This window comes from Macaca fascicularis, chromosome X (genome assembly GCF_037993035.2).
Source record: "Macaca fascicularis isolate 582-1 chromosome X, T2T-MFA8v1.1".
Lineage (NCBI taxonomy): Eukaryota > Metazoa > Chordata > Mammalia > Primates > Cercopithecidae > Macaca > Macaca fascicularis.
The window spans coordinates 151,575,280-151,647,368 of record NC_088395.1 but is presented as its reverse complement, the minus strand read 5'-3'; positions in this window follow the sequence as shown (position 1 = coordinate 151,647,368).

The window sequence follows — 72,089 nt, the reverse complement described above, 5'->3', positions numbered from 1 at the left end:
CCACCCTGAAACTTTTGTAATTCTACAGAACACAGCTTGGAAACTCAGTTCAGTAACTGCTATTCAAATAACACTGTAGTGACATAGCCCAGAGTTTAACCCCCACATAATGGCCAGACAGAAATTATAGCCAACTTTCTAATGAAAACTGAGTTGTTAGATATATAATTTCCAACTGAAGTTTAAGAAAAGAAAGTACATAAGGGACACCTTGCTTTAAAATTATGTCTTTCATTAATTACTATTGCCAAAGATTGAATTCTAAACTGCTTGGTAGTAATCCATGATTAGGCAATTTCAGTGTATTTTGTTAAATATTTTATTTTATATGAAAAATATTGTACCATTTGTTAAATTATTTTATTAAACAATGAATGGATTCTGAAATTGCCAAGTTGATATAAGTATTGAAAGCTTTATTACACTGAAAACTGTAAAGCTTTAATGGAAAATTAATGATGACACAGTTAAATGAAAAGACATTGATTGGAAAACTTAATATTGTTAAAAGTCCACACTTCCTCAAAGCAATCCCAAGATTCGTTGCAATCCCCATCAAAATCCCAAAGTAGCATTTACAAAAATAGCATAAATAATACTAAAATTTATGTGAAATGGTTATGGACACTGAATAGCCAAAACAGTCTTGAAAAGGCAAAACAAAGTTGGAAGCATCACACCTCCTGATCTCAAAACATGTTAAAAAAACCACAATAATTTAAAAGATAGTTAAAACAGTATGGTACTAGACCAAGGACAGATATACAAACCCATGGAGCAGACTAGAGAGCCCAGAAACATTGCCATGCATATATGATCAATGGACTTTGGCAAGGGGTGCCAAGAATACACAATGGCAAAAAGACAGTCCCTTCAACACATAGTGCTGGGAAAATCAGATGTTCACATGTGAAAGAATACAACGGGTCTCCCCTGTTCCTCTCCTACACCACATACAAAAGTCAACTCAAAATGGAGCAGGACTTAAACATAAAACATGAAACTAAAATTCCCAGAAAAAAACATAGGGAGAAAGTTTCATGTAAGTGGTGTAGAACCTGATACCAAAAGTACAAACAATAAAAGCAAAGATAGGCAAGTGAGACTATATCAATCCAAAATATTTCTGGCACCACAAAGGAAAGAATTAACAAGGCAAAGAAACAACTCACAAAGTGAGAGAAAATATGTATGTAATACATGTAATAAAAGATTAATATCCAAAATGTCCAAATATTCAAAATATATAACGTAATCTTACAACTCAATAGCAAATAAATAAAATAACCCAATTAAGAAATATGCAAATAATCTGAACAGACATCAAAAAAGAAACACAAATGGCCAACAGGTATATGTAGAGATGCTCAACTTCATTAATCATCAGTGAGATGCCAGTCCAAAGCACAATTAGATATCACTTCACGCCTGTTAGGATAGCTTTTACTTTTAAATAAAGATAATAAGCATTGTTGATATGGAGAAATTGGAGACCTAGTACACTTTTGTTAGGAATGTAAAATGGTGCAGCCTCCATGGGTAGCCGTATGGATGCTTCTCACAAAAATTAAAAGTAGAACTTTCATATGATTCAGCAACTGCACCTCTAGATAATCACCCAGAATAACTGAATGTGGGATCTTGAATAGTATCTGTGCACCCATGTTCACTACACTGCCATTTACAGTAGCTAAGGTGGAGAAACAAATGTCCATCAAAGGATAAATAGATTAAAAATGTGGCATATAGTACAATGGAACACCCCCCTTCCACCTTTCTCCTTCTAAGTCTGCAAAGTCTATTATACCACTCTGTTTGATATGCATCCTCATAGCTCAGATCTCACTTACAAGTGGGAACATATGGTATTAGGTTTTTCATTCCTGAGTTACTTCACTTAGAACAATGGCCCCCAGCTCCATCCGAGTTGCTGCAAAAGACATTATTTTGTTTCTTTTCATGGCTGAGTAGTTTTCTATGGTGCATATATACTACATTTTTCTTATTTACTCACTGGTTGATGGGCACTTAGATTGGTTCTATATCTTTGCAACTGTGAGCTGTGCCACTATAAATATATGTGTGTATGTATCTTTCTGATCTAAAAATTTATTTTCCTTTGGGTAGTTAACCAGCAGTGGGACTGCCAGATTGAATGGCGGATCTACTTTTAGTTGCCTAAGCTATCTCCATACTGTTTTCTCTAGAGGCTATACTAATCTACGTGCCAGCCAGCAGTACATAAGCCATAAGCATTCCCCTTTCACCACACCCATGCCAACATATATTGGTTTTTGACATTTTAATAATGGCCATTTCTGAAGGAGTAAGAGGGTATTTCATTGTGATACTAATTTGCATTTTCCTGATGCTTAGTGATGTGAAGCATCACTTCATGTTTGTTGGCTGTTTGTAGATCATCTTTTGAGAAATGTTTATTCATGTCCTCTGCCCACCTTTTGATGGGATTATTTGTTTTTTCTTGCTGGTTTGTTTCAGTTCCTTGTAGATTCTTGGTAGTAGTCTTTGGCGGATGCATAGTTCACAAATATTTCCTCTTACTCTGCAGGTCATCTGTTCACTTAGATGATTATCTCCTTTGCTGTGAAGTGACTTTTTAGTTTAATTAGATCCCATTTATTTATTTTTGTTTTTGTTTCATTTGCTCCCAGGATCTTAGTCATTAATTCTTTGCCTAGGATGATGTCCAGAAGAGTTTTTCCAATATTATCTTGTAGAATTTTTATGTTTTCAGGTTTTGGTTTCAAGTCTTTTATCTACCTTGATTTGACTCCTGTACAAGGTGAGATACAGGGACCCAGTTTCGTTCTTTCACATGTGGCCTGCCAGTTTTCCCAGCACCATTTATAAAACAGATGTCCCCTCCCCAATGTTTGTTTTTGTATATTTTTTTGAAGATCTGGCTGTAAGTATTTGGCTTTAATTTTAGGTTCTCTACTCTGTTCCATTGGTCCATGTGGTCCCCATTTTTACCAGTATCATACTGTTTTTGTAATTATAGGCTTGTAGTATAATTTGGACTCCAGTAATATAATTCCTCCAGATTTATTCAATTTGCTTAGGATTTCTTTGGCCATTTGAGATCTTTTTTGGTTCCATATGAATTTTACACTGTTTTTTCCTAATTCTGGGAAAAATGATGTTTGGTATTTTGATAGCAATTATACTGAACCTGAAGACTGCTTTGGGCAGTATAGTCACTTCCACAATATTGATTCTTCCAATCCGTGAGCGTGGGATGTGTTTTCATTTGCTTGTGTCCTCTATAATATCTTTCAGCAGTGTTTTGTAGTTCTTGTCAAGATCTTTCACCTCCTTTGTTAAGTGTGTTCCTAGGTATTTGTATTTTATTGATTTTGTAACCTGAGATTTTACTGAATTTGTTTATCAAATCTAGGAGTCTTTGGATGAGTCTTCAGGGCTTTCTAGGTGTACAGTCGTATCATCAGTGAACCATGATAGTTTGCACTGATGATATTATTGTACACCTAGAAAGCCCTTTCCAACTTGGATGCCCTTTATTTCTTTTTCTTTCCTGATTGCTCTGGCTAAGACTTCCACTACTTTGTTGAATATAAGTGGTGAAAGTGGGAATCCTTGTTCCAGTTGTCAGGGGAAATGCTTTCAACTTTCTCCCATTCAGTATGATGTTGGTTGTGGGTTTGCCATAAATGGCTTTTATTATTTCAAGGTAAGTTAGTTCTATGCCCTGTTTGTTGAGAGTTTTTTTTTTTTTTTTTTAATCATAAAAGAATGCTGGATTTTATCAAATGCTTTCTTCATCTATAGAGACAATCATATGGTTTTGTTTTTAATTCTTTTTATGTGATGTATCACATTTATTGACTTGTGTATGATAAACCATTCATACATCCTTGGGATGAAACCCACTTGATCATGATTTATTATTTTTTTGATTATGCTTTTGGATTTGGTTTACTAGTATTTTGTTGAGAATTTTTGCATTGATATTTATCAGGGATACTGGTCTGTAGTTTTCTTTTTTTTGTTATGTCCTTCCCTGGTTTTAGTATCAGGGTGATATCAACTTCATAGAATGACCTAGGGAGGATTCCCTCTTTCTCAATCTTTTGGAATAGTTTCAGTAGAACTGGTACCAATTCTCCTTTGAATGTCTGGTAAAATTCACTTGTGAATTCATCTGTCTGCCCCTGGGCTTTTTTGTTGTTGTCAATTTGTTTTTATTGCTGATTCAATTTCACTGCTCGTTATTGGTCTGTTCAGGGTTTCTATTTCTTCCTGATTTAATCTAGGATTTTATGTTTCCAGGAATGTATCCATTTCCTCTGGGTTTTCTACTTTGTGAGCATGAAAGTGTTCATCATAGTCTCAAGTGATCTTTTATATTTCTGTGATGTCACCTGTAAATGTCTTCAGTTTCATTTCTAATTGAGCTTATTTGGATCTCCTTTCTTTTTCTTGGTTAATCTAGCTAAATAGTCTATGAATTTTGTTTATCTTTTCAAAGAAGCAGCTTTTTGTTCTATTGATCTTTTGTATTTTTTGTTCCCATTTCATTTAGTGCTGTTCTGATTTTGTTATTTCTTTTCTTCTGCTAATTTGGGGTTTAGTTTGTTCTTGTTTCTCTAGTTCCTTGGCATGTAACATTAGGTTGTCAATTTGTGTTCTTTCAGACTTTTTGATGTAGTCATTTAGCACTATAAACTTTAATCTTAGCCCTGCTTTTCTTCTATCCCAGAGGTATTATTAACTTTTGTTACTATTATCATTCCTTTCAAATAATTTTTAAGTTTCCATCTTGATTCTATTGTTAACCCAAAACTCTTTCAGGAGCAGATTATTTAATTTCCATGCATTCGTATAGTTTTGAGGGTTCTTTTTGGAGTTGATTTCTAGTTTTTTTCCACCATGATCTGCAAGGATACTTGATAAAATTTCAATTTTTAAAAATTTAGTGAGACTTTTTTGTGGCCTATTATATGGTCTGTCTTGGAGAATGTTCCACTTGCTGATGAGATAAATGTACATTCTTCTGTTGTTGGGTAGAATGTTCTATAAATATCTGTTAAATACATTTGTTCTAAAGTATTTAAGTCCACTGTTTCTTTGTTGACTTTATGTCTTGATGGCCTGTCTAGTGCTATCAGTGGTGTATTGAAGTTTCCCACTCTTATTATGTTGCTATGTCAATATTTCTTAGGTCTAGTAGTGTATTAGTCAGTTCTCACACTGCTATAAAAAAATATCTGAGGCTGGGTAATTTGTAAAGAAAAGAGGTTTAATTGGCTCACTATTCCACAGTCGGTAAAGGAAGAATGGCAGCATCTGCTTCTAGGGAGGCCTCAGGGAACTTAGAATCATGGCAGAAGGCGAGGGGGAAGCAGACACATCTTGCATGGCTGGAGCAAAAGGAAGAGAGAGAGGAAGGGAAGTTTCACATACTTTTAAACAACCAGAACTCACTATAACTCAGTTACTCACTATGATGAGAATAGCACCGAGGGGATAGTGCTAAGCCATTCATGAAGGACCACCCTTATGATCCAATCACTTCCCCCAAGGCCCCACCTCCAAAACTGGGGATTATGATTTGACATGAGATTTGGTGGAAACAAAGAACCAAACCATATCAAGTAGTAATTGTTTTATGAATCTGGGAGCTCCAGTGTTAAGTGTGTTTAAATTTAGGATTGCAGTATCTTCTTGTTGGGTTCATCCTTTTATCCTTATTTAATGACCTTCGTCTTTATTACTGTTGTTGCTTTACAGTCTGTTTTGTCTGATATAAGAATGGCTACTCCTTCCTTTTGGTTTTCATCTGCATGAAATCTCTCTTTTCACCCCTTTCCCTTGAGCTTATATGAATCCTTATGTGTTAGCCCTCTTGAAGACAACAGATATTTGGTTTGCGATTGTTTACTAATTATGCCATTCTGTATCTTTTAAGTGGAGTATTTAGGCCATTAACATTCAGTGTTAATATTGAGATATGAGATACTGTTCCATTCATCATGTTTGTTGTTACCTAGAAATTTAGTTTTTTTCATTGTGTTGTTGTTTCATAGCCCCTGTGAGTTTTATGCTTTTGAGAGTTTCTATTTTGGTGTGTACTGAGCTTTTGTTTCAAGATCTGGAATTTCTTTCAGCATTATTTATAATATTGATTTGGGAGTGACAAATTCCCTCAGCATTTGTTTGTCTAAAATGGCTTTATTTCTCCTTCATTTATGAAACTTAGTTTTGCTAGATACAAAATTCTTTGCTGACAGTTATTCTGTTTAAGGAGGCTAAAGATAGGAATCACATCCCTTCTGGCTTGTAGGTTTTCTGCTGAAAAGTCTACTGTTAGTCTTATAGGTTATCCTTTATAGATTCCCTGATGCTTTTGTCTCACTGATCTTATAATTATTTCCTTAATGATGACTTTAGATAACCCGATGACTTTATGCCTTGGTGAAGATCTTTTTGAAATGAATTTCCCAAGAGTTCTTTGAGCTTCTAGTATTTGGATATCAGATTCCTAACAAGGCCAGGAAGGCTTTCTTCTATTATTCCCTCAAATAGGTTTTCTATATGTTTTGCTTTCTCCTCTCCCTCAGGAACATCAGTTATTCTTAGATTTCACTGCTCTATATAAAGTCAGATTTCTTGGAGACTGTTCATTTTTGATGTTTTCTTCTTTATTTTTATCTGATTGGGTTAATCCAAATCCTTGTCTTCTAGCTCTGAAATTCATTCTTCTACTTGTTGTAGTCTACTGTTCAAACTTTCCACTAAATTTTGTAATTCCCTAAGTGTGTCTTTTATTTCCAGAAGTTCTGATTGATTCGTCTTTCTTTATGACATCTATCTCACTAGAAAAATTTTTATTCATATCCTGATTTTTTTATTTCTTTAGGTTGGTTTTCACCTTTCTCTGGTGTCTCCTTGAGTAACTTAAGAGTTGACCTTCTGAATTTATCTGATATTCCAAATATTTCATCTTGTTTTGGATCCATTGCTGGAAAGCTAGTGTGATCTTTTGAGGGGGTGTTATTGAACTCCATTTTTTTACCTTACCAGAGTTTCTTTACTGATTCCTTTTCATTTGGATAGACTATTTCTGTCATGTGCATCCCTGTGAAGAGAACACCAAACAGACTTTGTGTGAGCAATAAAGCTTTTTAATCACCTGGGTGCAGGCGGGCTGAGTCCGAAAAGAGAATCAGCAAAGGGAGATAAAGGGGGGCCGTTTTATAGGATTTAGGTAGGTAAAGGAAAATTACAGTCAAAGAGGGGTTGTTCTCTGGCGGGCAGGAGTGGGGGTCACAAGGTGCTCAGTGGGGGAGCTTTTTGAGCCAGGATGAGCCAGGAAAAGGAATTTCACAAGATAATATCATCACTTAAGGCAAGGACCGGCCATTTTCACTTCTTTTGTGGTGGAATGTCATCAGTTAAGGTGAGGCAGGGCATTTGCACTTCTTTTGTGATTCTTCAGTTACTTCAGGCCATCTGGGCATACACATGCAAGTCACAGGGGACGCCATGGCTTGGCTTGGGCTCAGAGGCCTGACAATTTCTTCTCATTATTCTTGAATTTACTTTTAATTTGACCGAGTTTTTAAAAGTTTTTTCCATCTTAAGGATGTTACTTTAATATTTATAGTATATTTTAGCCTAATTTGTTTCTTGATGCTTTTAAGGGTGAAGCCTGTTGTATGAATTCCTTTGTTGTAGACAGTCTTTAATGATGGTTTTCGCAGATGCTGGTTGTAGTAGCAGTGCGCTTGGTGTATGAGCAAGTTCACTGTTTTCCTATGGGGTTAGAATGGCAGAGGTCTCTTGAAGCTTCTCGCATTCCCTCATGGTGTACACTTATTTATTTACTTTTCCCCAATATTTTATTTATTGGGATGATTGTTCAGGCTTCAGGGAAGTAGACAAGGTGTCCTCGGGTAAGAACTGGTTGTGGCTAAAGCAGGTGGGTCAATTTAATACCCAATGGTGGGCAGAGGTTCAGCATTCAACAGAGATTTCTGAGGGAGCTCTTGGTGAGATGCTCCAAAGTCTTCTCAGTGGGAAGAGTGGGAGCTACCTCAGCTGCTCTGCTAGGCCAGCAGGAAAGCTATCCACTTCTCAGACACACTCCTGTCTCAGTGTTCTGGCTATTCAGGTCAGACAGGCACCTCTTTTCATTTGTAGGGATGTTGATGTTCCAAGTAGAGAAGATTTGTGACTCTGCCTATTGTGCAAGCTGAGCCTGGAAGATGTTCTTCCTGTGAGGATGCAGTCACCCCGAAGTTTTCCAGAGAGGCTGGTTATAGGTGTACCCACACCACATTCCTGTGTGGGAAGCCCCAGCTATGCCTGCAGTGGTGAATGAGGCAGATAAGAAGTCCCCTTCTCCGTAACCCTTCGTGAGGACCAGGGCTGCCTGACTGTTGGGGTAGAGCTGCAGACCTTCCCTGCTGAGCCCAGCACTGCAACTGTGACTTTGTTAACAGGAACTTCTCAAGAGTGGAAAGACCTGGTATTCAAGACTTGCCATCCAGATTCCTTTGTCCCACAGCGGCTTCCCTTGAGGTGGTACACTCCGCCTTCTCCTAGGAGTAGAAGTTCCTGAGAGCCCTACTGTCAGTGTTGTTGCTCTTCTGGGTCTAGTCCCCCAGTGGGACTGCCACACTCCAGGCTGGTATTGGGGAGTGTCTGCAAGAGGTCCAGTGATGTGACCTGCCCTTAAGTCTCCCAGCAGTGGGTACCAGCACGAAGGGATCCAGTTATATGACCTGTCCTCAAGTCTTCCAACAGCAGCTACCAGCACCCGCTCTGATAGGGGTAGCTGGAGAGTGATGTAGACTCTGTGAGATTCCTTACTTATAGATAGCCTTAGTGTGATCTCTGTTATCACCCTTTCATGCACTACTCTGGCTAACTCAGAGATCTTGAGTCTGTCCTTGTGACTAGTTTATTACTACTATAACCGTCATTCAAGAAAGCCAACACACTAAGGCTATCAATAACCAAGGGATTTCACAGAGTCTACATCATTCCCCTGCCACCTCCATTAGAGCTGGTTATATTAGTGGACAGACTCAGGACCTCCTGGTTAGCCACTGTGGTTCAGGCAATGGTCATAACTGAGGTCGTGCACCGCTTTTCTCCCTCCTGGGTACAGTGTTATTCTACCAGGAGATGCTGTAATGGGCAGTGTCCGTTGGCCTCCAGTTGTGAGGTGGTACTTGCAAAAGAACACCAGCTGCTGTAGTAACAGTGGGGTTTGTGCTTGCCTTATGTTGCCCAGAGGAGGTACTCTGGTTTCTCAGGCAATGAGCAGAGCCATAAAGCTCCCAAAGGTTTCTGTCCCTTGTGTTATGCTACCAGGACAGGTGGAGGGGAAAAGCCAGGTAGGGGCTGTGTCACGTGGGTCTGTGCTGTCACTCTGCATGTGCAGCAAGCAGTGTTCCCTGCAAGGGCCTGAGGGAGGTTTTCTGGTCACTGGGCAATGTTCCAGAGAGAAGCATTGCTGCCTCTGCTGCACAGAATAATTCATGCAAAAAGTCGGGAGTAGCAGGCTGCAGTAAGCCCCACCCAGTTCCCACTCCCTTGGCTAGACAAACCTGACTCCTACAGTGCTCTACTAGCAGCAGCAACCTAAGTTCCAGGCGGCCTGCACTCAGAACTGAAAGCTGCCCCAGTAATTTTCAGGCCACACTCCTCCCAGTCCACCCAAAAAGCCAGGCACCTGTGTCCTGTGCTCCTGGCTGCAGCACACTTCCCACTCATACCCCTGATTTTGACCAAGAGAGTTTATCACCACTGGATGTTATGTTGCAAAATTCAACTGGGAACTTCTTTCAATGTGTGATCACTGCCTGAGCTAGTTGTCTGACTTCCTTGAGGTAGTCTGTGAGGTATAATAAGGAATGACTTCCCTTGGTCTGTGCTGGAAACTGGAAATGCATGGAAAAGCTCTAACCACAGTTGCTCCTACTTGTGTATTCCTCACCACTCCCTAAATCTGTTCTGGCACTGAGTAGGGTTAAGGCCATTCTCTGTGGCCTGGATTTTCAGGTTCCCCCATGGGGGTGTGTATCTTGGAGGCAGCCTCTCCCTCTCTCACTCTCTGGGGACTTTAAAGTTTTTCACCTGGCTCATTGCACAGACTGCAGCCTCTTGCTTCTTTGAAAGGGTCTGTGAAGTCTTTTGGTTTTCCAGTTACGTTTCTGCATTGCTTTTTGAAAAAAAGTTCACAGTGTGAACCTCTATACACTGTTTTGTCCTGCAAAGTGGGAGAGTTACGCTAACATTGCCTCCAATCTGCCATCTTGGGGAAAAAAAAATTAAACTGTTGCAACTTTTTAAGTAGAAAGGGATGGTATGTAAATCTAAATATTCCTTTTGAGACAGATGGTTTTATATTATGTTGCTAAGTAGCAAATTTAATTGTCAGCTGATATTGTTGAATGAAAGCCATAAAATATAATATTATCAACAAAGCCCATTCTTTTCAACTCCAAGTGGATAAATGTTATATTGATGCCAGGCTAAGTTGGAAATCTGAAGTAAATGTAAATGTAATGTGAATAAAGCTTATATAATTTTGGAAAATACTGCCCCCTATTGATTCCTTTTAGAGACATGACACACTGAAGACGGAGCAGACCTGCAATAAAAAGTAAACCAAAACCACGAGAGAGTTCACCTTACAATAGTCAGAATGGACATTGTTAAAAAGAGAAAAAATAAAAGATGCGGGTGAGGATGTGGAGAAAAGGGAACTTTCATACAGTGTTGATGGAAATGTAAAATGGTACAACCACTATGGAAAACAGTATAGAGATTCTTTTAAAAATTAAAAATAGAACTACCATATGATCCACCAATCCCACTACTGGGTATTTATCCAAAGGAAAATAAATTTATATATGAAAGGAATACCTGCACTCACATGTTTATTGCAGCACTATTCATAATAACAAAGATGCGGAATAAATCTGAGTGTCCAACCACAAATTAGTTGATAAAGAAAATGTAGTATATATGCATAAATCAATAACATTTGGCTATAAAAAAGAATGAAAGAATGAAATCATGTCATTGGCAGCAACATGAGTGGAACTGGAAGTTATTATGTTAAGTAAAATAAGCCAGGAACAGAAAGACAGATGCTGCATACTCTCACCCAGTTGTGAGAGCTGAATTAAAACTGATATCATGATGGTAGAGAATACAATGATAGATACCACAGGTTGAGAAGAGCTTGTTGATCAGAGAGGGGATAAAGACAGGCTGTTAGTGAGTACAAACTTACAGAGAGGTACAAGAAATAAGCCCAAATATTCAATAGCAGAGTATGATGACTATAGTTAGCACCAATGTATTGTACATTTTAAAGTAACTAGAAGGGGAGACTTGAAATGTTACCAACACATGAAAATGATAAATACTTAAGGTGATGGATAACCCAGATACTCTGACCTGATCTTTATACATTCTATGCATGTAACAAATACTCACATGTACTCCATAAATATGTAAAATCTTTTGGATCAATAAAAAGAAGCCAGTGTTACATTTTTTTCAAATATTTATCACGATGATTTGACCATGACATTTTTCTGCTTACATTTCTCAGTAGTTCCACTTGTGAAAAAGTAGTTATGGACATAGCTTGAGAAAAGAGTCCTCTAATTTTATTACAAAGATGCATTTTCATCAAAAGAACATTGTATTAGTTAGGGCTCTACCAAACAAACAGAAGCAGTAGGAAAATTAGGTATATTGGTTTCCTAGTGTTATTGTAACAAGTTACCGCAAATTGGGTGGCTTAAAACAATAGAAATTTATTCTCCCATATTTTTGGAGGCGCGAAATCCAAAAGCAAGGTGTCAGCAGGGCCATGGTTCCTCTGAGGGCTCTAGAATCTTTTCTTAGTTCTTCTAGCTTCCTGTTGTTGCTGACAATCATTGATTTTCCTTGACTTGTGGTAGCCAAACTCCAATCTCTTACTGTATCTCACATGACTTTCTTTCTTGGACTCTGCTGTGTCTTCACATTTTCTTTTCTTATAAGGACCCCAATCATTGGATTTAGGACCCACCCTAATACAGTATGACCTAATTTGTGTAAAGGTTCAGATCCTAATGTATCTAACATATCTTTTTGGGTCACAATTCAACCCACAATAGTAGTAGGATATGCATATATATGTATGTACATATACATATACTTACAATTATACACAATTATATATGTGTGTGTATAATATACGTATATGTGTGTGTACAATATATGTATATTATACATATGTGTGTATGTGTATATTTTACATACAGCTACACACATATGTATAATTAGTTTATGAAATTGTATGGTCTGGCTGGGCATATCAGAGATATGTGGGCCAAACAGGCTGGAAACTCTTGGGCAGGAGCTGAGGCTCTCATTCACAGGTAGAATTACTCCTTTGGGGAAACCTCATGTTTTATCCTAAAGCCTTTTGACTGATTGTATGAGACCCATCCATGTTATCAAGGGTAATCTCCTGTACTTAACATCAACTGATTGTGGCTGTTAACTACATCTGTTACATACCTCACAGCAATACCTAGATTAATGTTTGAATAACTGAGTAATATAGATTAGCCAAATTGACACATAAAGCTAATCATCACAAACGTAAAATAAAATTTTCAAGTCAAAACCATTCTGATTTTCTAGCATATTCTAAAGTTCTCAGAATACACATTTTTTTTTTTCTTTAATTACCAAATTGTTTTTGGGCTGCCTTTATCAGACACAGGTCTGATGGGGTAGATACTATAAGTCTTATTTGTGAATAAAAGGGAGAATTGGTGTGACAAAATTTAATTCTATTCAGATATTTAAAAAAATAAAATATGACATCTGTTTTGAAATTTTCACTTCAAAATGATCTTAGATACAACTTAAGCCAATATTCTTACTTTACACATGGGTGACCCAAGCCTGGAGTGCTTAAGTACTTTGCTCATATTGACCTAGCAGCTTCTGACCCAACCTGAGGTTAGGACCCAGTCTAGGTCTCTTTCCACACTGCCTCTCAGACAACTAACTGTTCAAGGAACATACCAGGCTGTATTGAGAAAAGAGATGAGCTATCTGGATTTGTTCTTCCAGCTATTTCTTATACTGTGGGAAAGCACAGGTACCGGGGAATCTTCCCATGCCCCTCTGCCAGGGCACAGAGCTCAGCAGTCAGAAGCTGACCAATTGTGTTGTTGGAGAGGGAGAGTCCCTGGGGGTGAGGGTAACTCTCCGAACAAAAGGCTTTTCCCACACTGGACCTCTCAGGACCCTCTTTACGGATGGGTTATGTCTTTCATTTGCATCACATTTGGAACTCAATTTTTAGCCACTCTTGAGTATAGATGGCTGGCCTGCCTCTGCATTTTCATGACACTGTATGTTTTGACATGCTAGGTGACATGTCCACGTAAATACATTAAGACAGGAACAGCAAAGGTCATAACTTTCCTTATTACTGAAGATAAAATTTAATGAGCTAGATCACAGGCTGCTTTAAGAACGGCTGTGACAGGTTAATGGGACTCTGCCACTGAAGCCAATTACACTTGGTACAATTACATCCTATTCTAATGCTCTAAGTCAGGGTTACACAAAGATTCTGTCTCTGGGTAATTACTAGCTAGGAAGCAGGTGAGGGGAAACTAAGCAAATTGTCACTGATCATACAAGAGACACACAGAGAGCATAGAGCTTGTAGCTATTCCGGGTGCGTGTGTGTCATCTGTTGCTAAGAAGGAGCTGGTTTCACAGTCAGAAAGCCCTCTTCTTCTAGCACTGACCAAAAGGATATGTGATTTCAATGACGCTTTTAGAAAAGTAGCTGAAAAGTGAATAGTAGAAGAGGGGGAGGAATAACTCAGAAAGCCCTTCTCTATTGAGGCTGTTTCCCTGATGATTTTGGAATATTTAGTGGGCTGACATTATTGAAATTTTTTCAAACTAAATACGGGGAAGTATTACCAAAAGCTAAAATGATATAGTAAAATCTGAGCAAAAAAACCCTCAAAGATTGGCTTAATATAAGACCTCCTTAAATTCTCTGTTATCCTCAAGCTCGTGACTATTTACGGGCCCTTTACTACACATGGCTACAAGGGGGCCATTGAAGAGCCTTTTGACAATTGAAGATCCATCAGAAACATGGATGAAAACACTTTGAAATTTCAAAGTAACAGAATTTCTCTATGACCTCATGGATCAGTTTGCACACTATTGATTTTTGAAAAGCCTTTGAGGAACCAACACATCTACTTTTCCAAGTGAAGCATATGTGTCATTATTATCAGCAAGGAAATATCTAAAAATCCAAGGGAGTGTGTGGGGGGGGTAATGTTTTCTGAATGAAAGCATCAATGACATTTATTGGAACTGTGGGAAAGTCACTGCAGACGAGGGCAGCTGTATTTCTGAGTGCTGCCTTTTGAGATGTTTACAAGGGAATGAGCACTAAATAAATGGTGCAAGCAGTGTCAGTTTATTGGAATTTCCTTTGTTTCCAAGAGGTTAAAGATTTTAAAAGGGATTTCTAATATCAGTTTTTCAGACCACAATTGAAAATACTTACATAATGACTTAAGATTTTTAAAAAATCCTTTCAAAGTAATGAAGTAATTCATGGTAAAGTAAAAACAAAGGAGCAAGAGATAGTAGTTGGTATAGTGAGATGATAAGTCATGTCCTCTTGTTACTGCTTTCCCTGAGATTAAATTTTGATGATATTGTTCTTTTTTATCATTAGAAAAGGAGAGAGAGGTGCTTTTTAGTAATTGCATATTTGCTCTCTCCCTCTTCTCTCTCTAAGCAAATCTCATTTCTCTAAATCCTTCAGTTTTTTTCCACAATTCTCCAAAATGTTTTTTTTTTTACTCCTAATTTAAAATTGCCGTCCTTTTTGGGGTCATCTTTATCAGAGATTGCCCTTAAGCAATTAAATTTTGTACGAATGTTGAATAATTTGAAAGATACTTCAGTTATTCCTTGCAAGACTGCCTCATGCAATTCAATTGCGCTTTGATAACAAGTGCCCCAGGAGCCCTAAATAAATCAAAAGACAGAATAATGTACAGTTTATTGTTCGAATCTTTTCTTTTTTTTTTTTCTTTGAGGTAGAGTTTCACTGTCTCACCCCCTCATCCCCTAAAGCTGGAGTGCAGTGATGCAATCTCGGTTCAATGCAGCCTCTGCCTCCCAGGTTCAAGCAATTCTCCTGCCTCAGCCTCCTGAATAGCTGGGATTACAGGTGCATGCCACCATGCCCGGCTAATTTTTGTATTATTAGTAGAGACAGGGTTTCACCATGTTGGCCAGGCTGGTCTCGAACCCCTGACCTCAAGCGATCCAACTGCCTTGGCCTCCCAAAGTGCTGAGATTACAGGTGTGAGCCACTGCGCCCAGCCCTAATTTTTTTCAATATTTAGTTTGTACTTAATGTCATCTCAACAAAAGATAAAGTCACACTGAAACTATTATATTTGAGAGTTATTCAATAAAGGATTCAGCCATTCTTTCCACTGACTAGATCCAATGCTGATTTATCTTGGATAAATCTACTGTTCCAATTATACATTTTCTGCAAAGGAAAACAGATAGATATTCTTCTTTAATATTTATGTTGACCATGGCTATTCAGAGAAGATAGTGGTTAGCCTTGTCATTCATGTAAGTGCTGATACTGGACAACATGAAAGAGAAAATAAGAGAACAGCATACACTTGATATAAGAACTAATAGAATAAAAATGAAAAGGTGCATCTGTTGAGCAGTAATATATCCAACACCATAGATTGCTTACTCTCTCACCTACAACTAATGCAATCCGAGAATAATAAATGCCCAACTTTCAGACACATGTTTTTTGAAAAATTAGATGCAATAGAGGGGTTCACATTAGAGACAAAACAGGGTTACAAGCGAGTTTTCCTGTCACTGACAGAATTAAACGTTTTTTTGAAATGGAACCCAAGAATGAACCAGATCAATTCATGTCATATAACTTGGTTACTCAAAGAGTGGGCTATAGACCTGCAGCATCAGCATCACTCAAAAACTTGTCAGAAATGTAGAATCTTAGGCCCATGTCAAACCTACTGAATTAAAATCTCTGTTTTACCAAGGTCCCCAAGTGATTTGTAAGCACATTAAAGTTTGCAAAGCACTACCACATTAAAGCTTGGGAAGCACTGCTTACATGTTATGGCAAGATGCATTATTGTGAGATTTGGAAGGCAGAGGAGAAGCAGAGTCCTTTTATCTTCTTCATCTATAAGTGGCAAGTAGACTCAAAGGATTCTCAAATGCATATATATATACACACACACACATGCTGCAGCCTCTTCATTGCCCAGTCATTTCATCTGCTTTGAGGCTGAGGAAGATCTAGAAAGTTGGCAGTAATTTTCTGCAGATCCTTGACCCTGGGCAGCAGAATCTCTGTAAGCATCTGCAAATGTGAAGATGAAAGATAGTAGTGGTCATCTGGACTTTCACCATCTTTATTCATTCCAGTGCTGTGTTGTTGTTGTACTTGTATTCGTTGTTGCTATTTTAACAACATCATTGAGCTATGAAAAACATAATTAACTCCATGTATTTAAAACGCCATTTGTAATCCCTTTTCCTCCTCTTGTCCCCACCTCTAACCCAGGCAGCTAATGATCTGCTTTCTGTCACTGTTGACAAGTTTGCATTTGTAAGTTTCATTTAATGGAAGCGTACAGTGTTCATTCTTTTTGTCTGGTTTCTTTCACTCACGGTTTTTTTTGTTTTTTTTTGTTTTTTTTTTTTTTTTTTTTTTTTTTTTTGAGAGTCATCATTGTTGCTGCTAGTACCAAGTATTAGTCAAGGTTCTCCAGAAAGACAGAACCAATAGGATATATAGAGAGAAGAAAAGATATATGGGATGTTATATGGTTTGGCTGTGTCCCTACCCAAATGTCATCTTGAATTCCCATGTGTTGTGGGAGGGACCCAGTGGCGGGTAATTGAATCATGGGGGTAGGTCTTTCCCACGATGTTCTCATGATACTGAATAAGTCTCACAAGATGTAATGGTTTTATAAAAGGGAATTTCCCTGCACAAGCTCTCTTTTTGCCTGCCACCATCCATGTAAGATGTCACTTGCTCCTCCTTGCCTTCTACCGTGGTTGTGAGGCCTCCCCAGCCATATGAAGCTCTAAGTCCATCAAACCTCTTTCTTTTGTAAATTGCACAATCTTGGGTATGTCTTTATCAGCAGCATGAAAACAAACTAATACAGTAAATTGGTACCAGTAGAGTGGGGCGCTGCTGAAAAGATACCCAAAAATGTGGAAGCAACTTTGAAACTGGGTAACAGGCAGAGGTTGGAAAGTTTGGAGGGCCCAGAACAAGACAGGAAAATGTGGGAAAGTTTGGAACTTCCTAAAGATTTGTTGAATGACTTTTACCAAAATGCTGATAATGAGATGGACAATGAAATCCAGGCTGAGGTGTTCTCAGATGGAGATGAGGAACTTAGTAAGAACTGGAACAAAGTTGACTCTTTTTATATTTTAGCAAAGAAACTGGTGGTGGTTTGCCCCTGCTCTAGGGATTTGTGGAACTTTGAAACTGAGAGAGATGATTTAGGGTATCTGGCAGAAGAAATTTCTAAGCAGCTAAGCATTCAAGAGGTGACTTGGGTGCTGTTAAAGGCATTCAGTTTTAAAAGGGAAGCAGAGCATAAAAGTTCACATAATTTGCAGCCTGACAATGCAACAGAAAAGACAATTCCATTTTCTGAGGAGAACTTCAAGCCAGCTGCAGAAATTTGCATAAGTAATGAGGACCTGAATGTTAATCTCCAAGACAATGGGGAAAATGTCTCCAGGGAATGTCAGAGACCTTTGTGGCAGCACCTTCCATCACAGGCCCAGAGGTTTAAGAGAAAAGATTTTCTGGGCCAGATCCAGGATCCCTTTGCTGTGTGCAGTCTAGGGACTTGGTGCCCTGTGTCCCAGCCACTCCAGCCGTGACTAAAAGGGGCCAAGATACAGCTCAGGCTGTTGCTTCAGAGGGTGGAAGTCCCAAGCCTTGGCAGCTTCCACATAGTGTTGAGCTTGCAGATGCACAGAAGTCAAGAATTGAAGTCTGGGAACCTCTGCCTAGATTTCAGAGGATGTATGGAAACACCTGGATGCCAAGGCAGAAGTTTGCTGCAGGGGCCAGGTCCTCATGAAGAACCTCTGCTAGGGCAGTGCAGAAGGGAAATGTGGGGTCAAAGCACCAACGCAGAGTCCCTATGGGGGCACTGCCTAGTGGAGCTATGAGAAGAAGGCCGCTATCCTCCAGACCCCAGAATAGTAGATCCCCGAACAGCTTGTACTGTGCACCTGGAAAAGCTGCAGATACTCAATGCCAGCCTGTGAAAGCAGTCAGGAAGGAGGCTGTACCATGCAAGGCCACAGGAGTGGAGCTGCCCAAGATCATGTGAACCCACCGCTTGCATCAGCATGACCTGCATGTGTGACATGGAGTCAAAGGAGATCATTTTGGTGCTTTAAGATTTGACTGCCCCACAGGATTTCGGACTTGCGTGGGGCCTGTGGCCCCTTTGTTTTGCCCAATTTCTCTCATTTGGAATGGCTTTATTTACCTGATGTAGTTACTCCCACTGTATCTAGGGAGTAACTAACTTGCTTTTGATTTTATAGGCTCATAGGTAGTAGGGACTTGCCTTGTCTCAGATAAGACTTTGGACTGTGGACTTTTGAGTTGATGCTGAAATGACTTAAGACTTTAGGGGACTGTTTGGAAGGCATGATTGGTTTTGAAATGTGAGGACCTGAGATTTAGCAGGAGCCAGGGGTGGAATGATACGGTTTGGCTGTGTTCTCACTCCAATCTCATCTTGAATTCCCATGTGTTGTGGGAGGGACCCAGTGGGAGGTAATTGAATCATGGGGGCAGGTCTTTCCCATGCTGTTCTCGTGATAGTGAATAAGTCTCATGAGATCCCCTGGTTTTATAAGGGAGAGTTTCCCTGCACAAGCTTTCTCTTTGCCTGTCGCCATCCACGTAAGATGTGACTTGCTCCTCTTTGCCTTCCACTGTGATTGTGAGGCCTCCCCAGCTATGTAGAACTTTAAGTCCATTAAACCTCTTTCTTTTGTAAGTTGCCCGGTCTTGGGTACATCTTTATCAGCAGTGTGAAAATGGACTAATACAGGATGTATGTAAAGGGAATAATTAGAGGAATGTGTTCACACGGTTGTAGAAGCTGGGAAGTCTCCATATACAAGTTGGAAAACTAGGGACACCATTCGCATGGCTCAGTCCAAGTCTGGAGGCCTCAGAACCAGCAAATTCTATGATGTAAGCCAGAAGTGCAGAAGGCACAAAACATTCCCTTACTGAAAGCTAGGGTGAAGGCACCTCCAACAACTGAAATAATGCTTGGAGAGTGCAAACCCAACACAGATTAGGCAATTTTCTTGCTAAGAAAGTTGGAGTGGATAGAAGCCTTGCATGGGTGAGGCAGTGGAAGAGGTTTATCCTCTGAGTAGGTGATAGAGGGAAACATCTGCAGATATTTTTTTTCTCTGCAGTTTTGTTTATAATAGTCCATATATATTCATATGTATCAAATACAAATCTCCATCAACAGGAGTCTGTGGTTTGTTTACATGAAGAAATACTACGTAGAAGCAAAACAGAACAAACTACTGACAAACAAAACTATATGCATGAACTTTAGAAACATACTGAATAAAAAGAAAAGGCCCAACGGGTACATATTGTGCAATTTATAGGCAAAAAAACAGACAACGCTAATCTTTATTGGTAGAAATCACAATATTGCTTGCCCTGGAAGGTGTTTTAAAACAAGAATAAAACCAAATAAAAGCTGATCTTATTATGATCACCACATTCTAGCATTTCTAAATAACGATAGTGGGAAAACAACCTTCCTCAGTAAACTCTTTTGTTGGTCTAAGTTTTAAACTTTATTTTGGTTAAAGTTTTCAGAGTATATAAGATTAATTCTACTTCATTAAAACTTCATTAAACACAATTTCATTAAAAAATGGACAATTACAGGCCTGGTGTCTCAGGCCTGCAATCCTAGCACTTTGGGAATCTGAGGTGGGTGGATTGCTTGAGCTCAGCAGTTTGAGACCAGCCTGGGCAACATAGTGAATCCCTATCTCTACCAAAAGTACAAAATTTGGCTGGGTGCTTACTTATTAAATCCCTTACTGGCCGGGCACAGTAACTCATGCCTGTAATCCCAGCACTTTGGGAGGCTGAGGCAGGCAGATCACGAGGTCAGGAGATCGAGACCATCCTGGCTAACAGGGTGAAACCCCATCTCTACTAAAAATACAAAAAAATTAACCGGACATGATGGCAGGCACCTGTGGTCCCAGCTTCTCGGGAGGCTGAGGTAGGAGAATGGCATGAACCCAGGAGGTGGAGCTTGCAGTGAGCCTAGATTACACCACTGCACTCCAGCCTGGGCGACAGAGAGAGGCTCCATCTCAAAAAAAAAAAGAAGAAAAAAAAGTACGAGATTTAGCTGGGCGTGATGGCATGCACCTGTAGACCCAGCTACTCGAGAGGATGAGGTGGGAGGATAGCTTGAGCCCAGGAGGAGGAGTTGCAGTTGCAGTGAGCCAAGATTGCTCCACTGCATTCTAGCCTGAGCGACAGAGCAAGACTGTGTCTCCAATAAATAAATAAAGGACAAATGACTTAAATAGACATTTCTTCAGGGAAGATATACAAATGGCCAATAGATACCTGAAAAGATGCCAAAATCAGTAATCATTAGGGAAATGCAAGTCCAAACCACAATCAGATAATCACTTCAAACCCCTTAGCATGGCTATTGTGAGGGAATTTATAAACAACGAGTGTTTGCGAGGATGTGGAGAAATTGGAGCCCCCATGAACTGCTGGTGTGAAGGAAAAATGATGCAGCTGCTGTGGAAAACAGTTTGGTGGTTCCCCAAAAAGTTAACCATAGAATACCATGTGTTCCAGAAATCCCACTCCCAGGTACACACTCAAAATAATTGAGAGCAGGGCTCAAACGGATATTTGTACACAAATGTTCATAGCAGCACTATTTACAATAGTCAAAGGTAGAAACAACCCAAGTATTCATCAACAGATGAATGGATACACAGAATGCGATATATACATACATTGGAATATTATTCAGCTATGAAATGAATGAAATTCTGATATAGACTATGACATGGATGATGAACCTTGAAAATATTATGCCATGTGAAGTAAACCAGACCCAGTAAAACAGATATTATATAATTCCACTTACTTGAAATACCTAGAATGAACAATTTCATAGAGATAGAAAATAGAATAGAGGTTACCAGAAGGCATATATAGTTGGCCCCTGACCCCGACTGACATAGCTACTACTGTTTTGTAGTTAAGCTCTTCAGGATGTGGAATTTTTCGAGTTCACTTCCAGTGCACATCTAATCTTGAAACTCTATAGTAATGTATGTAATATGCATATTTTATTTTTAAACAGTTAATTCAAAATAAACAATAATTCACAAAGATGGTAAAGACACAATTGGATGTATTTGTTTTTGTGTATAAAAAGTGAAAGTGTGAACTCCGAGGTACAGTTTTGTTTGAGAAGTCTGAAATTTTACTATGTTTATACATAAAATATTTTACTCATTTTGAACAATATCTTTAAAAGTGAAATAATTTTCATTTCTTTAGTTTTGAAACTACAGAACAAATGAAGAAATTAACATGTTAGGTTAGCTGTATAATTGAATGGTTGCTTACATTGTACCTATTGCACATGTTGGCTTTCTTAAAATTCTCTTATGTCTTGTAGTCATTGTAAATAAAAAAGATTAGTGAAGAAAACATTACACTTTTCTGAACATTATTGTTATTTTCTTTAATTTATGAATATTTTTAAAAAATTGTTCTATTAGAGAGTGCTTGTTATAAAAACACTCCTCCCTAGGTTTAGACCACATTTAGATCCACCATCCATCTAGTCAAACCATTAGCCACATTCTGTGAATTGGCATACGTTCACACATTTGCCCATTTCTTCTTCAAAGCAAAATGAAAAATCGTGTGCACTGCTCCAAGTTCTGCTCACTGCGTAGATTGTCCCTTCACAAATACCCTTCAGGGAAGTCCTAGAAAGGGGCAATAGCGCTGCAGCTGTGCACTTTCTGGCGGTGCATGCATATCACGCAAAACCATCTGTAAACCAGGCCTGACTTTTCTCTTTCTCAGTCATATGGAATCACCTATGAGGACATCGGTATGAGTGTGGCGTGAAAAGACAATGTAACAGGAAAAAAAAAAAAAAAAAGGAAGATAATGAAACAGGAATGGGGACTATAAACATTTGGGCCACTACTGCGTATAACTTACTTGTGCCTTCAGAGCTGGTTGAGCCTGATCTCATATATACCATTTCCATTTGATGATAGGGTGCTGGAGTCCAGCAATATAAATTCTGTGGCTACAGGAGGTAAAGGTTTCTTTCACAGCAGACTTAGAATCTTTCATGTAATTTATGTGACACTTGAGCTGACTGAAGCCCTTGGTTCATACTTTGCATTCTCCGCTTTGTCAAATGCAATTAGGAGCAACCAGCCAATCTCATTACACTTGTTAGTTTGACAAAAATGTTTTATAACATATCAAATACATAGTCACCTAGAACCTTACATCTTATAAATATTTTTTGGGAGTACCCAATGGTAATTTTGAGAAGTAATTACAGAAACCCCAGAACAAATTCCTAAAACTCATCCCTAAAATTCTGTTCCTCTTGAGCCATTCTCAGTGCCAAAATGTGTATCAGTCAGGGCTCTCCAGAGAAACAGAATCAGTAGGATGGATAAATAGATAGATAAATAGATGTGTGTGTATATATCACATTTTATATATATATATATATATATATATATATATATATCCTATTACATACATTCTATTTTATATGTAGATACAGATATGTTACTTATAGGGATTCTATATATATAGGTATATATAAAAAGAGAATACTTATCTCCCTAGATTTAGATACATCTTTATCTATAAACATATCTATCTATCATCTATTGAGAGTTTCTTAAAACTTTGGATTATATGACTCTGGAGGCTAGCAAATCTGAAACTTACAGGGAAGACTGTAAGAAGCTGGAAATTCAAATAAGAGTTGATGTTGCAGTCTTGAATCCATAGGGCAATCAATCAGGCTGGAAACTCGGGAATGATTTCTGTGTTGCCTTTAAGAGGCAGAATTCCTTCTTCCCCAGGAAACTTCACTTTTAGCTCCTAAGGCCTTCAACTAATTGGGTGAGGACCACCAATACAATTGAGCATAATCTGCTTTACTTAAAGCAACATCTAGACTAGTATTTGACCAAAATAGCTGGTCACCATAGCTTAGCCAAAAGTTAACCTATGAAAGTAATCACATAAGGCTATTCTAATTATCTGTTTCTTTTTTTTTTTTTATTTTATTATTATTATACTTTAAGTTGTAGGGTACATGTGCATAACGTGCAGGTTTGTTACATATGTATACTTGTGCCATGTTGGTGTGCTGCACCCATCAACTCGTCATTTACATCAGGTATAACTCCCAATGCAATCCCTCCCCCCTCCCCCCTCCCCATGATAGGCCCCGTTGTGTGATGTTCCCCTTCCTGAGTCCAAGTGATCTCATTGTTCAGTTCCCACCTATGAGTGAGAACATGCGGTGTTTGGTTTTCTGTTCTTGTGATAGTTTGCTAAGAATGATGGTTTCCAGCTGCATCCATGTCCCTACAAAGGACACAAACTCATCCTTTTTGATGGCTGCATAGTATTCCATGGTGTATATGTGCCACATTTTCTTAATCCAGTCTGTCACTGATGGACATTTGGGTTGATTCCAAGTCTTTGCTATTGTGAATAGTGCTGCAATAAACATACGTGTGCATGTGTCTTTATAGCAGCATAATTTATAATCCTTTGGGTATATACCCAGGAATGGGATGGCTGGGTCATATGGTACATCTAGTTCTAGATCCTTGAGGAATCGCCATACTGTTTTCCATAATGGTTGAACTAGTTTACAATCCCACCAACAGTGTAAAAGTGTTCCTATTTCTCCACATCCTCTCCAGCACCTGTTGTTTCCTGACTTTTTAATGATCGCCATTCTAACTGGTGTGAGATGGTATCTCATTGTGGTTTTGATTTGCATTTCTCTGATGGCCAGTGATGATGAGCATTTTTTCATGTGTCTGTTGGCTGTATGAATGGCTTCTTTTGAGAAATGTCTGTTCATATCCTTTGCCCACTTTTTGATGGGGTTGTTTGTTTTTTTCTTGTAAATTTGTTTGGGTTCTTTGTAGGTTCTGGATATTAGCCCTTTGTCAGATGAGTAGATTGCAAAAATGTTCTCCCATTCTGTAGGTTGCCTGTTCACTCTGATGGTAGTTTCTTTTGCTGTGCAGAAGCTCTTTAGTTTAATGAGATCCCATTTGTCAATTTTGGCTTTTGCTGCCGTTGCTTTTGGTGTTTTAGACATGAAGTCTTTGCCCATGCCTGTGTCCTGAATGGTACTACCTAGGTTTTCCTCTAGGATTTTTATGGTATTAGGTCTAACATTTAAGTCTCTAATCCATCTTGAATTAATTTTCGTATAAGGAGTAAGGAAAGGATCCAGTTTCAGCTTTCTACTTATGGCTAGCCAATTTTCCCAGCACCATTTATTAAATAGGGAATCCTTTCCCCATTTCTTGTTTTTCTCAGGTTTGTCAAAGATCAGATGGCTGTAGATGTGTGGTATTATTTCTGAGGACTCTGTTCTGTTCCATTGGTCTATATCTCTGTTTTGGTACCAGTACCATGCTGTTTTGGTTACTGTAGCCTTGTAGTATAGTTTGAAGTCAGGTAGCGTGATGCCTCCAGCTTTGTTCTTTTGACTTAGGATTGTCTTGGAGATGTGGGCTCTTTTTTGGTTCCATATGAACTTTAAAGCAGTTTTTTCCAATTCTGTGAAGAAACTCATTGGTAGCTTGATGGGGATGGCATTAAATCTATAAATTACCTTGGGCAGTATGGCCATTTTCATGATATTGATTCTTCCTATCCATGAGCATGGTATGTTCTTCCATTTGTTTGTGTTCTCTTTTATTTCACTGAGCAGTGGTTTGTAGTTCTCCTTGAAGAGGTCCTTTACATCCCTTGTAAGTTGGATTCCTAGGTATTTGATTCTCTTTGAAGCAATTGTGAATGGAAGTTCATTCCTGATTTGGCTCTCTGTTTGTCTGTTACTGGTGTATAAGAATGCTTGTGATTTTTGCACATTAATTTTGTATCCTGAGACTTTGCTGAAGTTGCTTATCAGCTTAAGGAGATTTTGGGCTGAGACAATGGGGTTTTCCTAATATACAATCATGTCATCTGCAAACAGGGACAATTTGACTTCTTCTTTTCCTAACTGAATACCCTTGATTTCTTTCTCTTGCCTAATTGCCCTAGCCAGAACTTCCAAGACTATGTTGAATAGGAGTGGTGAGAGAGGGCATCCCTGTCTTGTGCCAGTTTTCAAAGGGAATTTTTCCAGTTTTTGCCCATTCAGTATGATATTGGCTGTGGGTTTGTCATAAATAGCTCTTATTATTTTGAGGTACGTTCCATCAATACCGAATTTATTGAGCGTTTTTAGCATGAAGGGCTGTTGAATTTTGTCAAAAGCCTTTTCTGCATCTATTGAGATAATCATGTGGTTCTTGTCTTTGGTTCTGTTTATATGCTGGATTATGTTTATTGATTTGCAAATGTTGAACCAGCCTTGCATCCCAGGGATGAAGCCCACTTGATCATGGTGGATAAGCTTTTTGATGTGTTGCTGAATCCGGTTTGCCAGTATTTTATTGAGGATTTTTGCATCGATGTTCATCAGGGATATTGGTCTAAAATTCTCTTTTTTTGTTGTGTCTCTGCCAGGCTTTGGTATCAGGATGATGTTGGCCTCATAAAATGAGTTAGGGAGGATTCCCTCTTTTTCTATTGATTGGAATAGTTTCAGAAGGAATGGTACTAACTCCTCCTTGTACCTCTGGTAGAATTCAGCTGTGAATCCATCTGGTCCTGGACTTTTTTTGGTTGGTAGGCTATTAATTATTGCCTCAATTTCAGAGCTTGCTATTGGTCTATTCAGGGATTCAACTTCTTCCTGGTTTAGTCTTGGAAGAGTGTAAGTGTCCAGGAAATTATCCATTTCTTCTAGATTTTCCAGTTTATTTGCGTAGAGGTGTTTATAGTATTCTCTGATGGTAGTTTGTATTTCTGTGGGGTCGGTGGTGATATCCCCTTTATCATTTTTAATTGCGTCGATTTGATTCTTCTCTCTTTTCTTCTTTATTAGTCTTGCTAGTGGTCTGTCAATTTTGTTGATCTTTTCAAAAAACCAACTCCTGGATTCATTGATTTTTTGGAGGGTTTTTTGTGTCTCTATCTCCTTCAGTTCTGCTCTGATCTTAGTTATTTCTTGCCTTCTGCTAGCTTTCGAATGTGTTTGCTCTTGCTTCTCTATGTCTTTTAATTGTGACTGTGATGTTAGGGTGTCAATTTTAGATCTTTCCTGCTTTCTCTTGTGGGCATTTAGTGCTATAAATTTCCCTCTACACACTGCTTTAAATGTGTCCCAGAGATTCTGTTATGTTGTATCTTTGTTCTCATTGGTTTCAAAGAACATCTTTATTTCTGCCTTCATTTCGTTATGTACCCAGTAGTCATTCAGGAGCAGGTTGTTCAGTTTCCATGTAGTTGAGTGGTTTTGATTGAGTTTCTTAGTCCTGAGTTCTGGTTTGATTGCACTGTGGTCTGAGAGACAGTTTGTTATAATTTCTGTTCTTGTACATTTGCTGAGGAGTGCTTTACTTCCAATTACGTGGTCAGTTTTGGAGTAAGTACGATGTGGTGCTGAGAAGAATGTATATTCTGTTGATTTGGGGTGGAGAGTTCTATAGATGTCTATTAGGTCTCCTTGCTGCAGAGATGAGTTCAATTCCTGGATATCCTTGTTAACTTTCTGTCTTGTTGATCTGTCTAATGTTGACAGTGGAGTGTTGAAGTCTCCCATTATTACTGTATGGGAGTCTAAGTCTCTTTGTAAGTCTCTAAGGACTTGCTTTATGAATCTGGGTGCTCCTGTATTGGGTGCATATATATTTAGGATAGTTAGCTCTTCCTGTTGAATTGATCCCTTTACCATTATGTAATGGCCTTCTTTGTCTCTTTTGATCTTTGATGGTTTAAAGTCTGTTTTATCAGAGACTAGTATTGCAACCCCCGCTTTTTTTTTGTTCTCCATTTGCTTGGTAAATCTTCCTCCATCCCTTTATTTTGAGCCTATGTATGTCTCTGCGTGTGAGATGGGTCTCCTGAATACAGCAGACTGATGGGTCTTGACTCTTTATCCAGTTTGCCAGTCTGTGTCTTTTAATTGGAGCATTTAGTCCATTTACATTTAAGGTTAAGATTGTTATGTGTGAACTTGATCCTGCCATTATGATATAAACTGGTTATTTTGCTCGTTAGTTGATGCAGTTTCTTCCTAGCCTAAATGGTCTTTACATTTTGGCATGTTTTTGCAATGGCTGGTACCGGTTGTTCCTTTCCATGTTTAGTGCTTCCTTCAGGGTCTCTTGTAAGGCAGGCCTAGTGGTGACAAAATCTCTAAGCATTTGCTTATCTGTAAAGAATTTTATTTCTCCTTCACTTATGAAACTTAGTTTGGCTGGATATGAAATTCTGGGTTTAAAATTCTTTTCTTTAAGAATGTTGAATATTGGCCCCCACTCTCTTCTGGCTTGGAGAGTTTCTGCCGAGAGATCTGCTGTTAGTCTGATGGGCTTCCCTTTGTGGGTAACCCGACCTTTCTCTCTGGCTGCCCTAAGATTTTTTCCTTCATTTCAACTTTGGTGAATCTGGCAATTATGTGTCTTGGAGTTGCTCTTCTCGAGGAGTATCTTTGTGGCGTTCTCTGTATTTCCTGGATTTGAATGTTGGCCTGCCCTACTAGGTTGGGGAAGTTCTCCTGGATGATATCCTGAAGAGTGTTTTCCAACTTGGTTCCATTTTCCCCCTCACTTTCAGGCACCCCAATCAGACGTAGATTTGGTCTTTTTACATAATCCCATACTTCTTGCAGGCTTTGTTCATTTCTTTTTCTTCTTTTTTCTTTTGGTTTCTCTTCTCGCTTCATTTCATTCATTTGATCCTCAATCATTGATACTCTTTCTTCCAGTTGATCGAGTCGGTTACTGAAGCTTGTGCATTTGTCATGTATTTCTCGTGTCATGGTTTTCATCTCTTTCATTTCGTTTATGACCTTCTCTGCATTAATTACTCTCGCCATCAATTCTTCCACTTTTTTTTCAAGATTTTTAGTTTCTTTGCGCTGGGTACGTAATTCCTCCTTCAGCTCTGAGAAATTTGATGGACTGAAGCCTTCTTCTCTCATCTCGTCAAAGTCATTCTCCGTCCAGCTTTGATCCGTTGCTGGCGATGAGCTGCGCTCCTTTGCCGGGGGAGATGCGCTCTTATTTTTTGAATTTCCAGCTTTTCTGCCCTGCTTTTTCCCCATCTTTGTGGTTTTATCTGCCTCTGGTCTTTGATGATGGTGATGTACTGATGGGGTTTTGGTGTAGGTGTCCTTCCTGTTTGATAGTTTTCCTTCTAACAGTCAGGACCCTCAGCTGTAGGTCTGCTGGAGATTGCTTGAGGTCCACTCCAGACCCTGTTTGCCTGGGTATCAGCAGCAGAGGCTGCAGAAGATAGAATATTGCTGAACAGCGAGTGTACCTGTCTGATTCTTGCTTTGGAAGCTTCCTCTCAGGGGTGTACTCCACCCTGTGAGGTGTGGGGTGTCAGACTGCCCCTAGTGGGGGATGTCTCCCAGTTAGGCTACTCAGGGGTCAGGGACCCACTTGAGCAGGGAGTCTGTCCCTTCTCAGATCTCAACCTCCGTGTTGGGAGATCCACTGCTCTCTTCAAAGCTGTCAGACAGAGTCGTTTGCGTCTGCTGAGGTTTCGGCTGTGTTTGTTATTGTTTACTGTGCCCTGTCCCCAGAGGTGGAGTCTACAGAGACAGGCAGGTTTCCTTGAGCTGCTGTGAGCTCCACCCAGTTCGAGCTTCCCAGCAGCTTTGTTTACCTACTTAAGCCTCAGCAATGGCGGGCGCCCCTCCCCCAGCCTCGCTGCTGCCTTGCCGGTAGATCACAGACTGCTGTGCTAGCAATGAGGGAGGCTCCGTGGGTGTGGGACCCTCCCGGCCAGGTGTGGGATATGATCTCCTGGTGTGCCTGTTTGCTTAAAGCACAGTATTGGGGTGGGAGTTACCCGATTTTCCAGGTGTTGTGTGTCTCAGTTCCCCTGGCTAGGAAAAGGGATTCCCTTCCCCCTTGCGCTTCCCAGGTGAGGTAATGCCTCGCCCTGCTGCAGCTCTCGCTGGTCGGGCTGCAGCAGCTGACCAGCACCGATCGTCCGGCACTCCCCAGTGAGATGAACCCAGTACCTCAGTTGAAAATGCGGAAATCACCGGTCTTCTGTGTCACTCGCGCTGGGAGTTGGAGACTGGAGCTGTTCCTATTCGGCCATCTTGCTCCGCCCCTCTATTATCTGTTTCTCAAGTGAGGCTTTTTAAGGTTGTATTTTTCAAGAAATTTATTTCTTTTAAGTAGTTGAATTTGTTTGTATAACATTATATATAATATTCCCTTATTATTCTCTTTATGTAGTGATATACCCTCTCTCATTTCTGGTGTTTGTAATTTGTGTCTTCTGTCTATTTTTCCTTATCAGTCTGATTAGAAGTTTATCAATTTTGCTAATCTTTTCAAAGAACCAGCTTTTGGCTTTATTGATTTTGTTTTCTATTCACTGACATTGATTTGAGACCTTTGTTCTTTTCTAATGTAGCTGTTTAGAATAATAAGTTTGCCTCTAAATATTGTTTTATATGCATTCCACAAATTTTGACATGTTTCCAACTTCCCTTTTGACTTTTCTTTTACCCATGAGTTATTCGGGAATGTGCTTTTAAATTCCAGATATTTTAAATTTCCCAAACATATTATTCTACTGCTTTCTATTTTAATTCCCTTGTGGTCAGAGAAAATACTTTTCATGATTTTATCCTTTTACATTTATAGCAACTTATTTTATAGGTGAGAATATAATCAATCTTGGTAAATATTGTGTGTGAAATTGAATATAATGTTTATCCTTACATTGTTTTATTGAGTGTTCTGTAAATGTCAATAAGGTTACGTTGATTGACAGTGTTATCTTCTACACCCTTACTTAAGATTTTATCCATAGTTTTTCTACCTATTATTGAGAAAGAGGTACTGAAATCTCTGACTATAATTTTGATTTTTTCTATATATCTTTGCAGTTACTTCGATTTTTGATTCATGTATTTAGAAACTCTGCTAATTTGATATTATTATATGTTCTTAATGAATTGAGGCTTTATCATTATAAAATAATTATTTTCTCTGTTGCTATAATTTGCTCTTAAATCTATTCTGTCCTATGTTAGTGTAACCGTTTTATTTATTTTTATTTTTTGCTTAGTTTTAGCATCCTTTTACTTTTTGCTATATACATCTATATTTCACGTGGATTTCTTGTGGGCAACATATAGTTGGGTCTTGCTTTTTAATCCATCTGAAAGTGTCTGCCTTGTAATTGGTGTGTTCAGATGACTTACATTTAATGTGATTGCTGATACAGTTGAGTTTAAATCTGTTTGCTCTGTTTGTTAACTGTCTCTTGTGTTCTTTATTCTCTTTTCCTCTTTTTATGCCTTCTTTTGGATTAAAAATAGACTTTTTTTTATAAGCTTCATGGCCTAAATATCAACTACAACTGTGAGATTTGTGGAAACTACAGCGACCGAGGGCCCAAAGCCTTCCAGCGACACTTTGCTAAATGGCGTCATGCTCATGGTATGAGGTGTTTGGGCAACCCAAACACTGCTCACTTTGCTAATGTGACACAGATTGAAGATGCTGTCTCCTTGTGGGCCAAACTGAAATTGCAGAAGGCTTCAGAACGATGGCAGCCTGACACTGAGGAAGAATATGAAGACTCAAGTGGGAATGTTGTGAATAAGAAGACGTATGAGGATCTGAAAAGACAAGGACTGCTCTAATGTTCAGGGATGTAGCTCAGCTTTTGGGCTAGCCCAGGCTTCCCTGAGATCTGCTTTTTCTATTTCTCCCAACCAAATCCTCTTAAAGACCCTTTGCTACATAGTCTCATGGTCTAGCATGCATCTTGTAGAAACAAAGCATGCTGGCAGATTGCAAGGTTGAGATGTGTTTTATCGGTCTTATATTTTAAAAGATTCTGCCAGAAAATAAAACCAGACCTTGTTCTAAAGCCCAGGGTTATGGACCAACTCAGTGCTTCAGGTCTTAATGCCTCCATACCTCTTTCTCACCAACTTTAGTAGTAGCTGAGATTTAATGGGCACTTGTCATGCTACATATCATGTTAGGTAAATCTGACCTGACCTCTTTCCCCACCCTCCTTTGTTGCTGCTTCCCTGAATGAGTCTTACCCCAGGATGAGGTCTGCCATCAGCTTAGCCATTGATGCAAATACTAGGGAAGGACTAGGAGGATGAGCCAGGGCTGGTACTAAGGACTAAGTGTGGCACCACGGTTTGCCTTTTGTATTTGCATAAAGAAAGGAGTTGGAGCTGGGTGCAGTGGCTTGTGCCTGTAGTCCCAGCTACTTGGGAGGCTGAGGCAGGAGGGTTGCTTAAGACCAGCCTAGGTAATGTAGTGAGACCCTGTCTCATTAAAAAAAAAAAAAAAAATAGGCATGGTGGCACGCACTGTAGTCCCAGCTACTCAGGAGGCTGAGGCTAGAAGATCCTTTGAACCTAGGAGTTTGAGACCAGCCTGGGTAATATAGTGAGGCCCCATCTCAAAAAAAAAAAAAAAAACGAAAAAAAAAAGGAGTTGGGCTGTACTGGAATGGGCCTGTAGCCCAACATACAAGCGAACTAGGACCGACAGTGACTTCACCAGCTTGCTAGGTCAGAGTGAGAGACTTTGGTGGGTCTGTCTATCTGTTTCTTCTACAAGATTCCTATTTGACTGTAAAAGTAGCTAATACTCACATGTTCTCCAAGCCCAGGTAGCCATGGTGGAGTTGGGTAGAGTTGAGCAGCTGCCCCCGGATCCAAATGTGGTGTCTGAAATGGAAAGAACTAAGGCAACCAGGAAGGCGCTCATTTGCCTTATAAGCACAGTCATCTGAAAGTCAGTCCTGCTGCAGGACAGGATCCCCCAGAGACCCCATTTGCCTCTCAACACTCAGATCTTCACCTCTTTTTTAATAAATCTACTTTTTAAAAAAAGACCATTTGTCGTATTGCATTTTATCTCTTCTTTTGGTTTATTAGCTTTATCAAGTACTTTATTGTTTTATAATAATAGTTGCTTAACAATTTATAGTTGCATCTTGAACTGATCACTGTCTACCATCAAAAGATATTATACCACTTTATGTTTGTTATAAAAATATTACAACAAATATAAAAATACACATGCTATTTATATATTTTATATATATATGTAACCTTTAATTAAAAAGAGAAGCTTACAAAAAACATATAGGCAACACATTTTTAAAAAATTAACCTAAGAAATAGAAATAAAGGATAACATCAAAGCATTGATCTCTGGACTTCTATATATTTATTAATTTGAACCCTATGAAATTGCCATTTCAATAGATCAAAAAATGTTCAAATATCCAGTATATTTTTTGTTTCAGAGAAAGTTTTCACCTCTATAAGTTCATTTTGGCTTTTAAAAATATCTTCCATGTCTTTTACTTTTTTCTTGTAGCTTCTGGAACATACACCATCAATTTACAATAACTGTTTAAATGTTTTGTTCATTAATTATGTCAAATGTTCTCTCTGGGCTAGTTACAATCAGTTTATTTTTTCTTCATTATGGGTCATATTTTTCCCCTTCTTTACATTTTCAGGAACATTTTATTGGACTCTAAACATTGTGAATTTTAACTTGATGGGTGCTGGATATAAATGCATAAATTTCTGTAAATATTATTTTGATTTGTTTTGGGACACAATTGATTTGCCAAGAAGCAGCTTGATACTTTAGAGTATTACATATAATTTTTGTTAGGTGAGACCAGAGTGGTATTTAGTTTAGGGCTAATTTCCCCCTGCTCCTGATACAAAACCCTCTACCTTGTGTGCTATAGAATACTTTGTCCACTACTCCTAGCCCTATTTGAAACTTGGGATTGTTCTTAATCTTCTTGAGTTGTCCTTTCCTTTACCTAGGTGAGTTTCCTCACATGCATTCAAAATAGTCTGCTGAATATTTAAGAGGGACACTGCAGGTCTCTGAAGCTCTTTCTGTGTATCTTCTTCTTCTCTGGTGCTCTTCCATGTGAACTCTAGCCACCTTGGCCTCCCTGGACTCCAAGTTTCGTCTCTTCAACTCAGAGTGAGCCTCAAGGACCCTCTTGAGTTTCTTTTTCCTAACCCACAACCAAAAAACTCTCACCGTCCAGTAAGCTGGGGTCCTCTTAAGTCTCATCTTGTTTGTGCTTTCTCACAGGGATAACTGTTCTTCATTATCTGATATCTAATGCCTGAAAACCAATGGTTTTTTTGTCTATCGTTTTAGTTGTTATGGGCAAGAGGGTAAAAGCAGCTTTTTTTTACTACATCGTTGTCAGTGAAAGCTTTTCCCTTGCAGTGATTTTATAGACAACTAACATATTTATTAAATCCCTTACCGGCTGGGCACAGTGACTCATGCCTGTAATCCCAGCACTTTGGGAGGCCGAGGTGGGCAGATCACGGGGTCAAGAGATCGGGACCATCCTGGCTAATACGGTGAAATCCGGTGTCTACTAAAAATATTAAAAAATTAGCCAGGCGTGGTGGCGGACACCTGTAGTCCCAGCTACTCGGGAGGCTGAAGCAGGAGAATGACGTGAACCTGGGAGGCGGAGTTTGCAGTGAGCTGAGATGGCACCACTGCACTCCAGCCTGGGTGACAGAGCGAGACTCCGTCTCAATAAATAAATAAATAAATAAATCCCTTCCTATTTGAAAAACTTAAAATTGTTTGTTTTATTATCGAGCACTGGCTATACACATGCCTAGAGTTTCAAATAAGTGATGTAATAACAGAAAGGGAAGTTAATGTTTATTTAGTAATTAGTAATTGCTAGACAGATTGTGCACTTAGAAATCACTCATTTACTATTAAATACTAAATATTATTAAATATTAAATCAAATCAAATGCTAAATACTAAATCACTATTAAATACTAAATACTATTAAATATTAAATCAAATGATACAAGTAATATTGAGACTTATCTGATAAGTGTCTTTAAGATACTTATCAAATCATGAAGCAACTATTATTAAAAAGCAATAAGTACTTAATAAAGCTAATAAACCAGAAGAGGAGATTAAATGGAATACTAAAAATTGTCTATTTTTCATCCAAAAGAAGGCATAGATAGAGAAAAAGAGAATAAAGAATCAAGAGACAGCCAAAAAAAAAAAAAATAGTAAACTGGTAGATTTAAATTCTTATCAAATAAGTCTCAAAATCACTTATTTGATTTGATTTTGTATTTTACTGCTCTTAAAAATATATATTATTAAATTGTATTCATTCCAAATGTTACAATATGGATATGTAAGGATGGATTGCAGGCAATATGGTGCTGATGCTAAACCAGGACTCAAACAAGTTCTGAAAGCTGAACAATTTAAACAATGGATCTTTGATATTTAGTGACTAAATAATTATGAATTATCTCAGTGACAATGTACATAGATTGAGTCCCTACATTACTTAGATTGCCTTATATTTAGAATACCTTTAAAAGGAGAGTATCACAGAACTACAGAATCTGATCATAAAAATGGATTTTTATTTTTTAAGTTGAATTTCAAATTACAAACATAGTTTGAGATTAAAAAAATACAGAAAAGTTGAAAGAAGAAAATTAAGGTAACCGGTAATTCCATCACCTATTCTGACAAAATTCTCATAATCAACTTTATATCTAGTCACTACTTATCTCAAAAAGTACTTACCTTTAACTATGTGTAATTATGTTTTTCATAAAATTGTGTTGATACTGTAAATATTTGTAGTGTGCTTTTATGAATTATGAGGTTTTATACTTTTTATATCATTTAAAATATAGTGTTTGAGAAAATATAGTCTTGTTATTTATGTATTTGCTTAGATTTTCATGTAGAAATCCTCATACTATTTTACACTACAATCTATTTGGTTTACCCTAAGATGATACCCCTGTATTTATTAAAAGTTCCATATAAAAACATCACTTTTACTTTTTTAAATAATGGCACAGCCAGTGGTGTGCAGGAGTTCTTCTATACTGCTTTGCAAGAGCTGGGTATTAACTTTTCTTTCTAATTCTGTGGTTATCAATGTTACAGTGGTTGCTTGCGTTCAGCCGTGGGAGTATTTACAACACAAAAATAAGAAAATGGTACTAATTGGGGCCGTTTTTTCTGGAGAACCAGTTATTAGACATTTACTAGCCTACCTCTGGGTGTGGTCATGCTATAGAATTCTATGCTTTTAAATAAAAATGTAAATAGATAAAAGAGTTAAATCATAGAACAGTATGTATATTATATTCCTATTTTCATTAATAAGAAATCTACATAGTGTTTATATATTTGCATAGGCAAAGAAAAATGTCTTTAAGGAGTAGAGTTACCTTTGAGAAACATGCCTGAGGAATAATGTGAATTTTTAAAAATTTGTACACATTTTATTCTTCTTGACCTTTATAATGAATGTGCTTTATTTTTGTCATTAACATCCATATTAAAATTAATTCATATTTCTTCAAGAAAATAAATTTATTATACAGATACTCTCTTGAAAAACTTAAGATAACAATAACCATAATGGAAATAATTTACTTACTGCTTATGATGTATCAGATGTGCATTGTTCTAGGTAGTTTTATTCATTAATGCCCACAAATGCTGTATGATTTGGATTTTATTGTCTTCATTTTGCAGAAGGATCAACTTAGGTGGACAGAAATTATGTTATCTTGTCCATAATCAAACAGTTAATACATGTGTGAATATATGATTTTAAAGCAGTTTTCCCCTCATTCTTTAACTGAGTGGAGAGCTCCTCTTGGTTGTACCGCAACTTCCATTTTGGAATGATGAGAAGATCTTAAAATATTGGAAGAATGATAATTGTTGCTATACGCTGGATGGCTAGGTTGAAGAGGGGTAGAGTTGGGAATGGTACTGTCATTGATTGATGCTAAGTGTAAGAGAAATTTGAAAGGTAAATTAAGAGGGTTGATGTAGAGGAGATTATTTGGAAACAGGGACCATCTATAATTCTTGATAAGAAAAGGATAAAGTTGGCGTATGAGTCCGTTCTCACACTGCTATAAAGAACTACCTGAGATTGGGTAATTTATGAAGAAAAAGGATTTAATTGACTTACAGTTCTGCAAGCTGTACAGCAAGCATGACCGGGAAGGCCTTGGGAACCTTACAATCATGGCAGTAGGGCGAATGGGAAGCAAGCACCTTCTTCATGTGGTGGAGTGGCAGAGAAAGAGGAAGCTAAGACAGAAGTGTTACACACTTTTAAAGAACCAGGTCTTGTGAGACTCACTCACTATCACGAGAACAGCAAGGGGAAATCCTCCCCCATGATCTAATCACCTCCCACCAGGTCCTTCCCCCAGTATTGGGAATTACAATTCGACATGAGATTTGGATGGGGACACAGAGCCAAATCATATCAGTTGGAAAGGGGCTAGAAGCAAAATTACATGACAAAAATGATGACTTGGCATATGGGTGGTATTAGGACAGCAGGGTTTTGAGTAGGTGACCAGAGAGACTGTTATAAATCAGACCGAAAATCCTGTGCCAGTGCATGACAAACACTCATGTAGAAATCTCTTTGTGATGAGATGAACAGTTTCATTCCTAAGTGTATTCCTCATGTTTATAGGCTGTTAGAAATGGAAAATTAGGCAAATCAGTTGCTCTCATATATTTATACGCAATCAGATTGTGTTCCTTGGTCAAAGCTTAACAATACATCTCCAGATTTACTTTTAATCACTTCTAGATCCAAAAGAATCAAGAATTGGTGGGTAATTAGTTGAAGAAAAATTAGAACGGTATTCTTTAGAACATCATTCCCCAAAGAAATTCTTTGAGGCAATTGCCCAGACTTCAAATGCAATAAGCAAAGCAATTCTGTTACCTGAGAGCATACATATAGCTGTGTGACTTTGGTCAGAGAGCTTCATCTTGCTGTGTCTCAGCTTTCTCATGTGTAAACCAGAGGATCTAAAACACTTTAGTAAATCAATGTGAAAATTCGATAAAGATGCCCTTATTATTAGATTGACAAAAATTAGGAAGCTGGATAATGCCAAATCCAGGCTTAGATGTTACAAAATTGCACTGTTGATGGGAATGTCGACTGATGCAGCCACTCTGGAGAGTAATTCAATTTGTCAAATATATGTATATCTTAAAACTCAACAATTGTTCTTTTTACAATCCTTTTGTTTTGTTTTGTTTTAACATTTAGGTTCAAGGGTACATGTGCAGGCTTGTTAAACAGGTAAATTGTGTTTGGCTGGGGGTTGGTGTACAGATTATTTTGTCACCCAGGTAATAACAGTTTAGTGCCTGATAGGTAGTTTTTCAATCCTTACCCTTCTTTCTCCTTCCAGCCTCAACCAGGCCCTGGTGTTTGTTGTTCCTTTCTTTGTGACCATATGTACTTAAGAAAACCCAAAAAAATCTCTTTATGAAGATTTGTCCCAAAGAAATTTTTACACAGATCAATATATTTTCATATAATATACACATTATGGATAAAAATATAGCTGTGACAAAAAACATAACTATTGCTGAGGATTGTACCTAAAATCATTTCCATGTGACATTGAAAACCTCCTTTCAGTTTCACATTATAACTGCTTATAACATAAGATACTTCCTGATCTTATTAACACTTAAAGACAAGATATTTATATTATTTGGAACCAAATATTTCCAAATAGTTTTAGAGTATGCAGTAATCAATTTGTTATTAACTTTCATTTTGAATTGCTTTTAATAGGTCGAAAGGCCATTCAGTTAAAGAAACTGAAAACTTCTTCGTAACACCTGCCCAGTGCTAGGCCCTCTGCTGGGGTTTGCAGATAAATTCATCAGATAGATTGCCTGACCTCAAGAAATCCACAGGGCCTCAGAAAACATTTTAGAAACAACCAAAACAAGTTCATTTTTCACCCATCAGCATCAAAAGAGAAGTTCAGTTCAGATTTTAAGTCAATGATATGGTATCTTTTGTCTGGACTGAAGCTCTCTAATTAAATCTTTCTGGTGCTTTAACTCCAGGGAAACCCACTTAATGATTCAAAGTCAGTCACTGAATGTGATTTAAAATCAATAAGAGTGAAAGACACCCTGGGTGTGCTGTCCTTTCAAAGGAAGTGGGAGCATTTTCATGCCTTGTTTACAGAAAATTGATTACCTAAACAGCTACCAGGATGATGTAGACAGAGAGCTTATGCCCAGGGATAGATCAGTGCTGTTATTCCTGCTCTGCATACATTATAATTATTTAACCCTTTTGCACCTTAATCTTTTGTTATAGGATCTACTGAAATGTTTGCTGTTATAGGGGAAGGCAACAGATTTCTATGCCTGGAGAGGTGAGATTGTTCCCCCAAAGAACCCTGGTGTATATTTAAACATGGATGGATAGATTACCAAATTCCAGGAAGAATTAAGCACACTTAGAGGTAAAAAGAGATCCAAGGGTACACAGTGTTAAAAAAGAAAAATAGAAATGATAAAAGAAGCCATAATCAGGGAAAATATATATCTAAATGAAACCACCACACAAAAAAACAAGATCCTCTTGGTTCTTATCCTCATGGTTCCTTGTGAAAAGGATAGCATATTATGCTTTAGATACATCACTTCCTATTTCAAAAGATGTCGCTTGCTCTTTAGCACTTACAAAATATGGTGGAATGTCTTTTCAATTTACGCTAAAGGTCACCTGTAAACAGGCTCCAACTTACCTTTCTAGCCACATTCATAAAAACCTCTATTTAAAGCAATGTATGCTGCACAAAAATGACTACTTCCATGATTTCGTCTAAGTACCCCTGTTTTCCTCTTTGTATGCATGCTATTCTCTGTGACTCCAATTCTAACATCCTTCAAAACCAGCCTAATTGCTACTTCCCAAATGTCTTTTCTCAATTATCCCATCAAGTATAATTTTTCTAATCTCTCTACAAATTTATTTTACTGTTTGCTACATGCTGCTTTTGTAATAGTTACTTGAATATGTGGCTTATCAAAAATGCATGCCAGAGAGGTAAGTTCACTGGAAATAACAGTGTGATGTGACGTCAGGGTACATTATCAGTAGTAGAGTTATCTAGAATTATAGAGCGAGAGGACCACTCTTCTGCCAAGTATGTCTAAATATGTGTTTTGAAACTATAATGATAATGTAGATAAACTGTAGTGTAAGAGGTAGAAGGAATTTAAACCAGACTCTTTTTCATCAGAATTCAAGAGGAATTCTATGTCCTTTTAAAAGACCACTTCTTTGCAGAATACCACTGACAGAGGTTAAGAGAGTATCCATAGACTCAGAATAAAATCACCATACTGCTGGCCTAGAACCCATCCTCAGCAGAGGTCAAGAGGCAGTTTGTGAACAGAGAGTAAGATGACCTCTCTACAGGGCTCTGCATATTAATTCATTACCAGGGATCAAATTGGAGGCCCAGAATTCTGCAGGCTTGAGGCAGGGCCCTTTACCCCAGTGTGCTTTGTACAGGCTTGGCACTCCTTTCTGCGTGAGATTATCATTATTAAATTCCATTCTTCTTTCTTTTCAACAAATAATGTTGAGGAAAACTGTATAGACACATGAAAAGGATAAAATTGGAGCCTTATATTACACTATATACAAAAATCACCTCAAATGGTTTAAATATTTAAACACAAGGCCTGAAACTATACAACTAGAAGAAAGCATGGAGGAAAATCTTCATGACATTGAGCTTGGAAATAATTTATTAAATAAGACACCAAAAGCACGAGTTACAAAAGCAAAAATATACAAGTGGGACTACCTCAAAATAAAAAGCGTGGCAAAAGGAACAATGAGCAGAATAATAAGACAACCCATGGAGTGGGAAAAATATTTGCAAACCATACATATGTGAAAAAAGATTGTTTTCCAAAATACATAAGAAACTCCTACAATTCAATAGCAAAGAAACAAATAATTCAATTAAAACACAGACAAAGGACTTGAGTAAACATTTCTCCAAAGACAAGTGGCCAATGGGTATATGAAAAGATGCCCAAGGTCACTAATTATCAAGGAAATGCAAATCAAAGTGACAGTGAGTTAGTATACTCTCTCTTCTGTTTTGGATGGCCATTATCAAACAGTAAATAACAAATATCCATGAGGATGTGGAGAAATTAGAACTTTTGTCTGCTGTTGGTAGAAATGCAAAATGATGTAACTGCTGTGGAAAATATTATGGAGGCTCCTAAAAAAAACTAAAAATAAAATTACCAGGCCAGGGATAGTAGCTCGTGCCTGTAATTCCAGCACTTTGGGAGGCTGAGGTGGGAAAATTGCTTTAGTTCAGGAGTTCAAAACCAGCCTGGGCATCAGAGAAAGACCTTGTCTCTACAATTTTTTTTTTTTTTTAACTATCTGGATGTTATGGCGGGTTCCTGTAATAGCAGCTACTCAGAAGGCTGAAGTGGGAGGACTGCTTGAGCCCAGGAGGTCAAGGCTGCCGTGTGCTATGATCACACCAAGGCACTCCAGCTTGGGTGACAAAGTGATACCCTGTCTTTCCAAATATATATACTGTATTAGTTCGTTTTCACAATGCTATAAAGAACTACCCGGGAATGTGTAATTTATATAGAAAAAAGGTTTAATTGACTCATAGTTCCACATGGCTGAGAATACCTCAGGAAACTTAACAATCATGGCGGAAGCTGAAGGGGAAGCAAGACACATTTTACATGGCGGCAGGAGGAGGGGGGAGTGTCACACTTTAAAATCATCAGATTTTGTGAGAACTCACTATCAGAAGAACAGAGAAATCTCCCTCATGATCCAATCACCTTCCACACCATATTATATATACCATATATCACATGATCCAACAATTCCACTTTGGAGTATTTGTATTAGTCTCTTCTTGCACTTCTATAAAGAAATATCTGAGACTGGGTAGTTTATAAGAAAATAGGTTTAACTGTCTCATGGTTCTGCAGGCTGTACAGGAAACATAACATTGACATCTGCTTCTAAGGAGGGCTCAGGAAGCTTACAATCATGACAGAAGGCAAAGGGGGAGGAGATATATCACATAGTGGGACCAGGAGCAAGAGAGTGAGGTGGGAAGTGCCTTAAAACAATAAAATCCGTATATGACAAACCCACAACCAGTATCATACCAAATGGGCAAAAACGAAGCATTTCCCTTGAAAACCAACACAAGACAAGGATGCTCTCTCTCACCTTTCTCATTAAACATAGTATTGGAATTTCTGGCCAGGGCAATCAGGCAAGAGAAAGAAATCAAGGGTACTGAGATAGGAAGAGAGAGGTCAAATTGTCTTTGTTTGCAGATGATACGATCTTATATGTAGAAAACCCCACCATCTTAGCCCAAAAGCTTCTTATCCTGATAACTTCAGCAAAGACTCAGGATATAAAACCAATGTGCAAAAATTGCTCTCATTTGTATACACCCAACAACAGGCAAGCAGAGAGCCAAATCATGAATAAACTCCCACTTGCAATTGCTACAGAAAGAATACAATACCGAAAAATAAAGCTAACAAGGTAAGCTAAGGACAACTTCAAGGAGAGCTACAAACCACTGCTCAAAGAAATCAGAGAAGACAGAAACAAATAGAAAAACATTCTACGGTTGTGGATAGAAAGAATCAGTATCATGAAAATGGCCATACTGCCCAATGTAATTTATAGATTCAATGCTATTCTCAGTAAATTATCATTGACATTCTTCACAGAATTTGAGGAAACTATTTTAAAATTTATATGGAACCAAAAAAGAGCTCAAATAGCCAAGACAATCCTGAGGAAAAAGAACAAAGCTGCAGGCATCATGCTATCTGACTTCAAACTATACTACAAGGCTACAGTAACCAAAACAGCATGGTGCTGGTACAGGAACAAATACATATACCAATGGAACTGAATAGAAAACCCATAAATAAGGCCACACCTACAACTATCTGATCTTCAACAAACTTGACAAAAACAAGCAATGGGGAAAGGAATCCCTATTTAATAAAAAGTGCTGGGAGTGCTGGCTAGCCATATGCAGTAAATTAAAACTGTTCCTCTTCCTTACATCATATACATAAATTAACTCAACATGGATTAAAGAGTTAATGTAAAGCCCCAAACTATAAAAACCCTATAAGAAAATCTAGGCAATACCATTCAGGTCATAGGCATGGGCAAAGATTTCATGACAAAAAAGCCAAAAGCAATTGCAACAAAAGCCAAAATTGACAAATGGGATCTAATTAAACTAAAGAGCTTCTGCATAGCAAAAGAAACTATTATCAGAGTGAACAGACAACCTACAGAATGGGAGAAAATTTTTGCGATCTATCCATCTGACAAAGGTCTAATATCCAGATTCTACAAGGAACTTAAACAAATGTACAAGAAGAAAACAAACTACACCATTTAAAAAGTGAGCAAAGAAGATGAACTGACACTTCTTAAAAGAAGACATTTATGCAGCCAATAAGCACATGAAAAAAGGTCAGTGTCACTGATCATTAGAGAAATACAAATCAAAACCATACTGAGATACCATTTCACATTAGTCAGAATGGCTATTATTAAAAAGTCAAAAAAATAACAGATGCTGGTGTGGTTGTGGAGAAAAAGGAACACTTACACATATTTGATGGGAGTGCAAATTAGTTCAACCATTTTGAAAGACAGTGTGGCAATTCCTCAAAGATCTAGTAGCAGAAATACCATTTGACCCAGCAATTTCATTACTGGATATATACCCAAAAGAATATACAGCATTCTATTATAAAGATACATGCACATGTTATGTTCATTGCGGCACTATTCACAACAGCAAAGACATAGAATCAACCCAAATGCCCATCAATGATAAACTGGATAAAGAAAATGTGGTACATATATACTATGGAATACTTTGCAGCCATAAAAAGGAATGAGATCATGTCTGTTTCAGGGATATATATGGAATTGAAAGTCATTATCCTCAGCAAACTAATGCAGGAACAAAGAAACAAACATCACGTGTTCTGACTTATAAGTGGGAGCTAAATCATGAGAAAACATAGACACATCGGGGGGAAACAATATACACTGGTGCCTGTCGGGGGAAGAGAGAGCATCAGGAAGAATAAATAATGGATGCTAGGCTTAATCCCTAGGTGATTTGATGGTCTGTGCAGCAGATCACCACGTCACACAACTATGTAACAAACCTGCACATCCTGCACATATACCCGTGAACTTAAAATAAAAGTTGAAAAATAAATGAATAAATAAATAAATACATTATGACACATGTACAACCTATATTACCATGCAGCAATCCAAAATAAGGTTCTAAAAGATTTAAAATAAATTTATTTTTAAAATGTCTTTTTATTTCTGATTGAAGTACTCCCTTTAGCATTTTTTATAGGACAGGTTGATGTTGATAAAATCCCTCAGCTTTTGTTTCTCTGGGAAAGTCTTTATTTCTCCTTCATGCTTGAAGGATATTTTGAAAATATATACTATTGTAGGATAAAAGTTTTGTTTTTTGGTTTTTGGTTTTTTGGTTCAGCACTTTAAACATGTCATGACACTCTCTCCTGGCCTGAAAGGTTTCCACTCAAAAGTCTGCTCCCAGAAGGATTGGAACTCCATTGTATGTTATCTGTTTCTTTTTTCTTGCTGCTGTTAAGATCCTTTCTTTATCCTTGGCCTTTGGGGGTTTGATTATAAAATGTGTTGATGTAGTCTTCTTTGGGCTAAATCTGTTTGGTGTTCTAAAATCTCTTTGTACTTGAATATTGATAAATTTCTCTAGGTTTGGGAAGTTCTCTATTATTATTCCTTGGAATAAAATTTCTACCCCTATATCTTTTTTTTACCTCCTCTTTAAGGCCAGTAACTTTTAGATTTGCCCATTTGAGGCTATTTTCTGGATCCTGTAGGCATGTTTCATTGTTTTTCACTCTTCTTTCATCTCCTCTGAATGTTTAATTTCAAATAGCCTGTCTTCAAGCTCTTATTCATTCTTCTGCTTGATCAATTCTGCTTCTATAGGACTCAGGCAATCGTCAGTATGCCAGTTGCATTTTTCAGCTCTTGTAATTTCTGCTTATTTTAAATTATTTCAATCTCTTTGTTAAATTTATCTGATAGAATTCTGAATACCTTCTCTGTGTTATCTTGAATTTCTTTGAGTTTCCTCAACACTGCTAATTTGAATTCTCTGTCTGAAAGGTCACATATCTCTCTTTCTCCAGTATTGGTTCTGATGGCTTACTTAGTTCATTTGGTGAGGTCATGTTTTGCTCGATGGTGTTGATGCTGGTAGATATTCTTCAGTGTCCGGGCATAGAAGAGTTAGGTATTTATTGTAGTCTTTACTATCTGAGCTTATTTGTACCCATCATTCCTGGGAAGGCTTTCCAGATATTTGAAAGGATTTCTGTGTTGTGATCTAAGCTGTAACTACTTTATGGGGTACCCCGTGGCCAGTAATGCTGTGGTTCTTGTAGAGTCGTAGAAGTACTGCCTTGATGGTCTTGGGCAAAATCCTGGAGAATTCTCTGGATTGTCAGGCAGAGACTCTTGTCCTCTTCCCTTACTTTCTCCCAAACATTCAGAGTCTCTTTCTCTGTTCTGAGCCACATAAATGTGGGGGTGGAGAGACACAAGCACTCTTGTGGCCACCACCACTATGACTGAACTTAGGCCAGGCCTGAAGCTAGTACAGCACTGGATCTCATCCAAGGCCTGCTATAACCACTCACTGGTTACTACCTATGTTCGCTCAAGGCCCTGGGTCTCTAGAATCAGCAGATGACAAAGCTAGGCAGGTCTGTGTCCTTCCCTTCAGGGAGGCAAGATCCTCAGGCCCTGGTTGGGTCCAGAGCTGCTATCCAGTAGTCAGGGACTAAAAACACCTGAGAAGTCTACCTGTTTTTTTATTGTGCTGTCACTGAACTGGCATTCAAATAATACAGGGCAGTTCTCCCCACTCTTCTCTCCCCTATCTAAAGGCAGAGGAGCCTCACCCTGTAGCCACTGCCACCCCGTGCCACAAGGAGTGTCACCAGACTACCAGGAATCTTCTCTAAATGTCCAAGGGCTCTTAAGTCAGCTTGTGGTGAAGCTGCCTTGCCTAGGACTCAACATTCAGGACAGTGGGCTCCCCTCTTGTCCTGGGCAGGTCCAGCAATGCTGTCCAAGAGTCAAGTCCTGGAATTGAGGACCTCAAGCATTCACTTGGTATTCTATCCTCCTGTGGCCATGCTGATACCTAAGGTGCAATACAAAGTCCTCCTGCTTTTTTCAAGCAGAAGGAGTTTTGTAAACCCTGTAGCCACCATAGCTGGTAATGTGCTGAGTCTCACCTGAAGCCAGCAAATCTCAGAGGCTCAACCAAGGCCCTCAGTGTAGTACCTGAGTATCGCTGCTGGTTATTCAGGGCCTAAGGAATCGTAGATAGCAGGAGATGAATGCTGCCAAGACTGGATACTTCCCTTCAAGGCAGCCAGTTTCCTTCTAGCCCAGCTTGTGCCTAGAAATGTCATCAGGGAGATAGGGCCTGGAACAGGGGCCTTATGACTGACTGGTGCCCTATCCTGCTGTGGCTTAGCTGGTATCAAGGATGGAAGACGGTCTTCCCTACTCTTTTATTTATTTATTTATTTATTTTTTATTATACTTTAAGTTCTAGGGTACATGTGCACAACGTGCAGGTTTGTTACATATGTATACATGTGCCATGTTGGTGTGCTGCACCCAATAACTCATCATTTACATTAGGTATATCTCCTAGTGATATCCCTCCCCTCTACCCCTACCCCACAACAGGCCCTGGTGTGTGATGTTCCCCACCCTGTGTCCAAGTGTTCTCATTGTTCAATTCCCACCTATGAGTGAGAACATGCCGTGTTTGGTTTTCTATCCTTGTGATAGTTTGCTGAGAATGATGGTTTCCAGCTTCATCCATGTCCCTAAAAAGGATATGAACTCATCCTTTTTTATGGCTACATAGTATTCCATGGTGTATATGTGTCACGTTTTCTTAATCCAGTCTGTCATTGATGGACATTTGGGTTGGTTCCAAGTCTTTGCTATTGTGAATAGTGCTGCAGTAAACACACATGTACATGTGTCTTTATAGCAGCATGATTTCTAATCCTTTGGGTATATCCCCAGTAATGGGATGGCTGGGTCAAGTGGTATTTCTAATTCTAGATCCTTGAGGAATCACCACACTGTCTTCCACAATGGTTGAACCAGTTTACAGTCCCACCAACAGTGTAAAAGTGTTCCTATTTCTCCACATCCTCTCCAGCACCTGTTATTTCCTCACTTTTTAATGATCGCCATTCTAACTGGTGTGAGATGGTATCTCATTGTGATTTTGATTTGCATTTCTCTGATGGTGAGTGTTGATGAGCATTTTTTCATGTGTCTGTTGGCTGCATAAATGTCTTCTTTTGAGAAGTGCCTGTTCATATCCTTTGCCCACTTTTTGATGGGGTTGTTTGTTTTTTTTTCTTGCAAGTTTGTTTGAGTTCTTTATAGGTTCTGGATATAAGCCCTTTGTCAGATGAGTAGATTGCAAAAATTTTCTCCCATTCTGTAGGTTGCCTGTTCACTCTGATGGTAGTTTCTTTTGCTGTGCAGAAACTCTTTAGTTTAATTAGTTCCCATTTGTTAATTTTGGCTTTTGTTGCCGTTGCTTTTGGTGTTTTAGACATGAAGTCCTTGCCCATGCCTGTGTCCTGAATGGCATTGCCTAGGTTTTCTTCTAGGGTTTTTATGGTTTTAGGTCTAACATTTAAGTCTCTAATCCATCTTGAATTAATTTTTGTTTAAGGTGTAACGAAGGGATCCAGTTTCAGCTTTCTACATATGGCTAGCCAGTTTCCCCAGCACCATTTTTTAAATAGGGAATCGTTTCCCCATTTCTTGTTTTTTTTCAGGTTTGTCAAAGATCAGATGGTTGTAGATGTGTGGTATTATTTCCGAGGTCTCGGTTCCGTTCCATTGGTCTATATCTCTGTTTTGGTACCAGTACCATGCTGTTTTGGCTACTGTAGCCTTGTGGTACAGTTTGAAGTCAGGTAGCATGATGCCTCCAGCTTTATTCTTTTGGCTTAGGATTGTCTTGGCAATGCGGGCTCTTTTTTGGTTCCATATGAACTGTAAAGTAGTTTTTTCCAGTTCTGTGAAGAAAGTCATTGGTAGCTTAATGGGGATGGCATTGAATCTATAAATTACCTTGGGCAGTATGGCCATTTTCACGATATTGATTCTTCCTATCCATGAGCATGGAATATTCTTCCATTTGTTTGTGTCCTCTTTTATTTCGTTGATCAGTGGTTTGTAGTTCTCCTTGAAGAGGTCCTTCATATACTTTGTAAGTTGGATTCCTAGGTATTTTATTCTCTTTGAAGCAATGGTGAATGGGAGTTCACTCATGATTTGGCTCTCTGTTTGTCTGTTATTGGTGTATATAAGAATGCTTGTGATTTTTGCACCTTGATTTTGTATCCTGAGACTTTGCTGAAGTTGCTTAGCAGCTTAAGGAGATTTTGGGCTGAGATGATGGGGTTTTCTAAATATACAATCATGTCATCTGCAAACAGGCACAATTTGACTTCCTCTTTTCCTAATTGAATACCCTTTATTTCTTTCTCCTGCCTGATTGCCCTGGCGAGAACTTACAACACTATGTTGAATAGGAGTGATGAGAGAGGACATCTCTATCTTGTGCCAGTTTTCAAAGGGAATGCTTCCAGTTTTTGCCCATTCAGTATGATATTGATTGTAGGTTTATCATAAATAGCTCTTATTATTTTGAGATACGTTCCATTAATACCTAATTTATTGAGAGTTTTTAGCATGAAGGGCTGTTGAATTTTGTCAAAGACCTTTTCTGCATCTCTTGAGATAATCATGTGGTTTTTGTCTTTGGTTCTGTTTATATGCTGGATTACGTTTATTGATTTGCATATGTTGAACTAGCCTTGCAATGACTACTGGGTACATAACGAAATGAAGGCAGAAATAAAGATGTTCTTTAAAACCTATGATAACAAAGATGCAACATGCCAGAATCAGTGGGACACATTTAAAGCAGTATGTAGAGGGAAATTTATAGCACTAAATGCCCACAAGAGAAAGCAGGAAATATCTAAAATTGACACCCTTACATCACAATTAAAAGAACTAGAGAAGCAAGAGCAAACACATTCAAAAGCTAGCAGAAGGCAAGAAATAACTAAGATCAGAGCAGAACTGAAGGAGATAGAGGCACAAAAAACCCTTCAAAAAAAATCAATGAATCCAGGAGCTGGTTTTTTGAAAAGATCAACAAAATTGATAGACTGCTAGCAAGACTAATGAAGAAAAGAGAGAAGAATCAAATAGACACAGTAAAAAATGATAAAGAGGATATCACCACCGACCCCACAGAAATACAAACTACTATCAGAGAATACTATAAACATCTCTATGCAAATAAACTAGAAAACCTAGAAGAAAATGGATAAATTCCTGGACACATACACTCTCCCAGGACTAAACCAGGAAGAAGTTGAATCCCTGAATAGACCAAGAACAGGCTCGGAAATTGAGGCAATAATTAATAGCCTACCAACCAAAAAAAGTCCAGGACCAGATGGATTCACAGTCGAATTCTACCAGAGGTACAAGGAGGAGCTGGTACCATTCCTTCTGAAACTATTCCAATCAATAGAAAAAGAGGGAATCCTCCCTAACTCATTTTATGAGGCCCACATCATCCTAATACCAAAGACTGGCAGAGCCACAACAGAAAAAGAGAATTTTAGACCAATATCCCTGATGAACATCGATGCAAAAATCCTCAATAAAATACTGGCAAACCGAATCCAGCAGCACATCAAAAAGCTTATCCACCATGTTCCCTACTCTTTTCAAACTTCAAGTGGAAAAAGGAGGTCTTTTTGGAGCTGCTAATCCTACAGTGTGGGGTTAGGGGAAGGGTGATGCCAGCACTCCTGTAACTGCTCCAGCTCATTTCTCAGTAGGTTGTATGCCCCACCAGTCCACTGTCTTTGGTCGTCATTCAGCACTGGGACACACCTACGACTTGCAGTCCTTATGACCTCGACTGCCTTTCAAGTTTACCTGGAGACACAGAGCACTGCAGCTCTTGGTGGCTAAGTTTGCAGGAACTCAAGTTTGAACTGCTGGGATCTGCGATTCCCCTCTGGTAGGGCTGATTTAAATGCTCCCTCTGAGGGCGAGCATCAGTTGAGTTTGGTCCAGCTTTTCTTTCTGTTCTAATAGGACGACACTGGGTTTGATGCCTCACAATTGCTGTGTTCTTTCTCCCCCAGTCCCCAAAGATGTTCACCACACTTGGTTACTGGGGGGTTAGGGAGGGATGGGCTCAGTGATGCCAGACTTTTTTGTTTGTTTGTTTGTTTAAATCTCTTCAGTGAGAAGAGATCCACCAGCCTCGGCCTCCCAAAGTGCTGGGATTACAGGCATGAGCCGTTTTAAAGCAGTTTCTCCTAATTCTTCTACACACCTCCCATCAAGAGGTGGAATCTAATTTCCCTCTCTTTGAATAGTGCTGGCCTTATTGACTCACTTCCAGTGAGGAAAATACTGCCGGAGTAATATGTGACTTCCAAGGCTGATCAAAGGAGGTAATACCGCTTCTACCTGACTTTCTTTCTTGCGATGCTGATTCTTGGAATCCAGCCACCATGCACCAAGAAAGCCCAGGACACAGTAAAAGCCCACCTGTGGGAGGTGCCGCTGACAGCTCCAGCAGTCAATCAGCATTTGTTTCCAGACATGGCCGAGGCGGCCTCTGAGATGATTTCCACCTCAGCCACCATCTGACTGCAACTGCGTGAGAGACCAGTGTGAGAAATGCTGAGCAGAGCACAGTCAAACCTGAAACCTGTAAGAGATAATAATCCAATAAGTTTTGTTGCTTTAAGCCACTAAATGTTTGGGTGATTTGTTATACAGTAATAGATAACTGGAATATTACTTTTATCATTGTCACCAAATTTGCTGTCAGTTCTCTTCCTCATAATACTTGATTTCTCAACAATATTTGATACTCTTGCTCACTTACTTCTTCCTGAGATACTGTTCTTTCACTTGGTTTTCAAGCCAATGCATTTTCCTGATTATCTTTCAACATCTCTGGCTGCTCCTTCTTGGTTTCCTTTGCTATATACCTCACATATCACAGGCTTCTTAACATTGTTGCCTTAAAAACATAATCCTTGGATTTTTTCTCATTTGCATCTGTACTCACTTCTTTGGTGATTTCATCTAGGTGCGGACTTTAAATATAATCTATATGTTGATGCTTCCCAAGTTTCTCTCTCCAGCCTAGTCCTCTCGCCCAAGTTCCATACTTGTCTTTACAGATTACTCTAAATCATCACTTAGATGACAAATGAGCCTGTCCAATTCAACATATTCAAATCTGAGCTACTGAAATTTTCCTCTCAAACTACTCTTCTCTCAGTTTTACTAATATCGGTAAATGGCGGTGATATTCTATCAATTTCTTAGGTCCAAAATGTTGGAGTCCCCCTTAACTGCTCTCTTTCTCTTACAATCCATATTCAATACAGTGGTACTTATTGTTTGTTTTATCTTTAACATGTATCAGTATCCTACAATTTCTCATTGCCTCCACTGCTACCTTCATAGTTCATGCCACCATTATCTATCATCTGGATAATTGCCATAGCCTTCTCACTGGTCTCCTTGCTCTCTCACAATCTATTGTCAACACAGTAGCCAGGTTGTGATCCTTGTTAACTGCAAGTCAACTCATGTCTCTTTGCTGGGTAGACTCATCTCACTTGGAAAAGAAGCCAAAGTTTTTACGATAACTTCTTAAGGGACATAAAAACTGTCTTTTAATAATCTGAAGGGCAGTTGGGTAAAGAGAAATTAGATGTGCAAAATGCAGCTCCAAAAGAGGAAAATTCCGACCATTGGTGGAAATTCCTGATACACAAACTAGGGGAAATGAGTAAGGAAAACTGCTTCCAAATTCTTCTACACACTGCAACTAGAGTGACATTTCTAACATGGGATTTTTTTTCCATTATCAATCTTATACTTAAAATTTCTCATGAATTCCCATGCCCTATAATCAAGTCCAAACTTCTTAGTCTACCAGAAGACAATAGAAGTAAGCTGAGGAAAAAATGGTGAAAGGCCCGGAACTCAATGCTAAAAAGTTTAGACTTTAGGATGATAGGGAAACATTGAAGGGTCCTTAGTAGAGGAGTGACATTATCAGATTTGTTTTCTAGGTTAATTCTCATGGTAGCAGAAAGGATGGATTTGCACAGGGAGACACTGAGGATAAGAACACTAGATAGATAAATATTTCAGATGTTTGGCCGAGAGCTGAGTATCACATGAATTAAAGCATTGTAATTATGTTTGCAGGGTCTGTTTGAGTTATGAAAATGAAATTGAAAATACTTATTGATATATTACCAATGGATTAGATACACACACACACACATATATATGTGATATATGATAGAGATAGATGGTAGAGACATGAACTGATTTAGGCTAATATAAAGAGAGAGATGGCTATGGAGTGAGATTAGTTCATTTACTTTTAGTTCCATTGAGTTTTAGTTGCCTCTGAGTAATTGGAGATGTCCACCTAGCAGTTGAAAATATGACCTCAGATTTTAGAAGAGAATTCAGAATAGGAGTTACTGAAGTATAGCAAGAAGGTAAATTCATATGAGTTCAATAAATCATTCAAGGGAAACCATATAAAACAAAACAAAGCAAAGAAGATAACTGCAGCAAAAACAGAATAAAACCCACCATGGAATGTTTGTTCTATTTTTGTTTTTACTATTTATTTTTGTCTTTCACTGTATATAGTCAACATACTGTTATCTAACTTCTCACCAAAAAGGAAATGATAAAAAGGTAGACATACCTTCTAATCTATAATAACAAAGTATATAATTGTTCTAAAATGGTTACTTTTTGCATAGCTCCAAAATGATGGATTATTAGAAAAATTATTTTCTGATTGTAATATGACCTGTCGTGCCAAGATAATACATTGCTTAGTTCATTGTCATGTATTTTGATCCTAAGGACTTTTTCCTTATGATTTAAGATCCACTATAAAGATTCATCTGTGTATGTCAGATTCTCTATAAATAAATCCCTTTCCCAAATACCAGGTCCGAATACCAGAACTATTCTGATTCTCATACAAACTTCAGCCTCTGTCTGAAGATGGTATATCTCTCCTAAGTACTGGAAAAAAGAAAGGCATCAGAAATCAATGAATGGCCGTTAAATCCTAAAGATTGAACAAGTAGGATGGAACTCAGTAGCTGTGTGCTTGGTCATTTTCCAATTTGCTTTTAGAAACATTTCTTACTCAAATATAGCATCATCATTCCTGTAACAAGAACAATGCCATATCCTGAAGTTATCCTGAAAGTCAAATGCAAAATTGGGTTATGAACTTGGCCCAGCCTTTTATTAGCCATGTGATATTTACAAGTCACTTGACCTCTCTAGGACTCAGTTTCTTTATGCATAAAATAATTTTTTAAATACTGAATATAATTATCAAGAGGGATTAAATAACAGCTGATGTGCAAAATTTAAGATATTGACCTTCTCCAATGTAGTTCCAGGAAAACTACAGGCATTTTTGTCTATTGTGCTTATTGTTGTATCCCAAGTGTCCAGTAGAATACCTGGCACAAAGTAGGTATTGAATAAATATGTCTTGAATAAATGAATTCAACCTTATTAGATCTGATTTTAAATCATTGAATTTGCATATTAAATAAAAAGCACAAAGAAGACATATGGAAAAACATATGTATGAGTAAATGTGGGACTGAAATACTTCATGAGGCCATGGGATCACAGCAATGCTAGCTGTTTTGAATGAGAAAAATCACATCAAATGGAGTAGAAAATCTTGAAATGTAAATGAGTGGAACTCTCTTACGCATTTTATTCATTTTGATACCTTTTAAAATTTTTAATTTTGTGGATACATAATAGGTTTATATATATATTTTTGTTTCAATATTGAAATGAGCTTGTGAAAAGAAACTCAAGTTAAAACAAAATAAATTTTTACCAGGAGATAGGACTTTTGAGCAATTACTTTAAATTTATTCGTACTTGTATTTCTGAACATTCTATTTGAAGTATCAATTACTTTCCTAAGCGAATATAATGATTTTTCTTAACCCTCAACTATCCCAACTGTGGCTACTGTTAAACAGACTTAATGTAGGCACTTAAATACTAGGGATTTTTTTCACAAATAAATATGAAATCAGTCTATTTTTTACTTATCTGTGTACCAGACTGGAGATAATTAACATCATTTTACAACACTCTTTTACTTTTTATAAATTAATTTGTTTTCTTTTTCTTCTTAGTCAAATGCTAACTGAATGTTTTTTAAAAAGAGTTTTTGTGTTTTGTGGTTCAGATATTTTTCCCTAGCTCATTTCAATTTTTTTTAAACCAATTGTAATGTTATACATTTTCTAAATGTCATTTTTCTGTAGAACAACATACAGTTGGGTCTTGTCTTTCTTTTTAAATCCACTATGGCAATATCTGTTATTTAGGGTATTTAGACCATTTGTATTTAAAGTGATTATTGTTACAGTTGGATTGATATCTACCATGCTTGTAGCTATTTTCTATTAGTTGCACCTTATCATTTGTTTCTTTTTTCCTTCTTTCTTACTGTGTTTTCTCTGGTTTTAGTTGAGTATTTTATGCATTTCCATTTTCTCTTCTCCCTTAACATACCAAATATATTTCTTTTGAAAATGATTTTAGTGTCTGCCCTAGAGTTTGCAATATAAATTCATTATTGATCTAAGTCAGCTTTCAAATAACATTATACCACTTCATGATTAGTAAAGGTAACTTGTAACATGGTATTCCCAATTCTTCCCTCATGTCTCTTATAAAAGTGGGTCATTCATTTCATTTATCCATATGCTACAACTACTCAATATATTGTTACTGCTATTACTTTGAACAGTTATCTAATAGATCAATTAAGAATAAAAAAGAAAAGATTTTATTCTAACTTCATTTGTTCCTTCTCATTATTTCTTTATGCAAATCTGAAGTTTTTACCTATACAAATTTTTCTCTACCCTGATTAATATTAGACATTTCTTACAAGGCAGGTGTGTGGGTAATGAATCATTCAAATTTCTCTGAGACAGTCTATATTTCTCCTTCACCACTTAATAGTAATTCTGCTTGATATAGAATTCTTAGGTTGGTATTTATTTTCTTTCAACATTTTATTATACTCCCCTCTTCTTTGGCTTTCTTTCATTTTTTTGTTTTTTTGGAACAGAGTTTCACTTTCATCGTCCAGGCTGGAGTACAGTGGTGCCATCTCAGCTCACCATGACCTCCGCCTCCAGGGTTCAAGCAATTCTCCTGCCTCAGCCTCCAGAGTATCTGGGATTACAGGCGTGTGCCACCACACCCAGCTAATTTTGTATTTTTAGTAGAGACGGGGTTTCTCTATGTTGGTCAGGCTAGTCTCAACTCCCAACCTCAGGTGATCCGCCCACCTCGGCCTCCCAAAGTGCTGAGATTACAGGCATGAGCCACCACGCCCGGCCCGCTTGGTATTTTTGAAAATGTTCTCTTCATCTATGGTTTCCTGAAGTTTGAATATGCTATGCTTGGGTATATATTATTTGGTATTTATTGTGCTTAGTGTTCTCTGAGCTTCCTGTATTTGTGGTTTGGTGTCTGCCATTAATTTTGGAAACTGCTCAGCCATTATTACATCAAACAATAACAATATTTGATGTAATAATATTACATCTGATTCATTTTCTCTTTCTTCTCATTCTGCTGTGCTATGCATTTTAATGCATGTATATGCTACAACTTTTGAAATTATCCCATTGTTCTAGGCTGTTCTGTTTCTTTCATTTGTTTTCTGTCTCTGCATTTCAATTTGGAAAGCTTCTTTTGACATATCTTAAAGTTAAATGATTTTTTTCTTCAGTTGTGTTCAGTCTGCTGCTGATGAGACCATAAAAGGCCCTCTTCATTTCTGTTAGTGTTTTTGATTTCTTGCATTTTCTTTTAATACTTAGAATTTCCATCTCTCTGCTTACTTTACCCATCAGTTCTTGCATATTGTCTACTTTTTCCATTAGAGTCCTTAACGTATTAATCAAAGTTATTTTAAATTCCCTACCTGAAAATCCCCAAATCTTTGCCATACTTGAGACTGGTTCTAATGTTTGTGTTGGCCCTGAAGGCTGTTTTATTTTTTCTTGCCTTTAGACTTGTAATTTTTGTTGAAATTCAAACATGATATATAGGGTAATAGCAACTGAGGTGAATAAGCAACTGAGGTGAATAGTGTGAGGTTGAGGAAATTTATAAAATCCAGACTTCAGTAAAGACAGACTTTATTTGAAAAGACTATTGGAATAGGGAGAATGCACAAAATCTGTTAAGTGTCTCAAAAGTAAGCACGAATGAAATGCTCTTTCATAGTAAAGAGTAAATAAGGCTAGAAAGAACTGGTTATTGGAGAGTGAGATAAACCAGTGACATAATCAGACTATTCATAAGATTTCCATGTTTATTACATGTGTGATTGTAAGTGGAACCGGAAATTTCTTTCCTCGATGTCAGCCAATTTTCAGTAGTAATCATTAGAACTGGTTGTTCTGTATGCTAATGATTGTTTAAACTTAGGGCTGAGACAAACCTCAGGATACTATGGGAAGGAAAGACGGTTAATTAAGATTTTCTCAAGTCAAGGTTAACAGGCATTTTGTTTGCAATAATCAGTGGGAACAAACACTTCAGCTAATTAATCACTTAGAATGGGAATTTGGAAGGTCTGTGCGTGGCCTTGTCTTAGGTAAACAAATGGGTTTCCTACAAGACTTAGATAAGTCATATGAAGAAGGATGATTCTTTGCAATAAGCTGTTTCCCAGAACAATAAGCGGGTTGTGATGTTTTTAAAATGGTAACTGTTTCCAGGATTACAGAGCTTCGGTATAAAGGTCAGCATTGCCAGGTTTTTTGTTAGTGTGGTTAGGAGTTGGGTTTATCTAAGTTTTGCTGTAGCTTTGGGTGTGAGAAACTTCAAATTCCTCTGGTGTTCTTGTTTTTGTCTCTCTTGTCTTTGGGGTTTCCTAAGAACACGTTTTTAAATAGAGTTTGCACGCTTCGTGGCTCTTTCAGCTAGAGCAAGTGTCTTGGAGCACTGTCTATTTGGTGGTAAGGTATAGAGGAGGAGCCACATTCTGTTATCTTATTAAATCTCAGTCTTGTAGTATGTGTCTGAGCTATGGCCTTCATAAGCATTTCTTACCTTTCCTTCTCCATTGGGTAAGATGAGAAGGCTAGAGGGGGATGAAGTTAAGAAATTGTCTGCTTCCTGAGTGTGGTAAGACTTTAGTAAAAATCAGTTTCCGTAGAGAGTAGGCCTTTGTTATAGAGATTTATGATGGCTAATTTTGTGTTTCACCTTGACTGGCAATGGGGTGCCCAGACATTGCGTTACACATCATTCTAGCTGTATCCATGAGGGTGTTCCTGGCTGAGGGTAACCTTTCGTTCAGGAGATTGAGTAAAGTAGATTGCCTTCCTAATGTCTGCGAGCTTCCTTTAATCCATTGAAGCTCTGAATAGAACAAAATGGCTAAATAGGAGGGAACTCTTTCTGCGTGACTGCCTTTGAACAGTGACAGTAGTCTTTTTCTGCCTTTAGACACAAACGGAGGCATTGGCTTTTCCTAGTTCTTGAGCCTGGAGCCCTTCAGACTGAAACATACCATCAGCTCTCCTGATTCTCAGGCTTTCAGACTGACACTGGACCCACACCATTAACTCTCTTGGGTCTCCAGGCTTTCAGACTGACACTGGACCCACACCATTAACTCTCATGGGTCTGAGTGCAAATCTTGGGACTTGTCAGTTTTCAAAATTACAAGAACAAATTTCTTATAATAAATCTCTACATGTATAGTCATCCTATTGGTTCTTTTTCACTGGAGACTCCTAATGCAAGAATGTGTTGGGCTATTTAAAGATGGATACTTTTGTCCTCCTCCTGCCAGAGCCACGGGAGATTTTTCTTGGCTCTACATCATGAAAACCTGCTGGGATTCCTGAAAGGAAAACCCATGTAAGTGTGGTGGCCTCCCTGATACTACAGCCCTGAGGAGTTTCTCACGCTCCCCGTGTCCACACTCAGCTCCTAGGAATTCATGAAAATTACCGATTAAAAGTATCACCAGTTGCCGGGTGCAGTGGCTTATGCCTGTGATCCCAACATGTTGAGAGGCTGAGGCGGCAGATCACAAGGTCAGGAGTTCGAGACCAGCCTGGCCAATATGGTGAAACCCCGTCTCTACTAAAAATACAAAAATTAGCGGTGTGTGCTGGCATGCGCCTGTAGTCCCAGCTGCTCGGGAGGCTGAGGTGGAAGAGTCACTTGAACCCGGGAGGCGGAGGTTGCAGTGAGCCGAGATCGTGCTGTTGCACTCTAGCCTGGGTGACAGAGTGAGACTCTGTCTCAAAATAAATTAAATAAATAAATAAATAAATAAATAAATAAATAAATGTACCACCAGTTAGTGGCTCCAGTGTCTACTGCTCCAGAATATCTGATCTTCAGCTATGTATCTTTGTATCTCTGTATTTACCTGTTTCTACACATTTGGGATAGCATTTTACTCTGTGACACAAAATATTTGTCTTTCAGTCAGATGGTTTGGAAGGAAATGAAAACAACTTTTATAATTTCTTACTATGGCCAGGCTAATAATGCAAGAAAATTTTGTCATTTTGACAAAGAGAAAATAACATTCTACTTTTGCATTAGTATATTTTATATTTTAGTTCTTTTTGTAAAAGTACGTATATACCCATTATTCCTTAGCCAACTCTGACCACAGCAAATAAAATAAAATGGCCAAGTGCAGTGGCTCATGCCTATAATCCCAGCACTTTGGGAGGCCGAGGTGGGCAGATCACGAGGTCAGGAGATCGAGACCACCCTGGCTAACATGGTGAAACCCCATCTCTACTAAAAATACACAAAATTAGCTGGGCATGGGGGCACGCGCCTGTAGTCCCAGCTACTTGGGAGGCTGAGGCAGGAGAATTGCTTGAATCCAGCAGGTGGAGGTTGCAATGAGCCGAGGTTGTGCCACTGCACTCCAGCCTGGGTGACAGAGCAAGACTCCGTCTCAAAAATAAATAAATAAATAGATAAATAATAAATAAAATTCTCCTTTACAGCTTTTTGTATAATTTAGGTTTTGAACTATATCCCACCACTTTTTATTTTGAAACTACTAGTCATCTTACTTTAAGACAGAACTATTTTTCCTTAATAAAACATATCTTGTTTATCTTGCATACAAAGTTGTTCGACTGTGCTACTTTGCTCCTAGTTGAGTTTATTCACATATATTGATTATAATTTTCATTCATAGTAGCTTTCATTTTAGAGAGAAAATTGGGATACGGATGATTGTAAACTCTGTTATACATCAGTATTTCGTAGCAGATTAGCAAAGCTCATAAATATACATCTCAGAACTTTTTTTTTTTTTTTTTTTTTTGAGATAGAATCTCACCCTGTTGCCCAGGCTGGAGTGCAATGGCGCGATCTCAGCTCACTGCAACCTCTGCCTCCTGGGTTCAAACGATTCTCCTGCCTCAGCCTCCTGAGTAGCTGGGATTACAGGCGCCCGCCACCACACCCAGCTAATTTTTGTATTTTTAGTAGAGACAGGGTTTCACCATGTTGGCCAGGCTGGTCTTGAACTCCTGACCTCATGATCCACCCGCCTCGGCCTCCCAAAGTGTTGGGATTATAGGCGTGAGCCACTGCGCCTGGCCATCTCACAACTTTTTATAAGCATAAACATCCCTTACACTACAACTTTTCAAGATGAGAAAAATTAATGCACTCATCAACAGACCCAAACATATATAGCTTTAAAAATATGCATAGAAATTAGTATTTTAGTATTTTATCTTATTTAGAAAAAATCTACATATTTAACAAATAATTAATTAACCTTATAGAACAGAAACCTAAGGTTTTAACTTACCAAAAGATCTTGAAAACTGTTTTCTAGATGACATATTACAAAGCATAGCGTTGAAATAATGTTTTTCAAAATAGTAATTTAATTTGGTTAAAGATACATTTTCTTTTTTTTATATTTAAGACAAGTCATTCAATCAGTAAACCTGTACAGACTTAGGAAGACTATCCCAAGTAGAATAAAAATATATGCCTATATATGCCTCTATATATATATATGCCTATATATATCTCCTTGATAACTCAGAAGACTGTTTTTAGGCCAACTATCTTATAGTTAGTCTCATTTATTATGATTTACCTAAATTGTATGAACTTTAGCTTTTAAAATATTTGGACTAACTTATATAGTAGTACTTTTGAAAATAGTAGATGGTTAATTTCCTTAATTTCTGAAGTTTACAGGAATACTTAATTTATACAACCATTTTCTAAATCTCTAAGCAAATCAAAATAGTTTTCCTTTAATGCATTTTATATTCTAATACAGCGGTATTATCTGGGGGTAAGTAAATAATGGGTTTGGGCCATAATCCTGAAAGACACAATCTCAAGTGCTATAATCCCAAACGATGAAACCCTGAAAGGTCAAAATCCTGAAAATATAATTATTGAAAAAATTATTTTTAAAAAAATTTAGAAGACATTTATTTACATCTTTAAAGGGGGGATTTATTTGAAAATCATAAAAACATGATGGAATAATTCATTGACCACTTTCCACAATAAAATGTGCAATAATAACATATTTTTGCAAGTATAGGCACTTAAATATCCTAACAACAGCCACACATGTATAACAACTATGAGCAGATAACCAGTATTCATAAAGAAATAGGTCAAAAGTAAAATGTATGGATATATATTACTGTGGTTCGTAATTATGTCCACCTCATTTTATAACTGCTGTTTTTTGAAATTCCATGTCAATCTAAGTCTTTGATGAAAACATCAGTTGCAATATGTCACCACCACATCTGCAATAGTCCAAAGAACTTAGATCTCGAGCAATTTTATCTTTTACAAATGCAGTTGTACAAACAGGATGTTTCTTCATTTCCTGAGGAAGTATCAGTGTTTCTATATAGATGCACAATGCTTATACACAAAATCAACGTTATAATGTACTTTCCTAGAGTCAAATTTGCAAAAAGTGCATAAACTGATTAGAATTCTCTAAAAGTCTTTATGCAGTTTATACTTCTATTATTGGAAATGATGTGAAGATGAAATACATAGCAGAATGCATTTTAAAAAATATTGCTGACAATTTGAAATGGTGGTAAAAAAACTAAAAAAGGAAAAAATCTAAAACACTAAAAAAGTTGACATATGAGAAAATGTGTTAGGAAGTTAGATATGAACAATTGCACAGAAGTAGTCCATAAAAGCTGGCTAACTTTGACAATCATTAAATGTATTTTGCAGTCTTGCATTTTGATTATTGGCTACTTTTTTCCTTTAGGGCATAGTTCTTCTTGCAGAATACGTTCACATTCATTTTCTGTGTGGAACTGCTCTTTTTGAAATTGTTGTATGATTCAATTCACATAAACATGAGCATTCCCTATTAAATTTTCCCATATTCTGTGCCATGCTTCTATGTTGTTTTGGGTGTGCAGAAATTCCCCATGCACCCACACACGGAGAACAAATTTGGCGGAAACAATACTGGTGATCAAACAGCAACACTATTGCTTAAGTGTCTTCTTATCCTACTGTGTACACAATTATTTGCAAGCCAGTCAGTAACTTTGCTGGCTTATTCAGGGAAATGTAGCTTTAATTCATTAAATGCTTACGGAATCTTGTCACCTGGAAGAAATGCCAATGCAGATAAATGACACATTTAGACTGAAGTTTTTGTCACTGCTGTATCATGTGGCCAATCCACTCATCTGAATTTTCTGCCAAATGCATTGGGCTGAATTGTGTGTCGGGGGGTGAGGGGAGCTGGGGAGGAAACTGTGGATAATACCTTGAAATTTACTTTTGGAAGCCTTGATCGCACCTATTTGAAAATCTGCCATTATGATTTGGGGATTCCATTGAAACCCAGTTTCTTCTGCAAAGTCCAACAAATCTTCAAATAAGCATTTATAAAGTGTTTCACTTTTCCAGTCTTTATTACATAAATGGGTGGGTGAGTTTCAGAAATTTCAGATCTAACAGCGCCATGAATTGTATATAGTTGATTTTTTAAAGAGCAAACAGTGGGGACAGTTTTGAAAGTGCTATCCATTAGCTAAAGTGAAGCATGCCCTAGTTTTTCTGTGTGGTAAATATGTCTGTTTTCTTCAACAGTCAAGTCCCTAACCAAGAATAGGTCACCCTTTAATGCACTTGGTAACACTGGAAGAATTTATGTATCAGCAAGTGTCTTTGTTTCTGAAGGTCGCTGAGCTTGTCCATTTTTTTTTTTTTATTCTGTGATGAAGGACATTTTTTGAAGGCAAGCATGGCACTATGTGTGAAGAGGCAGAAGTCCTATATGGTTGAAAAATTGGGCAAGGGAAATTTCTTGTATTTTTCACCTGGATTTTCACTTCTATGATCTTTAAAACACTTGAAATATTAAGGTGAGGTAGATCTTCTCCACCTAGTCCACTCAGACTCATGTGCTAATCTCCTCTGAAAACACTCTCACAGAAACACGCAGAATAATGCTTTCTTGGTTTCTAGATATTCTGTAATTCAGTTAAGCGGACATCTAAAATTAAGTCTACAAATCTGCCTTTTGTCAACTTGGCAGCCATACATATCTCCTTAAAGCATAGTTAATATTCAGACAAAGACAATAGCAAACTAACAGTTCTGCTTAACACGATGCAACTATCCTGTGTGCAACTGAAAATGCACTAATCCCGTCCCCAGAATTTGTCTTCCAGGATTTCAACATTCAGGATTGTAGCTTTCAAGATTGTGTCTCTTGTGATTGTGACCAGCACTGGTATTTAACATACATACATAATATATATACACACACATACAGACAGGCATAGAGAGATTATAGCTATAATTTTTAAAATTTAACTCACTGGTATATATAAAGAGTGGGTTCTTGCCCACCTTTACTTTATCGTTATTGCTTTCAGGGGCAGGGTCTCTGTTGCCCAGGCTTGAGTTCAGTGGCATGATCGTGGCTCACTGCAGCCTCAACTTCCTGGTCCCAATCGATCATCTACCTCAGCCCTGAGCCTCATCACAAGCAGCTGGGATCACAGGCACACACCACCACATTCCACATTTTTTTTTTTTTTAATGTTTGGTAGAGGTAAGGTCTAGCTATGTTTCCCAGGCTGGTCTCAAACCCTTGGGCTCAAAAGATACTCCTGTCTCATCCTCCCAAAGTGCTGGGGTTGCAGGCATGGGCCACCACATCTGGTCTATTTTTTTTTTTTTTTTTAGGTTTGCATTTCTGGTGGATGGAGCAACTTGAGGTTACCTACTCAATATGAGGGCAGAAGTGTCCCCACCAATATTTTTGGAAGAGACACTTAAATTGTTTTGGCCCTGATGCATAAAATATTATGGAATCTGTGGACTTAATTTTTGAATGAGGTACTGAGGATACACCAAGTGGCCATCTAGGTATTTCGAAAGACCATCTAAGTGGATAAAACATTCACCCTATTTCCAATTAGATTTTCCAGCCTTTCAGTGGTTGATCTTAGGGTCCAAGTCCAAGCCATTCATGGAGGACCTGCCTCGATGACAAAAACATCTCTGAATAAGCCTCACCTCCAACATTGGGAATCACATTTCAGCATGACATTTGGAGGAGATACAGATCCAAACCATGTCATTCCACCCCTGGGCCCCCAAGTCTCATGTTCTCATATTGCAAAATACATTCAATTGTACCTTCCCAATACCCCAAAAGTCTCAACTCATCCCAGCATCAATTCAAAAGTTCTAAGTCTTACCTGAGATTCATCTCCTTTCACCTATGAGCTTATGAAATCAAAAAACACTTATTTACTTCCAAGGGACAATAGTGATACAGGCATTGGGTAAACATTACCACTCCAAAAGGGAGACATTGGCCAAAAGAAGGGGGCTACAGGCCCCATGCAAGTCTGAAACCCAGCAGGGCCATCATTAAAATTTAAAGCTTCAAAATAATCTCCTTTGACTCCATGTCCCTCATCCAGGGCACACTGATGCAAGGGTTGGCTCCCACAGCCTTGGGCAGCTCTGCCCTCATGGCTTTGCAGGGTTCAGCCTCCGTGGCTGCTCTCATGGGCTAGTGTTGAGTGCCTGCAGCTTTTCCAGGCACAGGATGCAAGCTGCCAGTGGATCTATCATTCTGGGATCTGGAGAAGGGAAGGAGAGTTTCCCTGTGTGGGCTCCACCACTGGAGCAGGCCTCTGCCTGAGTACTCATACTTTTCCATACATCCTCTGAAATCTAGGAAAAAGCTACCAAGCCTCCTTCACTCTGGTATCCTGGATGCCCAAGGACTTAACACTGCATGGAAGATATCAAGGTTTATGGTAGCTTTTGCTCTCCAAAGCAGTGGCACAAGCAGTATCTGGGGCCCTTTGAGCTAAGGCTGGAACTGGAGAAACTGGGATGTGAGGAGCAGTGTCCTGAGGTTGAGCAGGGCAAAGGGACCTTGGGCTGGGCCCATGAAACCGTTCTTTCATTAGAGGCCTCTGGGCCTATGATGGGAGGGGGTGTCCTGAAGATCCCTAAAATCCCTTCTAGTCCTTTCTCCCATTGTCTTGACTATTAGCACTTGGCTCCCTTTTAATCATGCTGCTATATATAGCAAGTGGTTGCTCCACAGTCTGCATGGATTCCTTCCCTATCATGATGGTGCAAAGTTTCCAAACTTTTACACTCTACTCTTTCACATATAAGTTATTTTTATTTTTTAAATTTAATTTTTTTGCTTTATTTATTTATTTTTTTATTATACTTTAAGTCCTAGGGTACGTGTGCACAACGTGCAAGTTTGTTACATATGTATACATGTGCCATGTTGGTGTGCTGCACCCATTAACTCATCATTTACATTAGGTATATCTCCTAATGCTATCCCTCCCCCCACCCCTCACCCCACGACAGGCCGTGGTGTGCGATGTTCCCCTTGCTGTGTCTGGCACATATACACCATGGAATGCTATGCAGCCATAAAAAAGGATGAGTTCATGTCCTTTGTAGGGACATGGATGAAGCTGGAAACCATCATTCTCAGCAAACTATCGCAAGGACAAAAAAACCAAACACCGCACATTCTCACTCATAGGTGGGAATTGAACAGTGAGATCACTTGGACATATGTAAGTTCTAACTTAAGTCATTCCTTTTCTCCCACACCTGAGTATAGGCTATTAGAAGCAGCCAAGTAACTTCTTGAATGCTTTGCTGCTTAGAAATTTCTTCCACCAGTTAACCTAAATCATCACTCTTAAATCCCTAGGCATGAAGACAATGCAGCCAAGTTCTTTGCAAAGGCATAATAAGGGTTACCTTTGCTCCAGTTATCAATAAGTTCCTTATCTCCATCTGAGACCTTGTCAGCTTGGACGTCACTGTCCTTATCACCATTTCATTCTGGTCACAACCATTTAACCCATCTCTAAGAAGTTCCAAACCTTCCCTCAGTTTTCTGTCTTCTTCTGAGTCCTCCAATCTCCTCCAACTTCTGTTTGTCACTCAGTTCCAAAGCCAGTTCCATTTTTTCAGGTAACTTTACAGCAATGAGCACTCTTTGGTACCAGTATTCTGTATTAGTCCATTCATGTATAACTGTAAAGATATACCTGAGACTGGGTAATTTATAAAGAAAAGAAGTTTAATTGGCTCATCATTCTTCAGGCTGTACAGGAAGCATGGTTGTGGCATCTGCTTCTGGTGAGGGCCTCGGGAAGCTGATAATCATGGTGTGAGGTGACAGGAAGCCAAGATGTCACATGGTCATAGTGGGAGCAAGAGAGAGAGGGAGGAAGCACCACACACTTTTAAACAATCACATTTCCCATAAAATCACAGGGATAACTCATTCATTACCAAGCAGATGGCCCTAAGGCATTCATTGTCTAAGAAATTCAGTCTGATGATTCAAATACCTCACAAGTCCCTATCGTCAACACTGGGGATTACATCTCTATATGACATTTGGAGGTAAAAAAAATACAAACAATGTTAGTCACCAAAGTTCTAAATTGTCTATGAAAAATTTTGAGATAGTGAATTGAATTAATGTCACAATGGAAGGCATATAGTCAGCATGAGAAAAGGAAGGAGAGAAGACAATAGAATGAGAGTTATACATGGAGTCAGTTAATTAAATCAAATGTAAGACCTTATAGGAGGGATGAAGGAGTCCTACCTGATTACTCCCTTACACAGTCCCTCCCACAATACCCAACAGAGGAGCCAAGGAAAACCAGGAATTTTCCACACAAGCATGAGAAGGGTTGTAATTCAAGGGTCAGGGAATAATTCTCTAAGAGTCAATGAAAAATTTATTTGGTCAAAAAAAATCAAAACAACTCCTTACTATGCTACAACATATGTGATACTCAGAGCACTGGTTTAAAAGTTAATTCACAGAGGAATTCCTGAAGTCATGGAAAGGAGAAGAGTTGAAAAAATTTGCAAAGTGTAATTAATTACCTGGAAATGGATGATGTGGGCCCGTACTATAGTATAATCTTTTTATTTTTATATTTATATTTTTAATTTATATGGGTAAATAGTAGGTACATATTCTTATGGGGTGCCTGAGATGTATTGATAAAGGCATACAATGTGTAGTAAGCATAAATGGGGTATCCATCACCTCAAGAATTTATCATTTCCTTTTGTTACAAACATTCCAATTTACACTCTTTTAGTTATTTTTAAATGCACACTAAATTATTGTTGACTGTTATCACCCTGTTGGACTATGAACTACTATATCTTATTCGTTGTAACATAATTTTGTACCCATTGACAGTTTCCACTTTGCCCCTAAGCCCCACTACCCTTCCCACTACATTCCCTCTGGTAACCATCATTCTACTTTCCATCTCTATGAGCTCAATTGTTTGGATTTTTAAATCCCACAAATAAATGAGAACATGCAATGTTTCCCTTCCTTTAATGATTGCTTCTTTAAACATTCTCTCAATAAATAACGGAATAGAAATTTGAAGCGTAAGAGTTTAGTTAAATGTATGCAAATTCTTACTAATTGTTGAAAAATTATAGTACATTTAAGCATTTGATTAAAATCAGAAGTCAAATATTACAGTTTCTTAAATGCTTAAAAAGCACAAAAAATTCACATTTTTGAAAGTTCATCACCTTATTTTTACCCAAAACTCTTACAAAACTGTTAATTTTGTGAACAGTAAAAGCTGATACTTAGCACTTGGCATGTACCAAAGCAGCTGACCCCAACAACAGCTCTATGAGATGGTATAGAGGGAAAATTCTCTATAACCACATTTCCCCTCTAGTCTCACACCACAGTAACAACCAACACAGAAGACTTCCGTGACCAAATGTGTGGGTTTTTTTTTCTCCAAACATCAAGCAGCAGACACCAGCTGGGTGTCCTCTAATGTAGTTACAACATTATCTATCCAGAGATAATGTCAGATCCCACAATTTGAGGGCTCAGTCCCCAAGACTGCTTCCCCGCAACACACACCAGTCTCAAGTCTGTGCCTCTGGAACTTCTGACTGACCGGTTTCAAGTTGTTACCACGATCCCCATTTTGGGTTCGATAAATTTGCTAGAGTGGCCGTCAGAACTTAGGGAAACACTTACTTACATCTCCTCATGTATTATAAAGGATATTTCAAAGGATACAGATGAAGAGACACACAGGATGAGGTATGGGGAGAGGGGCACAGAGCTTCCATGCCCTCCCTGGGTGCACCATCCTCTAGAAAACTCCACGTCTTCATCTATCCAGAAGCTCCAGGAGTCCAGTCCTCTTGGGTTTCTAAGGGAGATTCATGATGTCAGCATTCATTCCCCCAGAGTATAGGATGGGATACTCTCCTGGCAAGGTCTAAAGACCTATAATCAGGAAGGCAGGGGAAGACAGTGAAAAGGCAGGAGAGGGTCAGAGGCCTGCCCCTGAGGCCTCACACACTTAACATTATAACAAACAACTGTAACAAGGGCTACGGGAATTATGAGCCAGGAACCATGAACAAAAAAACCAATATATCTATCTGCTTATATATATATCATAGCACCACAGATGAGTTCCATTATTATGCCCATTTGACAGATGAGTACATTAAGGCACAGAGAGGTTGAGTCCTTGTCCAAGTTCCTGCTGCTGGTAAGATGCAACTCTCTAATTTGAACCCAGGTGATGTGGCTCTGAAGTTTAGACCATTGACCACTTCTTTGCACTGGACTCGAAATGTTACCTTCATTATATTTTCTCTCCTGTGCCACTTGGTGTCACTTCCTTTGACCTCAGTGGTTCGGGTTCTCACACTTCTCCAGAATTTAGTGCTGCCTTGAGCGCTGTAAGTTCAGATGATGGGCTGATGGTGTCTTGATGAGGTCCAGATGTGGTCCCTGAGCCACTGGACATCAGGCAAGAACATCTCATGGTCACATATTTGTACATGGTTATGGCTACCGGGAAGGCCAGAAGGGAAGACAGGAGCGGGGTGAGGTCCTGCTTCCTGAGAATGTAAGACGAATAGTGACATATCATTTTATGAACTTGAAATCATGTCACTCCACTCACCACTGAGGCCTGAGAGCAGTTAGTCCTGATGTCCCCAGGTGTTAAATCATGTGACCTGTGAAAGTGTGTCAAGAGACCTACTTATATTTGATGAAGCCCCCCTATAAGTGCTGTTTTTATCGTTTTAAATAAACGAATTTGTCAAATGATGGAATAGGGCGTCTCTGTGTCAAGTTGTAAATCACTATCCTCGAGGCTACTTGCTGAGTCAGTGAGTCATTATATTTATGTTTTGACAAATAGTGCCAGTATCCCTGCAAGTGACATCACTGAATTATAGTACCACAGCCCTTTATGAATAGCCTTGTGATGATGATGATTATCTCAATAATAAGACTGCTAATAATAGCAGCTCTTACATATTTAGCGTCACGTGCCAGGCCCTGTGCTGAGCACTTTTACATCACCTTTCTTAAGGTAGGTAAGAGTATTTTTCCATTTTCATCACTGGACTTTGAATTAGAGCCTCGTTTCCCAAGGTTGAATCAGCATCCAAATCCCCTGGAACAGCTTGTTAAAGCATAGACTGCTGGGCTCACCAACAGTGTTTCTGATCCAGTATATCTGAGTGGGACCTAATGGCTTACATTTCTAACAAATTTCCATGTGATGCCGATGTTGAGTTGCTAGTCCAGGGACCACCATTTGGTAAACATTGAATTAAAGAAATGATTACTGTCGGCCAGGCGTGGTGGCTCACACCTGTAATCCCAGCACTTTGGGAGGCCGAGGCCAGCAGATCACAAGGTCAGGAGTTTGAGAACAGCCTGACCAACATGGTGAAATCTTGTCTCTACTAAAAATATAAAAATTAGCCAGGCATGGTGGCATGCGCCTGTAATCCCAGCTACTCAGGAAGCTGTGACAGGAGAATCGCTTGAACCCGGGAGGCGAAGGTTGCAGTGAGGCAAGATCGCGCCACTGCACTCCAGTCTGGGTGACAGATCGAGACTCCGAGACTCCGTCTCAACAACAACAGCAGCAACAACAACAAAAGAAATGTTTACTGTCACTTTACAAAGCCCGGCAAAGGGAGTTGTTATCTTCCTGTTTGAATTTTACATTTTGGTCCTTGATGTCCTTAGGTGTAAGGTCATCACCCGGGCCATATAGCCTGGGAGGGGCGAGGGTCCATTTAGAGACTGTGGACCTGAGAGGCCCCCAGTGGCTGTGTTCCAGAACACAGGTAACCTTGTGGAGACCTCTCAGGGTGAGGAATATCCAGGTGGCCACATAAAGAGGAAAAGCCTCATTCCCATTCACAGAGGTGGGAAACGCCACTTCCTAGCACACCTAGGACAAGTGCTACTTGTCATTGCCATGGAAAACTGCAGGAAGCCTTAAATCTAGCTGTATTCAGGGCAGAAACTACCCAAAACACTGTGCCCCTGGGTGTGTGTTAGGAACCCCCCTAGGGGGAATCCAATCCTCAACCCCTTCCGGCCACAGGTATGTACACGGCTGAAGACTGGGAGAGCGGGAGAGAGGTGAGGAGAGGCTGTGGACAAAACTGAGGTGAGCAGTGCTTTTGGAATTGCTGTTCATTTAGGGCAGAGAGAGCCTTGGGGCACGCTGAAAGCCAAGAAGGGCACTGACGTTATCTTTGCAGTTGCCATCTGTTTTCAAGCAAAGCCGGATTGCCATGGACGGTTGTGAATAGGTATGATTATGGAAGACACTTATATATTTAACGTGAATCCATTTCAATATTTATCACTAATAGCATGCAGGAGTCCCTTTGGGTTGAATACATACCAGACCAGAGTTAGTATCTAGCAGTCACCACCCTTTCTACTCTTATTGCCATTAGAACTTCTCTGATTTTTTTTTTTTTTTTTGAGTCGGAGTTTCGCTCTTGTTGCCCAGGCTGGAGTAAAGTAGCGCCATTTCAGCTCACTGCAACCTCTGCCTCCCAGATTCAAGCAACTCTCCTGTCTCAGCCTCCCAAGTAGCTGGGATTACAGGCACATGCCACCATGACTGGCTAATTTTTGTATTTTTAGTGGAGGCGCGGGTTTTACCATATTGGTCAGGCTAGTCTTGAACTCCTGACCTCAGGTGATCTGCCTGCCTTGGCCTCCCAAAGTGCTGGGATTATAGGAGTGAGCCACCGTGCCCGGCCTCTGATTATTTTTTCATTTGTTGTGCTTGTGGCTCAATCCCTTGCTTCATTCCAGGCTCGCCCCAAAGTGTCCTCCTCCAGGAAGCTTTCCTTGGTTGTTCCATGAAAATTTACATACCCCTCATCTCTTCTCCTTGCTTTTATTTTGTTGTCTTCAGAACCTGTACGATCCTGCTGACAGTCTCCTCTGCATTGATTTAGTATCTTGTGGATGATCCATCTCCACTCCCAGAATAGGAGCTCCTGTTTGTGCTCTATCACCAGACCTAGAGCAGTGCTAGGTATGTTATAAGCGCTCAATAAATGGCTAGTGAAGCAATGATGTTCCCATCACACTTAAAATAATCCCACCCCCCCTAAACTGTGGCTTGGAAGACCCCACACCACAGGACTATCTGTGACCTTGTCTCCTCCCTTTCTTCCTTTGCTCATTGCCTCCAGCCACATTGACCTGAACCTGCCAAGCTCTTCCCAGATTTTGCCTGTGGAGTTCCCTCAGACTGGGACACTGTCCCCAGATCTCTTCTTGGCCGCCCTTTCACATTCTTTCAGGATCTTCCCAAATATCACCTCTTTGGAGAGGCCTTTCCTGGCAGTTCTAGTTAAAATAACCCTTGTCTGTGCCTGCCCTTGTTTTGGCATTTTCATGCTAAGAATTTGGCACAGTCACAAAGCAGAAATGTCGACTGGGTTGAGCTTTTCCAGGCTGCTGAGGGAGAAAATAGGAAAAATACTAACAAATAACAAATCAACCATAATAGCTGGCCTTCACTGAGCTCTTGTTATATGCTGGGAGTCAGTTACTATGTATTACCTCATTTAACTCTCACTTCCTCTGAGTTAGCTTCTGTTATTACTCCTACTTTACAAAAAAAGGAACTTGCAGTTCAGAGAGATTAAGTTACCTGCCCATGGTCACACCGCTCTTGAGTAGTAGAAACTGAAACCCAGTGTGTCAACCACCAGAGCCTCCAGTCTTAATCACAGTACTCACAGTGAGCCGAGGAGGCCTGGAGGATGATAACTAAACTCACCTTTGCAGGGAGGACAGGTAGAATTAGGAATGAGGAGGGTATGGAGAATAGTCCAGTCATGGACAAATGCAGGGGTATATGTCACTCAAGGAGGCATGAAAGGACCTGTGTGGTTGCTGAGGGCCGCCGGTACGCTGAGACATGTCCCAGATGGCAAGATGGTGAGACCCTTTGCTGGGGGTTTATCCCACACTGACTGTGATGATGGAGGAGTAGAGACTACACAGGCGGACCCTGTACTAGAGGGACCAGGGTTCAGATATGGGTGACTACCTTGAGCTCCCTGAGCCTCAGCTCACTGAGTGAGGCTTCACTTACATGCAAATGATGAATGCATTTACTTCATCAGCCATGGGACTATTAATAAAAGTAGCAAAACCCACCAGGTACACACGTGGGCCAGGCATTCCAGTGTTTGCCTTTTGAACATTTTCTCTGTCATTCTCACAACAATCTGGTAAAGTGGGAATTGTTACTGTTGTCGATGCAGAAATTGCAGCTCAGAGAAAGCAAGGTCACACACCTGGCAAGTGTCAGACTCAAGGGCTGGAAGC